Below are 72,089 nucleotides of genomic sequence, written 5' to 3' on the forward strand. Positions count from 1 at the left end.
TTGCTACAAGCAAAAATAGTCTGATAAGAACAAACAAAACAAACAAACAAAAAAACCCCCACTGTGCATAGAAAAGAGAAGATGGGAGTTAGTGGCAGGCCTAAAGTGACTCTAAAACTTGTGCCAGAAGAAGAAAGTTCACAGTAAATGTGAGAATACTAAAAGAAGTTTCTAATAGTTCAGAACACTGAATCTACAGCTAAAGTTTTAGGTATGTGTGATTTAAGTAGCAGCTTTCAAATAATATATCTTTTAAAGGCAAAAAAAAAAAGGAAGGAATATGAACTTATTTGCAAAGCAGAGGTAGAGAACAAACTTATGGATATGAAGGGGGAAGGGAGGTGGGATTAATTGGGAGATTGGGATTGACATATATACACTACTATGTATAAAATAGATAACTAATGAGAACCTACTGTATAGCACAGGGAACTCTACTCAGTGCTCTGTGGTGACCTAAATGGGAAGGAAATCTAAAAAAGAGGGGATATATGTATACGTATAACTGATTCACTTCACTGTATAGCAGAAACTAACACAACATTGTAAAGCAACTATACTCTAATAAAAATTAATAAAAAAAGATCTCTTTTGGAAATTTAATGGCAGAAAAAACTTGCTGGTCTTAGGAAAACAAAGAACACATTGTAAGACCTACAACCCTCTCTGCCACCACAAAAATAAAACCTTAATTAAGGGGCTGTGCTTCTCCCCACTGCTTGCAGAGAGCACCATGAAATAGGAACTTTTTCAGCCACCCACACCTTCATAAAATTATTAGGAGAAAATTATTTATGTCTACTGATAATTCCTACTAAAAGAAAAAATTTTAATTTGAAAATAAAAATCAACACACCTCAGCTCTTGAAACAGCTTCTCTCAGCCCTTCACCCCTTCCACACACACACAAAACATGAAGCAGAAAAAAATTTAACACAACACTGCAAACTAAGTTAAACCACTCAAACAAGCATTTGGAGATTAAAACAAACAAACCAAAACACTTGCATCAGAAATTCAAATATTAAAGACAGAAATGGACAAAAAGAAAACCCAGAAAGAGAGTAGAGTGTATTGAATTCAAAATAGAAGAAAAAAAACAAAATTATCTCAGATATAAAGAATAAATAACAAGGTGAAAATTTCAAAAGAGACTTTGAAGAATGGTAGGAAAATAACCAAGAAAATAAAAATAAGATAAATAAGTTAAAAGTGTCAGAGAGAAAGTGATGGAAATGGAAGACAGGCAAAGAAGGAATAACATAAGTATAATTGGAGGTCCTGAAGACGCTAAGCAAAACATTGGAACAAACTAATATCTAAAACTATAATCTGAGAAAACACTGAGGCAATAAAAGTCTGAATCTACAGATTGGAAGTGCCAATAGAATCCTTGGAGAAATCTGTTTGGAAAAAAAAATCTAATGCAAGATATTTCCTAGTGAAACAAGTGGAACTCAAAGGTTAAGGGGGAAAAAATCAAGGCTTTTAGGTCAAAATAACAAGTAACTTACAAGGTAAAAAGCAAAGCAACCACCACAGAAATAATTGTTTCAGGCAATAAGAATCAATAGATACTAAGTTATGGGTAAAATATAAGAAATAGGCTGCATAAACAGTCTCAAGGTAATTATCTGCAGGATGTCTATTAATTACAAAAGAATAAAAATGTTTATGAAAGACTCTTGCAGATATCTTCTTTAACCAAATTATTATAGTTAACATCACTATTAATTGGAGAAATCAGCATCATGTACCTTCAGATATTAAGCATTGAGAGGAACATACATCGCTTCCGTTGTATCCCTGCCCAAAATACGTAACATGAGTCTAGTCATGAGGAAACATCAGACAACCAAAACTAAGGCACATTCTACAAGGCAGCTGGCCAGGACTCATCAAAATCTCAAAATCATGAAGGAAAATTTAAGTCTAATATATATCTTTGATTGGAGAAGATGAAAAGGTGTGTGGCTGAACCCCATTTTGTCACCTCCTTTTTAGGTCCTGCCCACTCCCCTTTCTGTGTGACTGAGTCTACTCATAATGAATGCATCCAAGCCAGGTAAGTTCCCTATCAACTTTTATCCTTCCTTCATCTGATACGAAAACCGGAAGAATGCCTTTTGCTGACACAGGTGGTTAATGGTCATGAGACTCCCCACCCCACCCAGGTTCCTGTAATTACAGACATGCTTCTCACTTGCTAGTCAGACTCCAGTTTTAGCTTTGGTCCCTTTAAATCCCTGTACCTTTTTCGGTGATGTAGAGTGCAGCTGTAAGCTCCTACAGATCATCTTCCACACGATCCTGCCTGTATGTAAGTACCCACAACAAACTTCATAATTACACTGTATGGATTTGCCTGCTTCATTTCTCTGTTTCAAAGTTCCTTCTCAGTTCAGAGGATCTTACTGAATATCTCTGCCATCCAACAAAAGGCATGAAAACTGAATGCAATGTGTGGTCCTGGACTGAATTTTGGACTAAAAAAGTACCTTGAATTAGTGGGGCATTTGGTGAAATTTGAATAAGATCTATAAATTAGATAATAGGGTTTTATCAATATGAATGTCCTGATTTTGATAACTGTACCATAGTTTTGTAGGATGTTGCTGTTTTAAGGAAATACAAGTATTTTGAGGTAAAAGGCAACCATATCTGGAACTTACTCTGGAATACTTCAAAAATATACATTTGTATATGTATGTGTGTAAATACATGTATATTTTATTTGTGCATAATATATGTGTGTATATACCTAAATATATGTTATATATATAAGTATATAAATATGTATGTACATGTATTTATAGGTATCTACATATATGTGTATGCGTGTTGAGAGAGAATAAATCATAAAGCAAGAGGAGTAGAATATTAATGTCTAGAGAATCTGAGTGAAAGGTATACAGGGATTCTTTGAATTATTTTTGCAACATACATATAAATGAGAAATCATTTCAAAATAAAACCAAAAAGGAAAGAAAGAGTGAAGTGATATGTAAAGAATAGTGCTGTAACATACTTACTGAACCACTAAAAATCATCTGATCCAAGTTCCCAAGAAATATTTTAGTTATTTACAAGATCATAAATAAGACCAGTGAATTCTCAGATATCTGGTTTAACTGGTCCATCTGGTCCAAATTCCATAAATACATATACATACACTCTCACATACTGGCAAACATACATGCTGACACACAAAAATATTCACACACACAGAACGTGCAAACCCACACACAATTGTTTTTCTTCAAAACTAATTTAAATTCAATATATACTGCAGGATGACACTTGATAATATAAACCTAGAATCGGTCAATCTGCTTTTGTGAAAAGCATAGTTAAGACAACAAAAGTAGCCATCACAGACAGCTGCCCTCGTCTGAGAATTTAATCTTCATGGTTTGCAAAGAAAAGACAGCCAACAACACTAATAACAATGTTACTCACTTCGGAGTTATATCAGTAATTAAAATTGTTTCAAAAGTACTTAAATATACCTTCCCACCTTTGACAGGGCTAAGAGACCCATTTGTAAATTAGCATATTGGCCTGTATTTTGGATCATTTCTGATATAGACCTTGGCTACGAAAGAAGCATAGAGCTGAAAGATGGAATTGAGAGTTGAAATAACTGGGTCATGGAATCCTGGCTTTCCCCTTAAACAGCTTTATGATTTTTACCAAGTTCCTTCACTTCCCTAAGCCTCAATTTCCTCTTCTATAAATGCACATAGTTATAGCTGTCAAAAATATGAATTAATCAAATGTTATTAATTATGTGAAAATATATTTCAAAACTTTTAGTCCTATTTCTATGCATATTTACATGGAGAGGTTCTTAAAGACATAAAGTTGTCTTTATTTATAAACATAATCTTAGTAATTTAGTTAAGTTAAAATATTCAGTCTTCTTTTCTCTATTACATATAAGCTTTAGGATGCATTTTTGACATATGTGGCCAGGATTAGACCTGTAACCGTGACTTACCTTTTGTGTGCATGTATACTTTCCCAAACAGGTTGTTTGCTTTTATACCTACATTTGTTTTACCACATGTATTTGTTTTATGTTTGTTTTACCACCTATATTAGTTTCCTATTGCTCCTGTAGAAAATTAAAACAAACAGTGGCTTAAATAGTACAAATGTATTATCTTACAGCTCTGGAAGTCAGAGTCTCGTTCAGCTAATATCAAGGGGTCTATAGGCATCATGTCTTCTGGAGGCTCTAGGGGAGAATCCATTCCTTGCATTTTCCAGTTTCTAGAAGATGTCCACATTCCTTGGCTTGTGGTTTCTTCCCCATCTTCAAAGGCAGCAATGGAGTGTTGATTACGGGGAATCACTCAGAGGATTCTGTCTCCCTCTATCACTTATAAGGACCTTTGTAATTATATCACACACATCCAGATAATTAAGAATAATCTTACCATCTCCAGTTCCTTAACTAAATCTCAGGCGCATAGTCATGTTTGCCACAAAAGTTGACATAGTCACAGGTCCCGGGGACTAGTATATGGACATCTTGCAGGGGACATTGTTCTGCCTCCCACCCCATCTAACTTTAGTTTTACAGAACTCATATATAATGCATCTAAAATATTTTCCAGATATTAGTTTACACATTTCCATGAAATGAGTATTGGATAAACAACATCATTCTCGTTAAGAGTTAGAAAGATGGAATCTCAGAAGTTACATGATATACAAACAGTCATTTGGTGGGTTACAGGGAAGAAATACTACATCTTTATATAACAATGCAACCCTGCATCTTTGCAACCTCAACAACTGCCTAAATTATCTGCCACAAATCTCATTTTGGAATTCACTTCCAAAGAGGCCTGATCATTTAGATTTTCCAGAGAGCTTACCTCCTGGAAATCCCCATGCAAAATGGAACCATTTTGCTTTTGTGAGATCAGCATGTTCCAGTGGGCTTAGAGAATGCTGAAATCCTCTGTTTTTTCAGTTGCTTTTATTTCTCTGTATTTAATGCTGCTACAAACCATGTAAAAATATTTAAATTCACTGTGTCTCTATTTATTGTGTTCACACCTTGAGGCGCTTTTGCAGAGAAAGTAATTTTTAAATTCTGAAAAAAAATGTATTAACTGGAAACATATTTTGGGAAAGGAGATCTAGAGTTCATATGCTTTTGCCTCCTACATGCAGGCAGAATTATCCCCAAGCCCCTGCAAGATAAGTTGTTTATTATCTGTCTGGTACATAGTAACCAACAAGAAAGAATCCAGTAAATAGGACAATCAGATCACTTTAGCAGAAAACAAAACATTAAGAGAAGAAATCTCACCTTAAAAATAAATATATAAATATCTCTATGATCTTGCTACCCACAAATCATCCAGGGTTTAGATTACTATCTCATAGAATAGGGGAGGCAAAAAGCTGGATGATCACCAATGCTCACTAAAAGATCAGGGCTGTGCAATTTATTTTGATCAGTGTTCATAGGTATTTACTTTATATACTAGGGAGATTGAACACTCTTTAGGAAGAAGAAATGTACCTTCTCTTCTCTGACATTATAACATTTTCTATAAGGTACCCTCACCAGCATGGAAGAATCACAGCCTCCTCCCTCTCTATGACTTAGATTTGATAAAACAAATGCTCAAAAATCTAGGGTTACCAATTTTAAAGTCACATGTGGTTTTAGTTGTATGGGTGACACCATGTATTTGTTTGTACATTTATTCAATCAACACACTTACTTATCATTCTACTATCTACTAAGTACTATGGTAGACATCAGGAAAAATAACTAAGCCAAACTCTTTCCTCTTTCACTGGGGCTTTTAAACTTTTTGACCATGATCCACAGTAAGAAATACATTTTACATTGAGACTTAAATACAAATACTCATAGAACAGAAACAAAAATCCATGAAATAATACCTTAATACCCCCTTGGAATTCTATCTTTTCTTTCTTGTTTTTTTCTTTTGTTCTCCTTTATATCTTCAGTCTTCTTTCATTGAAAAAAATGCTCATCCACAGCTACAAAATAGATTTACTACCCAATAATGGCAAGTGACCTGCAGTTTGTACTTCTCTACAGCCATCCTACTTCAGGTATAGTCTAAAGGCAACAACCAGCATGACCATTTTTTAGCAGCTCATTCGAATTGCAAAATTCCAGCCTGCCCCTATCTCCAGATATAAGGAATTAGAGTCTACCTTTTAACAAGATCACTAATTAATCCCTAAAATAATTCATGCACATTCAACAATACTCTAGGACTCACTCGAAGTGCAGAGGACTTTTTATCTCCTAGAAGAATTTTGAGAAGAGATATAAATCCTCACACATTTTTAAATTGAGATATAATATCCCGCATCATAAGTTGTAAATAGTTGCAAAGATATAATTTTTGTATTTTAACTATTGTTACTTTAAATGAAAACATTTCCATATCTATCTGATGAAACTTAATGCAGTAGTGATTTGATATCCATGATCTTCCATTTATGAAAATACGTAAACAAACCCTTCTTTAATAGTCAAAATTTACATCCTTTCTTTTCATTCCTGAAATCACATTTTCAGTCATTTTCCCCAAAGAATTTTACCCTAAATTAATAGTTTATACTTGAAAACCTCCCATTTATCATTGTATCAAAATTCTTTGCTTTAAACATACTTGTGTGCAAAATAGTTCTCAAAATTTTCTTCTGGATCAAGTTGCATTGCAATTACTCAAGTAGAATTAATCTATCTCAAACTTTGATAAGTAATTATTAGACACACAAAGTTCTTTTTAGTAGGGTCAATTTACCTAGCAATAAGAGAGATGGGAATATAAGATATGAAGCATTGAGTAAAGGAATATTTGACCAACAATAGCATTTCAAATTATACCTTGCTTAGCTCAGGGTAATGTTCAGTAGTAAGACAAGGTTAAAGATTTATCTTTATTTTGTTAAGTGTGAGTGGGAAGAGCAACGAAAAAAGGGATTGTGATAAAGAAACAGCATAACTATAACTGAGTTCAGAGGACAATCAATTTTAGGAAAGATAACGTATGAAAGTTGAGAACGTGAAACTTGATTCGCTAAACAGTATTCATTCCCTTGTACCCTTTAGAAAGTCTTTGCTGATCCCAGCTCTAAGGAAGCTCTAGTTTGAGAACCACTGTGCTGGAGAGTGAGTTGAATCCTCCCCAGATAACATTGGTGTATCTCACACAGCTAATTATAGTGCACATGTGCAGAGCCATGGAATGCCCACTATGTGCTATGCAGCACAGAGAAATGAGCAATTAACTGCTTGGGGGGAAGTAAAGCTACCAGAGGGAGTGAACTTAATTCCTAAAGATGACAAAGAAACCAACACATAAAAATGCATCACATATAAATGCAAAATTAATGAAAAATATAAGGCTAGGGCCAGGTTGTAAAGGGACTTCGAGGCTGAACTCATGTTGGGTATTATTTTTAAAATGGAGGTAAACTGGTCAGGTTCTCTCCAGTGATTTAAAGTTAGGAGCTCCCAACCTGGGGTGAACAAATGCCTGGGAGCTAAAAAATGTTTCTAAGATATATGGGAATAGATATCAATTAAAAAAAAAACCCAACTGTTTTCCACATAAATGAACTGCTATTTTTCAAAATCAATGAAGATGCAGTTGTGGTACAAAAATAATTTGGAAGTGTTCCAACATTCATGCTAATTTGTGTATTTGGCAAAAGTTGTGAGGGGGGAGTTCTTCATACGTGTTCTCAATCAACAGACACTTACTGTGAGGTGCAGTCCAAATCTTTTCTTGCTGTAGAAAGTGAGATCACTTTTATGGTGTGGGCAAAAAAGGTCTGATTACTCACTACATAGGAAAATGGAGTAAGCTGGCATAGACCTGAAAACGACATTTAGCAACTTTCAAAGCTAAGAAGAACCCAAATGAAAGAAGACATGTTCCCTTCTGCAGAGGACCTTACTTTAGGCAATCCCAATGTTTAAAAATCTGGGTTTGTATAAAGGCTAAATTTAGAAACTAATTATTCCCTTTTTGGAGGATTCACAGTAGGACATAAGTCAATAAAAAGTCTCTAGCATATTTAAAATAGGATTCAATTTACATGAAACTTTTTGGAATCTCTCCTGTTGTACCAAACAAGGTCGACTTGTAAGACAGTTTTGTCCACTCTTTAATTGCTATGCCAAGAAAAGATGGAACACGGTGTTCTTTCGAAGTCCAAAGTTGGATCTACGGATCTGAGTACGTACAATGCCCACAGTCCACAGGTCACCTTTTTTGGTTGTTGTTATTTTTTGTTTTTTGTTTTTGTTTGTTTCTAGGCCATGCGGTGTGACATGCAGGATCTTCGTCTCCGACCAGGGATCGAAACTGTGCCCCCTGCATTGGGAGCGTGTGGTCTTAACCACTGGACCGTCAGGGAAGTCCCAACAGGTCTTTAAAGCAAAGCAAGAATAGATACTTTTTAAATGTACAAACTGTCAATGATAGTATCATATAACCATGCTGCAGTGCACACAGCTATTGGATAGGGATCAACAGTTGACTCATACATGGAATAGGTGTCTTTGAGGGACTTGACAGAAGTGTAGTTCAATTCTGAAAGATAAATTCCCAGCCCATTCTATAATAACCTCTGAATAACTTGAACATGAGTTCTACAGTGAGGTAGAAAGATTCAGGCACTAGAAGCAAAATAAATAAACAATCACTGAGTTATCATAATGGTAAATATGTTGGGTCACTTTTAATTAAAAGGGAAAGAAACCAATGCAAATTGATTTAGGTAAGAAAGGAAACAATTTGTTCATGCAACTAAAGGTATATGGGTAAATGAAACTCAGGAATAGTTGGATCCAGATGTTAAAAAAAGGAAAAAAAAAAATGTCATTGGAATCTGCTCCTTTCCATCTCTTGGCTTTGTCTTCTCATTTATTGACTTCATTTTCAGACAGTTTCCTACGAATGATGACAAACATTCACCAGCAAATTTTCATGAAACGTTTTTGCCCTTAGCTTTAATCAGATTGATAAAACTGTGAGAAGTCTTCTGGTGTCCCTGGGGATAAAGCTACTTCCTCAGTGAAAAGTTTTCCCATTGATGACAATCCCAGCCCGTAAGAGTGTTGCATCTATTTCTAAAGGTGAAAAACTGTACCAGTTTCTTTGGAAAATTTTTCCACAGCAGCACTTAGAAGAGTCACCAACAAGTTTAATAAGAGCTCAAATTGAATTTGGAAGTTATTCAGAATTCTTAAAAATCCTCCAACTCTTTCTGTTTTCTTGCTATTTGCTCTAGCCATGCTTTTGCTTCCAGAGGCCCATAACTGCTGTCCACTCCATCACTTGCTTTGTGGCTTTGAGCAAATTGCCTGAACAACTATGAATCTAAGTTTTTCCATCAGTATGAAGATAATAATTGTCTCAATATAAAAGAGTTGTGAAAATTAAATTATTAAGTGAAATGATATTTGTAAATCTCCTTGCTTAGAGTCTGGCATGCAGTTCTTTTATTCTTTTAGAAACCAGACTGACAGGTGCTATGACGGGCATTCATGGGGCAGAGGGCTTCTCTACAGCACATCTGAGCCCAGATTTCCTCTTACAGCACAAGTACAGCAGAAATAACTTCTAAATGCCGTCAGTAGACAAGGTACTGGTGTTAACTCTGCAGCCAGCAAGGTTTAAGACCTCAGATCATTCTTTTCAGTCCTTTGGATTTTAAGTTTACTCATTTAGATCAAATATGTGTTTGTACAAAAATTATTTCTGGAGCTTCCATGTATGTAATATTTTCTATGTATTTAACATACCGTCTATGTATATAATTCTTCAAATCAAGAATTTCAAATCTCTACACTAGTTAATAGACTTTTATTTTCAGGGACAGTAAACCCCAACTTAATTGGGGTAAACAATAAGGAATTTATTACCTCACATAACAAGAAGACTGAATAAAGGGTGATCTTAGAGTTGATTTATTCAGTGGCTCTATGATATTTTCATGGGTCCAGATTCCTTCTGTCTTTCCACACTGTCATCCTTGGCAAGTGGATAAGATAGTTACAGCAACTCCAGATAATACATATTGTGCATTGCTGCTCAGAGAAAAAGAGGGACTCTTTCTTCTGGAACATTTTTGTAAGAAAAAGGAAAGCATTTTACAGAAGAATCGGAACTAGTGTGACTAAACAATTTATCTTCCAAACAGAGACTGTTTTGTGAGTGAAAATGGAACTATGACTGTCTTGGACTAATGGTTTTGCCATCTGTGTGGGAGTGGGGCTGGGGTTTTCCTCCCCCCAGACACTTGGAGGGTGAATATCTGTACAAAGACTGGAATGGTTGCTGGAAGACAAATAACAGTGTCTGTTGCAGCTATTAGTGGTTGACTATCCATGCATCTCTCTTCAGCCTCATCTCTTGCTGATCATTGATTCACATTTACATGCAAACAGCCTGCAGTTTGCAAAACACATCATGCTGTTGCTTGTCTTTGTTCTTACTTTCCCTTTGCCTGGAATTATTGCCACCATCCATTACCCCCTAGCTCCTACCTGCTTAATGATTCTCTATCATTAAGGTAAAAGTACTTTGATCTCCCTCCCCAACCTATACTCTCTACCTCCTTCAGGTGGGATGCCTCTTTCCTGTGCTCCCACAGGAGCCTCTACATATTTACGCCTCTACCTTTTCCACTGTGTAGATTTGGCTTGAATGTTGATTTGTCTTTCTAAATGTAGAACTGAATAAATGAGGGCAGAGACTGTTTTATTCATATTTGTATCCTCGGTGCCTAGCACAGTCAAGCAACTGGAATAAGTTCAAGAAACACATATTAAATTAAGAAATGATTGAATAAACCTTAATCTGGACAGGAGAGTTCAGATACTTTTTACCATGAAGGACCTGTGATTGAGAAAATAGAAATTGGATTTCCAGAGTCCTAACTCCTAGTGTCTATCCTCCCAATCCAAATAGAAAGTCCTCAGCTAAATAGTAATGTGAGCTAATGGAGTTTAGGAGAAAAGAGCAGGGCTGGCTGCTGGCAGCATCTGGGGTTGAGAGAGTCATTCCTATTATTGGGATATAATTAACAACTTTCCTCTTATAGACATTAATTTATTTTGTCATTAAATTAATTAGAATTAAACAGGACTTTAAATCATTTCTTGTTCAAACAAGCAAAATCAAACAAAGTTCTCTACCACTTTCCTGCCCCTAAAGAGACAGAGGACAGAAAGGCTGCCTCCTGGATAAAGATACTTTAGGTTTCCCTGAGACAAGGTTTGGTACCAGTGTATGTTTTATAAAGAATAACGATTGGTTGTGCTTCCCTAAAGACAACGGAGCAAGAAGAAACTGCCAGTGGAATGCATTTTAAATTATCACAGGTCTGGATCCCACTGTAGTTTTGGGCATGCTATTTTTTAACAACTTTGCTCCTTGGTAAAATGAGGTAACAGATCCCATGTCATAAAGTTATCCTGAGATAATTTGCTAGGTAATATAAGTGCCAAGAACTTATTGGGCTTCCAGTAAATTCTGCTTAACTTCCTCCCCCTCCCTTAAACTGAGATTTAAATGTTACTTCAAATAAACATCAAGTCATGGATTCCCAAGAAAAAATTAATTCAGAATCTTACTCCCTGCAAACAAAAACAAAAACACAAAACAAAACCCCACAAAGTAGATGATTACATCATCAATTCTTTATTTACCTACTCATTCCATCTAACTTCACAGAAAAATTTTTCCTTGACTTCTGTAAATTCTATGCTCTTTCAGTTCACTCTATGCTTCTAACTCCAAATTCATCTACCACTTCTGCTCTTTCCCCTCACTACCTGAACTCCCTCTACTACCTAAACAACTCTCCCTGGTTACAGAAAAAAGTGATGTGGTTATCTCTTTATCTTCCTTTTCATGCAGAGATCAACGAAGCAAAAAAACAAAAAAAAAAACAAAAAAAACCCATAATATGCATTGTGCGTTTAATTTTATTGTAAATTTCAATCTGCTCTTTCTCAGAACAATGCATATCTTGGATAGAACTATTTTGCAATTTAAGCTTTCAGAAGGTGAGACTAGTTTTGAGCTGTAGCCTAGAGGGTCTCAAAAGAATTTATGGGCTTGAAGACTATATGGGACAATCTCTCGAGATTCTTACAGCTCTGGAGCTCTGTGGATCTATAAGTCAATGGTATTCCCTAGCTTCAAGAAAGCACATGAGTTCTCTTAATGAGAACAGGGTCAGAAGGATACACCTCTTATTGATGAATCCACAATTCAGTCCTACTATGACTTCAACCAAGGTACCCTCATAGACTCTTTTTTTTTTTTTTTTTTTTTTTTAGTGAGACAAGGGAAGTATTTATTAGGAGAAAAAGAAGTACAGTATGTGTGGATAGACACACAGGCAGGATCAGAGAGAGAGTCACGACCTCGTGGCACTTTGAATCACTTTTTTTTTTAACATCTTTATTGGAGTATAATTGCTTTACAGTGGTGTGTTAGTTTCTGCTTTATAACAAAGTGAATCAGCTATACATATACATATGTTCCCATATCTCTTCCCTCTTGCATCTCCCTCCCTCCCACCCTCCCTATCCCACCCCTCTAGGTGGTCACAAAGCACCGAGCTCATCTCCCTGTGCTATGCGGCTGCCTCCCACTAGCTATCTATTTTACATTTGGTAGTGTATATATGTCCATGCCACTCTTTCATTTTGTCCCAGCTTACCCTTCCCCCTCTCCGTATCCTCAAGTCCATTCTCTAGTAGGTCTGTGTCTTTATTCCTGTCTTGCCCCTAGGTTCCTCATGACCTTTTTTTTTTTTTTTTAGATTCCATATATATGTGTTAGCATATGGTATTTGTTTTTCTCTTTCTGACTGACTTCACTCTGTATGACAGACTCTAGGTCCATCCACCTCACTACAAATAACTCAATTTCATTTCTTTTTATGGCTGAGTAATATTCCATTGTATATATGTGCCACATCTTCTTTATCCATTCATCTGCTGATGGACACTTAGGTTGCTTCCATGTCCTGATTATTGTAAATAGAGCTGCAATGAACATTTTGGTACATGAGTCTTATGACAGCTCAATTTTAGAGTGGAGATGCACCAATTGGCCTAGACCCAGTCTTTTTAAAAGACAGTAATGGAGAAATGGACTGCCATAAAGAGTGCCTCAGATTTAGAGAAAGGCGAAGCAGAATAGCTTGTCTACTCTTGAGTCTGATGGTTAACTAGACAGCTCAATTTCAAGGGGTTGAGAATTAAACTGCTTAAGGTCTTAGATCTACCATCAAGGTGTTCAACATTCATATTTAACCTTGAAGCAAAAACATGAGTAAATAGCACACGTACTCTAATATGATTTTCTGGCCTGATGGATATTTAGCTGAATAAAATCAACCTGTAATTGAACAACTCTGAGCGATGTTGACAGAGGTGCTGAGTGCTTTTTCTTCTTGACCTAACAGAATAAAAACTAAAAGCTGCATTCTTTTTTTTTTCTTTAATTAAGATTACAGCATTATAAGGCTTTAGAAGACTGAACAGAATGCACAGATGAACTGCTATTTAATTAAGCTTTCCAAGAAACTTTTGAAGCCAGCAGATTAAATATGGACTTTTACTTTTTGCAGTATTTTAAGGAATTTTTAATTGTTTTTCTCATGGCTGATAAACTTTAAAAAATGTAAAATCAACACAATGTAAGCTGAGAAAAGAAAAGCCAATGGGTTTTTTTGTTTTTCTTTACTTACTGCTCATGTCAGGAGGCCAACATTGGGAGGTTTCTGTGGACACATCTCTATATGTGTTTGGAAGGTACCATGCCTTGCTTTATGACAGTTCTAGGGACTTCCCTGGTGAGCCAGTGGTTAAAACTCCGTGTTTCCACTACAGGGGGCTTGGGTTCGATCCCTGGTTGAGGAACTAAGATCCTGCATGCCTCAGGGTGTGGCCAAAAAGAAAAAAAAAAAAAAAAATGACAGTTCTAACCATAATATGTTCTAAAATCTTAGGGAAAAAAATCACTTTTGTTAAAAGAGCTGAACTTAAATGTTCTTAGTCACTTACACAGCTGTAACCAGTATGTGAGTAAATTTAGGCCTAAAGAGCTTGAGTATAAAATAAGATTGCTTGTCCTTTAATAATCAAATTGAAATGTTTTTGAATCTCCACCCGACTTAACTAGCAGTGACGTCAATCTTATATATATGTCCCTCTCCAAACATATCCTAGAATCCCCAAAGATCTTCAATCTATCATTGAACGTGTGCTTGTCATCATTCACAGATTACACACGTTACTAACCTCCAGGGATCCAGAAGTCAGCCCTGTCCATGAACAGCTGCAGGTGAGGGTTTTCTAGTGCCTGACAGGGGGAATAGCTGTACTGAAAACTCTGCATTCCTACAGATATGGGATCCTGGTGGAGCTACTGACCCTTTTCCTCTCCATCTCGTCTCCTGCCACTAAGTTACCACCTTTCTGACCTTTTACCTTCCATTCATTTCTCAGGAAGTCAGGGACTTCCCTGGTGGTTCAATGGTTAAGACTCTATGCTTTTCCACTGCAGGGGGCACGGGTTTGATCTCTGGTCAGGGAACTAAGATCTCACAAGCCATGCAGTGCAGCCAAAAAAAAAAAAAAAAGTCAATGGAATTTCTCTGAAAAAACTACCTATGACCCAGTTTTATGGCTTTCTGATAACATGCACAGTCATTTTATTCAAGGCACAACTATCATGCCAGGACCTCAGAACCAGGGGGCTCCCATTGTGGGTTTCATTCTGAACTCTCTCTGGGGTAACACTCCACCCCATCTCTCTAGGCCAGTAGATAAGCCACATCTCAGTCCAGATTCTCTTCTCTTAAGGTACACTGCTATTTATTTGCTCTCATCCTTTCCTATAATCACATCTCAGTTGGGTTTTTCAGACTTGTTTTTATTTATCAGACATATTTTCATGAAGGGAGAAGAAGAGAGTAGTGTTCCTATCTCTTTACCCTCAGAAGACTCAGAATTATTTAAATCAAGGCATGCAGATATTTAGAAGGGTTGGGTTCTGCTTATTTCTAAGGCTCAAATGCAAAAAGAAATGTTGGTGTTCTAATTTTCCCCTGTGAATTGCATATAACTTCCAGTCTCCTGCATGATTTAAATGATCACTTATAAATCATTACCATTTACTGTGTGCTTAAGTTGTATGAAAAACATTGTTGATTGATAGAGGTTTTCGAAATTATGACATTTCCATCCTCTAAGAGGTTAATGATTTAGGACAGTAGTTTTCAAATGAATTTTATGTTTTAAGTGTTTTTTCAAGCATTTGATTAAACTTTTGTTTTCCTTTTCTATCCAAATGATTTTTAAAACTATAATAAAACAAACACATTCAAATGTGTTCTGTTCCAACTTTTTACACACTGTTAGATATTAATTCAATAGCTTGTCCTGCCAGATTAACTGGCCTGGGAGCAGACCTGGGAATCAAACTTGGAACTTTTTATGAATGTGTGATTAGGAAAGCTGCGGCTTGGCAATGATCTTTTCAATTAGGGCTTCAAATATCTGCTAAGGTAAATTTGTATAAGGAAGTATGATGTTACACCTCTTTAAATGTCAGGCAAGTCCAGCATCTCTAGATTCTTATGCTTAAGATACAATGTGTTACTTTATAATAATTTGGTATCCTAAAATTAGTTTTTATTATACATTTTTACTGCTTGTTATCTTTTTTTGTTAACCTTCTGTAAAGTTAAGGTCTTGATAGTTTTGTGCTTACATATGTAGAAAAGTTTTCAGGAAAAAAATAAATCCAGAAATTTAAAATTTGGATTTCATAATAATTGAAATAACCTGGAAAGTTTTGATGTTTTGGGTGAATATTTGACATATATGACCAAGGTATCTAATTCTTATTTTTTCTATTGTAGTAAGTAGCTCATAAGATTACAAGATATCAAATACATTTTACCCAACAATGGTACTTTTAAATGGTTACATGACCCATTCATTAACACTCATCATATGATGTCCATATGAATAATTTCTGACTTCCCCTAAGCTAGGAGGTCCTTCCACGTGCTCCCATAAGTGCCCTCAAAATATATACAGGGCATCACAGAATATTATAGCGTTCAGTTTTGGCATCTGGCTCTCCCCTGAGTTATGGTGTCCTTGAATATAAGAATTGGGACTTTCATTCCATATCCTGTTTGCTTTATGGTTGTATAAATTAGAACATTAATGGCTCAATTATAGATTGAGCAATATTGAATGTTATGTCAGAAGAAACAATACTGTAAGATACCAGGACAGCTGTTTTCAAATCTATGAAAGGATGTCTTATTAGGTTGGCCAAAATGTTCATTTGCTTTATTCTGTAGGATGGTTCTAGTAGCACTTAGTTGTCTTTAACTTCATTCGAAACAATTTTGTTAGATTGTATTTTGACAGCTGTCATATCAGCGTGCATTTAAAAAGAGACTTTTCAAAATTCGTGAATTTTTGTGTAACCATTTAATATTGAAAATGGAAGAAAAAAAGCAACATTTTCAGCATATTATGCTTTATTATTTCAAGAAAGGTAAAAATGCAACTGAAACACAAAAAAATATTTGTGCAGTGTATAGAGAAGGTGCTGTGACTGATCGAACATGTCAAAAGTGTTTTGCGAAGTTTCCTGCTGGAGATTTCTCAATGGACGATGCTCCACGTTTGGGTAGACCAGTTGAAGTTGATAGCAATCAAGTTGAGACATTAGTTGAGAACGATCAATGTTATACCACGTGGGAGACAGTTTGAGGCGTCCAGCACTGGGAGCTGCTGGCAGTTGGGTGGAGCTGGGTCTTGGATTCAGATAGAGGCCTTCATGTGAGCACTCAGTGATTAATCTTCCCTGTCGCCAGGAATTCTCTAGTGGTCCAGCATTCTGGACTTGGTGCTCCCATCAGTGCTCCTTGGTGCTCTGGGGCGCTCCCACCCCAGTGCCTCAGGCCCAACTTCTCATTGAAAGACCAAGACCCCACAAGTTGCTCGTCCCAGCAATAAAGGTGATTAAAAAAAAAAAAAGACTAACAAAACCCCAGACAGATGGTAAAAAGTAAAATCAAACAAACAGAAACAGGAACAGGGAAACATGCACACACACACAAAAAAACAAAAACAGAACCAAATAAATCAAAAAGCAAGAGAACAACCAGACAAAAGAAACCATGAATGAAATCAAACAATTAAGAAGCTGACAAAAACAAAAACCAGAAAACAAAACCAAAGCAGAGTGTGAACTGAATAATGAAGCAAAGAAACAAAACAAGCTGACAAAAATGATAAAAAAGATAAATAGAAAGGGGAAAGAAGACAGAACAACAGAAAGGCAAAGTAGAAACAGAAATATAAAAGATAAATAATAAAGTAGGAAATATATTAAAGAAAAAAGACAAACAAAACCCCAGAGAAATGGTAAAAACAAAATCAATCAAACAAAAACAGAGACAAGGGAACACACACACGTAAAAGAAACAAAAACAGAGCCAAATAAAACAAAAAGCAAGAGAACAACCAGACAAATAGAAGAACTCAAAAACGAAATCAAACAATTAGGATTAAAACTAACAGAAACACGAAACCTAAAGACAAAACCAAAGCAGTGTGCTAACTGAAGAGTAAAGCAAGAAGCAGAACAAACTGATAAAAGTGATTAAAAAAATAATAATAATAAAATAAAATAAAAAGGGAAAAAACACAGGACAACAGAAAAGCAAAATAGAAATGGAAATATATAAAAAAGAAAAGAAAGAAAAATATATTAAAGAAAAAGAAGAAGAAAAAGTAAGGGAAAGGAATATAGAACCACAGAAAAGCAAGGTAAAAACAGAAATGCATAAAAAAATAAAAAATGTTATAAAACACGGAGATCCCAAGAGATTAAAAAAAAATCTAAAACACCACCAAACAAACAAACAAAAATAAATAAAAAGGAACCAAACAAAAAAAAAGCTAAAACCAACAACAGAATGAATCAGAACATAATTAATATTCATATTAATAGAAATTGTTATAGAAATTGTCATAATTATGTTCCCCTGGGGTCTCTGCCGTAAGTGTTCTTGCATACGCCATGAGCCACAGCCCACCTCCACCTCCCCAAGAGGCCCTTCTCTGCCTCTGGTCTGGTCTCTGGACCTGCTGTGGGCCCTGGGGACCACTCAGACTCTGATCTTCCCATTTCCTGCATGTGTTTGCCCCCAAAGTCCACAGCTGCCAGAGCTAGACTATTTTCATTTGTGGGAACACTCATTGTCTACTCAGATATTCCATGGACTTAGGGTCTACCTAGCTGATTGTGGGGATTTAATCTGCAGCTTGTAGAGCTGATGGAAAGATTTTCGATCTTCTTCCTTAGTCACCCCGTCCCTGGGGTTCAGCTTTGGGTTTATCCCCACCTCTGCGTGTGGTCCACCCACAGGAGTCTGGTCTTGAGGCTGCCTTGGAGCTCTTGGGTCTGCCCCAGTGAGGACCGGGCGCAGAGGTGGTCTGCTTGGATCCCAGGAGCCCCAGTGGTGCCAAATGGGCAGGGAAGCGGGCAGCCACAGGTTCAAGAGATATGGCCCTAGTGAGGGCCTTTTCTGGTGCCCGGCGTAAGGTGTGTGAAGGCCAGCCCTGGCCCGGCTTTTTCAGGCGCCCAGGAGCAGGCGTGAGAGGGCCACCCCTGAGGGAACATTTTTTATTGCTCAGCAGCCAGCGTGCAATAGCCAGCGCAGAGCAGGCTTCTTTTATTGTCGTCAGCAGGCGCCGGCACGTGGGGAGAGAGAGGTTACAACAGCAGCTCCTCCCCCTGCTTGTGGCTTGGCAATAGCGCCCTGCTCCCATGGCAGTCCGGTCTTCCTCTATAGGCATTCCCTGCTGTGGATTTCCTCCCTTCCATCCCCTCAGTCCATCTCCCCACAGCCAACAGTAGTTCTCTCTCTGGGCCTGTTCTCCAATCCCCACAAACAAGCTCCCAGCCCCCTTGCACACCTGTGAACAGACATCCCAGTCTGGGGCACATAGGGCCACAGTACAGACAGTCTGTGTATTTCTCACTCTGTCCTGTCTGCCACAGATTAGCCGCTTCACCCTCTTCCAACAGCCTCAAATGCTTCCCTTGTGTCCCAATTGATTTCCTCATCAGAGAGGGGGTTTCCTCGTCACAGAGGGGGTTTCCCCAAATTTGGGAATCTCTCCTCTGCTTCAGCTCCCCCACTCCTCCTTACAAGCAGTCCCATCCTGCTTCCTCTCCTCCTCCTTCTCCCTTCTTTTTTTCCATCCTACCCAGTTATGCAGGGATCTTTATAGTACTTTCTGGTGTCCAAGTTCTTCTGCTAGTTTTCCACTGGTGTTCTGTGAGAATTGTTGCATCTATAGATGTATTCCTGATGCATCCGTGAAGAGAGATGAACTCCACATCTACCTACTCCTGCACCATCTTCTGTATGTTATTCTATGTTAAGAATATATCATGAGTTATTCATTCTGTAGTCAATGTACATGGTGATTCCAGTTAGGACTCTTTTGAACAGTATCTTTATAAACAATTTTGTCTATATTTTTAGATTATGTGTATGCATTTCTCTTTTGGTGTATATTTGAGAGTAGAATTGCTGAATCATAGGGTATATCTAAATGCAGTTTTAATGCACATTACAAAATATTTTCTAAAATTTCCAACTTATACTTCTACCACCAGCAGTGTGGGACCGTTCCTATAGCTAAATATATTTGCCTAAATTTGTTATCACCAACTTTTTCCTTTCTGTTTTAGATAGTCTGGTGGGTAAGGTATCCCCTTAAAACCTTTTGATGTTAAGCACTTTTTCAAATAGGCCATTTATGTTTCTCATTGGTAAGGTGTCTGTTCATACTTTTGCCTAGTTTATTTTTAATGTGGTTTTCTATCTTTTAAAAAATTATTTCTAAAAGTTTTATATATTGATTTTGTATTTTGATATTGTAATTCCAGTAGCCATGCTATAATCACACATTATTTCTAATAACTTATTTATAGATGTTTTGAAATTTTTTACACACATAATCATATTGCCTATGAATAATAACAAGTGTTTCTTCCTTCCCAATGCTTATATCATTTTGTTTGTTTGTTTGTTTTTTCATTTTTTTGCCTTAGTGCACTGGCTAGGGCTCTGGTACAGCCTAACAAATAATGATAGCCAGAATTCTTGAATGTTTTTCAGATTAAGGGCAGAGGGGGCTTTAAATGATTTACTACTATATATAATGTTTGCTTATTTTGTTTTCCAGATACAATTTATCAGATTATGGAAACTTGTTAAGAGTGTTTGTGTGTTTGTTTTCTTTGTTGGCTGATTAGTTTTAATGAGAAACAGAATTTTTAAATTAATAGACTTTATATTTAGAAAATTTTATATTTACATAAAAATTGAGCACATACTACAGAGGTCCTATCACACACACGCTCACACTTTCCTATTACTAACATCTTGCATTATGTAGGTACATCAATTACAATTAATGAATCAATATTAATATATTATTATTAACAAAAAGCCATATTTTATATTACCATTTGCTCTTTGGGAAGTAAGGTTCTATAGGTTTTGACAAGTGCATTTACTATTACAATATCATACAGAATAGTTCACCATCTGAAAAATCCCCTGTGCTTTATCTACTTATCCCTCCTCCACCAGAACAATTGGCAACAACTGACCTTTTTTTTCTTGTATTTAAAGTGAGTTTCTAGAAAACAACTTATAATTAGTCTTGCTACTTTTATTAACTCTGTCTTTGTTTTTTCATTGGTATATTTAGACCATTTACATTTAAAGTGATTATTGATATAGTTGGGTAAATATCTGCCATATTTCCTACTATTTTCTATTTGTTGCACTTGTTCTTCGTTTCTTTTTCTTTCTTTTTTTTTTTTAATTTTTTTTTTTTTTTTTAATTTTACTTATTTATTTATGGCTGTGTTGGGTCTTCGTTTCTGTGCGAGGGCTTTCTCTAGTTGCGGCAAGCGGGGACCACTCTTCATCGCGGTGCACGGGCCTCTCAGCATCGCGGCCTCTTCTGTTGCGGAGCACAGGCTCCAGACGCGCAGGCTCAGTAATTGTGGCTCACGGGCCCAGTTGCTCCGCGGCATGTGGGATCTTCCCAGACCAGGGCTCGAACCCGTGTCCCCTGCATTGGCAGGCGGATTCTCAACCACTGCGCCACCAGGGAAGCCCCCGTTTCTTTTTTAACTTTTCTTTTTCTGACTTTCCTTGTTTTATTTGAACATTTTATATGACTCCATTTCCTCTCCTCTCTAGCATATTAATTGCACTATTTTTTAAATTTAAATCTAGGTTTCCTTAGAGTTTGCAATATATATTAACTACTAATTGAAGTCCATTTTCTAATAACACTGTACCACTTCATGTGTAGTGCCAGTACCTTGTAAGAGAGTATTCCTATTCTTCCTTCTCATCTCTTATTACATTGTTGCCATTCATTTAACTGAGCTACATGCTATAATCACCTGATACATTGTTGTTATTATTAATTTGATACATTTATTATATCAATAATAATAAGTAAAATGGAAGATTTTCTTTTAACTTTATTTTTCTCTAATGCACTTGCTCACTCTTTCTTTCATTCTGCAAATCCAAATTCTTTTCCTATATTCACCCATTCACTTTTGAAGGAAATTTTCACTCTAGACAGAGTTCTAGGTTGGTAGGGATTTTTTTAATACTTTAAAATTTTCACTCTACATACTTTTTTTAGTATGGTTTCTGAAAAGAAGGCCAATGAAAATTTGACCTTCCTTCCTGTAAAGGTAGGATATCCCTCCACCCTGACTTCTTTGAAAAATTTTCTCAGTCTTTGGCTCTTGCAATCTTAATATGATATGTCTATGTGTACACTTTTTGATATTTATCCTGCTTGGTGCTCTCTGAGTTTCCTGCACCCATGGTTTGGTGTCTGTCATTAATTTTAGACAATTTTCAGCCATTATAACATCAAATATTTATTCTGATCAATTCTCTCTTTCTTCTCCTTTTGGTGTTCCCATTACACATATACGACATCTTTTAAATTGCCCTGTAATCCTTGGATATTACCTTTTGCTTGTTTGTTTGTTTTCCAACTTTGTTTTTTAGTTTGGGAAATTTCTGTTAACATACATTCAAGCTCCCTAATTATTTCCTTGGCCAGTCTCTTCATGAGTCTATCAAAGGTATTTGTCATTTCTGTTACAGTGTTTTTGATTTCTAGCATTTCGTTTTGATACTTTTTTAGAGTTTCCATCATTCCTACATTACTCATCTGTTCCTGCATATTGCTCCATTTGCCATTAGAGTCATTAGATTATTAATCATACTTATTTTAAGTTTTCTATCTGATAATTCCAACCTCTTGTATTTTATGTGTCTGGTCCTGATGTTTGCTTATTCTCTTGAGACTATTTTTTTCTTGCCTTTTCCATTCCTTTTTGTAATTTTTTGTAGCAAGATGGACATAATCTATCAAGTAATAGGAAGTAAGGTATTTAGAATTTTAGTGTGAGATGTCATATTAATTTGGCTAGGAATTAGACTGTGTTTAATGTTTCCTGGAGCTTTAGGTACTAGAGGCTTCAATTTTCTCCAGTTTCCTTTTAATCCTACCCTGTTGACTTTGAGATGCCTTAATAACTCCTTAAATAGAGTTACGTGTTTCATCTCTCTGAGTTATAATCTTCTCTTATATGCTGGGGCCCTGTTATGTGTTGCTAAGGTGTTGGAGAGGGGAAGTGTTCTATGCTGCTATGATTAAATCTCAATTTTTTAACTAGGTCTGATTCCCCGGTCTGTGACCTTCAGAAGCTTTTCTTGGACTTTTTTTTTTCCTCTCTTTTTGTGAGAATGGAAGGATAAAGGAGACGGAGTTTTCTAACTGTACTTTCACCAGGTCAAATGAATCTTTGGTAAAGTCATTTGTCTTAGTCCTCTAAGAATGCTCTAGGCATATTCCAAAATGGTTACTTTTCCCCTATTCTGCTTGAAACATGAGGGGATTTTTCTTTGATCAAACTTAACTGTGTTTGGCTTCAAATTTCTTGTCCTTTGTCACAGTGACACTTAAAGAGGTAGTTAGAGCTACATATGCAGTTACCCAGTGGGTAATGGGAAGGGTGCATAGCAGCAGGAGTTAAAGTAAACACCTGGGAAGTATTTGATGTACATGGTAATGTTTAATCAAATAATCAGTCCTATAAAGTGTATCGGTACTGTAAAACTCATCTTACAGATGAGAAAATTGATGCTCTGAGAGGAAAATTATAACTTAAATGCAATACTTTTCTAAGCAACATACTGGAAAAAACCCTGTAATTTTCTATATTTACAAATTCTGTTATATAGAGGCTTTCAGATACTATTTTCTAAGAAGGATTATATCTTCTTACATAAAGCATAACTCTTTAGGAAAAATACTAAATATAAATTTTACATAGCACCTTAAAGTGTTGTTTTAGAACAGATTCTCTATCTGAGGATGTTTTATATTCAGGCATACAAATTGATGGGAGTACACTTGATTGAAATAATGGTTCTTGCAGACCTCAGAGAACATTTCACATTTTGAAAACATAATTAGGCCAGTTAAATGATAAGAGCTCCATAGAGGCATCTTCAGTTCTAAGAAAGTGGCAACCACAATACTAAAGATGAGTAGCCACTCAGGCAGACAACTTTGCTTGTATGTCCACAATTCACGAAGACTTCTGTTTTCTTTATTTTTCATTTTCTGACTTTTAAAATATTTTTTTCAGGGTGGACTGAATTTCCACTCATTGAGGTACTGAATTCTTTACTTTACTATATAGATGTAAAAGAGATACCAAGATCAATTTCTGGAGCGGTGAGGAATTTGGTTTTCCAGTGATGAGTTGTTTTCCCTCTGTAACAATGGCAATATAGGCAAAACAACTAAAATCGATCATTTCAGAACTCTAGTCAATATCAAAAGCCACTGCAAGAACTGAAAATCACCCAAGATAGACTGCTAAGGTTTGATAAAACAGTGGGATCTGTGACGTTTTAACTTGGAAATATCCCATTTCCTTCTTTTCCCAGCTCAATGGTGTGGTAACCAAAATCCAGCATCATTGTAGAGAATGGAGAAATGTGAATACTTTTTGACCTTTATTAAAAGCACAATCCCCCAGAGAACAGTCCATTTGTTGTCCAAACTTGGTACTCCTTTGGAAATCAGAGTGTGTTGGCTATTTTATTTGACTAAGAGCACAGCTTGGGTAGGGTAAGGGAGACTTACCCCAGGGCATCACTGAAGCAATGGTAAACAACTGACAATATTTAAATTACCTAAGATAGTTGCCATTCAGTTAGGGCAAAATAGAGTCAGCCTTGGAATTCAAAGGAGGTCCTGGAGAACTAGACAAACAATGGAGCATTTTAAAAGCTACAACAACTTAAGGACATGGCGGGGTGGGGAATGGGGAAGCTGGGATGAAGTGAGAGAGCAGCATCAACATATATACACTACCAAATGTCAAATGGATGGCTAGTGGGAAGCTGCTGCATAGCACAGGGAGATCAGCTTGATGCTTTGTGATGACCTAGAGGGGTGAGATAGGGAGGGTGGGAGGGAGGTTTAAGAGGGAGGGGATATGAGGATATACATATATATATAGCTGATTCACTTTGTTGTACAGCAGAAACTAACACAACATTGTAGAGCAATTACACTCCAATAAAGATGTAAATAAATAAATAAATAAATATGAATTGTTATGATGAGCAAAAAACAAAAAGCTACAACAAATTCTTGGGGATCTAGCAGTCTGCCCAAGGCTGTGTGCAAGCTCAGGAAAGTCCTGGGGAAAGAGAAAACGATAGTCACTCATGTCTAGCTTACCTTGAGGGGCAGTGCAAGAAAAAAGCAAGAGCTAAGACTAAATGAAAGCCAACTCTGGCTGAAGCCACACCTTTTTACATAGGTTTTCTTGGACAAAAGAGAACAGATTTCCCTTTAGGGACATCTTATGAACACTGATTATTTAGTCACTAAATTTTACTGAGCAAAGTATGACTCATAGGAAGACAGCCTGAAAAATAAAAACAAGAAATAAAACAAGAAAAACATTAGCACATAACTCAGTGGACAAACACTAAAGGGAATACAAAATCTACAGAATTAGTCCAAGAAAGTGCTAAACAAATAAGCAGCAATAAGAAATATGACAACCAAAAAAGCTATTAACAACAAATTTTGAAGGTGGAGAGTTCTGAATTGAGAGTTGTTTCAATATATTGTCTAAGATTTCAAGTTTTCAATTAAAAAATTACAAGACATTCAGAGAAACAGGAAAATATACTACATAAACATGGAAAAAAATACAGCCAACATAAAATGTACCCCAAAAAATGCAGACAATATAAAATGTACCCAAAGAGATTTTGTACTTAGAGGACAAAACTTTGGATCAACTATTATATGTTCAAATAATTAAAAGAAGAATTAAAGTTTGTCAGTGACGTCTCACAAAGAGAAAATGTCAATACAGAGGTAGAAGTTATAATAAACAAGGAAGAGTTGAAAATGACAAAAAATAAAATGGTAATAATTAGAGGGGCACAACAGCAGATTTTAGCTAGCAAAATAAAGAATCTGCAAATATAAAGATAGGTTAATAAAAGCTATCCAGTATGAATAGCAAAAAGAAAATTAATGAAGAAAACAAAACAGAAACTCAGAGCCCTATTGAACATCATCAAGTATACCAACACAGACATGGTGGAAGTGCCAGGAAGAGAGGAGAAAGACACAGAAAAAGTACTTGAAAAAATAGTACCTAAAAATTCCCAAATTTGTTGAAAAACAGTAGTCTTCATATTCAAATTTCAAAAAATTACAAGTATCCTACCAACAGTAAAAAAGACATGTGGAGCTGGTGTATCCTTTGAAAAGGATCAAGAAAGTCTCAGATTTCCTATCATCATTAAAAGAAGGCATTTCTTTATCAAAGACAGTCAATAAAGACTGAAGGAGGCAACTGATTCTTCAAATACGAAGACAACAACACAAGACTTCAAAGTACATGAACAATCAAAGAAACATAACACCAGCAAGAGAACACAAAACTTTTTCAGCAATCGACCCCAAAGAAATAGAGATTGATGATTTGCTTGATAAAAATTCAAGAGTTTTCCTAAGAAAGCTCATTGAGATATGAGAAATGACAGAAAAACAATTAAACAATAATGGGAAAACAATACATGAACAAGAAGTTTAATAGAGACATAGGAATCATAGAAAAATAAACAGAAGCTGAAGCTGAAAAATTCAATGAATAAAATTTAAAAATATGATAGAGAGTAGCAATAGCAGATTTGATCAATCAGAAGAAAGAATCTATGAAGCTGAAGACAAAGCATATGAAATTATCAAGTCAGAGGAAAAACAAAGAAAGATAAATAAAAAAGAGTGAAAACCTACATGAATTATGGAATGCTATCAAGGACACAATCTATGCATTATTAGAGTCCCAAAAAAAGAAAAGGAGAAAGGGGAAGAAAGCTTATTTAAAGAAATAATAGGGGCTTCTCTGGTGGTGCAGAGGTTAAGAATCCACCTGCCAATGCAGGGGATACAGGTTTGAGCCCTGGTCCGGGAAGATCCCACATGCTGCGGAGCAACTAAGCCTGTGTGCCACAACTACTGAACCTGTGCTCTAGAGCCCCTGAGCCACAACTACCAAAGCCAACACATCACAACTACTGAAGCCCACGTGCCTAGAGCCTGTGCTCCGCAACAAGAAACCACCACAATGAGAAGCCCACACACAGAAAAAAGAGTAGCCCCTGCTCACCACAACTAAAGAAAGCTAGCGAGAAGCAGCAAAGACCCAATGCAGTCAAAAATAAATATAAATAAATAAATTTAAGTTTTTAAAGCTCAGACGTCCCCCAAAAGATTGAGTCCCCTCCCCAAAACTTCTTCAAGGCACATTATTAAAAGTTGTCTAAAATCAAAGGCAAAGAAGGATTTTTAAAAGCAGCAAGGGAGAGAAAATTCCCTTTATAAAGAAGATTGAAATAATGCCAAGTATCTTATTTACCACAGTTGTATGAAACTAGAAATTAATAACAGAGGAATACTGGAAAATTACAAAATATATGGAATTAAACAAAACATTCCTGAAAAACCAATGGGTCAAAGAAGAAATCAAAAGGGAAATTAAAAATACCATTAAAAAAAAAAAAAGAAAATGAAAGCATAGCATACCAAAACTTATGAGATGTAGAAAAGGTAGTTCAAAGAGGGAAGTTTGGAGCAATAAATGACTACATAAAGAAAATATATCTCAAATAAACAACTTTACACCTCAAGGAACTAAAAAACTAAGAATAACCTAAGCCCAAAAGTGCATAGAAAAGAAAATAAGAAAGATCAGAGCAGAAATAAATTAGAGGCCAGAAAACCCATAGAAAAGATCAATAAGACTAAGACCTGTTTTTTTAAAAGATAAACAAAATTGGCAAAACTTTCGCTGGACTAACAAAAAAAGTGAGAGAATAATCAAATAAGGAAAATCAGAAATAAAAGAGGTGAAATTATTGCTAATAACACACAATACAAAGGATTATAAGAGACTTCTATGAATAACCATATGCTCAGAAATTGGATAACATAGAAGAAATGGATAAATTCCTAGAAACCTACAACCAATCAGGAATAAATCATGAAGAAATATAAACTCTGAACAGACCAATAATGAGTAAGGGAACTAAATCAATAGTCAAAAACCCTCAACAAAGAAAATCCCAGGACCTAATGGCTTTACTGATGAATTCTATCAAACATTTAAATAAGAATCAATACCAGTCCTTCTCTTCTCAAAAAATTGAAGAGAAAGGAATACTCCCAAACTCATTTTATGAAGCCAGCATTGTCCTGCTACCAAAGCCAGGCAAAAACATCACAAGAAAAGAATATCCCTGATGAACATAGATTAAGAAAATTCTCAACAAAACACTAGCAAACTGAATTCAAAGCAATTAAAAGTATTGTACTCCATAATCAAATTGGATTTACTCCTGGGATGCAAGCATAGTTCAACATACACAAATCAATGTGTTACACCACATTAACAGAATGAAAGACAAAATCACAATCATCTTAATAGATACAGAAAAAGCATAAGATAAAATTCAACATCTTTTTATGAGCAAAAATCAAAAATTAGGAATAGAGGAATCTATCTAAATATAATAAAGCCCATATACCACAAATCCACATCTAACATCGTAGTCAATGCTGAAAACCTGAAAACTTATCCTCTAAGATCAGTAACAAGAAGGCTAGAAGTCTGAAATCAAGGTGCAGGCAGTGTTGTTCCCGCTGAGGGCTGTGAGGGAGAATCTTTTCCATGCCTCTCTCTTAGCTTCTGGTGGTTTGCTAGCCATCATTGTCATTCCTTTGCTGGGAGAGGTATCACAACTGATTTCTGCCTTCATCTTCACTTGGCAATCTCCTTGTGTGCATGCCTGACTCTGTGTCCAGATATTCCCTTTTTTATAAGGATACCAATCATATTTGGTTAGTACCAAACTTAATGACCTCATTTGAACTTGATTACATTCTGTAAAGGCCCTGTCTCCAAATAAGGTCACCTCTAAGGTATTGGGGGTTAGGACCCCTGACATATGTTTCTTTTTGTGGAGGTGGCGTAATTCAATCCATGACCATCTCAGCCTAGTGTGTATGGTGTACATGGTTACTTTAATATTAATAATATGCATATATGGTTTTATTTCTTTCCACCATAAAAACAATTTTCTCTACATTTTTAGCTCAGGTAAATGGAATGCTGCTGTTTGAAGAGAGAGGCTCAGGAAGGGAAAGATCATCTGAAAAGGAATGGAAACATTCAGCTGATGAAAGGAAGTTCTGTGCCCTTGGAGGGAGGACAGCTAGTGAGCATGGCTTATTCAGGTAAAGAGGAGTTGAAGAGGGTGAAAGAGTGGGCAGAGTCTTTAATGCTCAATTCTGAAAAGCTAAATGGAACCTGGCAGTCAAATCTACAGTTTGAGTGTCTAGTGCCCACTTAACTGGGTCACCATCTGGAGGGGCTGTTGGCTATAACCCCAGGGAGTCTCTGAGCCTTTGTTTCTTGACAATAATAGCTGCCATGTCCTGGGCCCTTATACCCCAGGTAGGACGCTAGGTGCTACCTTACATTACTACATCCTGTGCTCCTTAACAGACTTACGAGGAAGCTTGTATAGATGGGAGAATGAGACTCAGAGTGGTTCGCTATCATTTTTAGCACTACATTGTGATGGGACCAGAGTTTGAATCCTGGTTATTTGAGCTCAAAGTTTCAGTCTTTGACTCCGTTGTTGTCCTTGGAACCAGTTCTTTTCCTCAACCTGGTTCACACTAGTCACGCTGTGTGGTAGGAAACGCCACTAGACTGCAGTCTTCATGCACAGCCCAGTGGGCAAGCATGGTGCCCTAGGAACATCTCAGGGGCCTGAGACCTGAGGCCTGCTGCTAAGCCAGTTCCATTGTTTCTTTTGTGAGATTCAGAGCTGGGTGTCTCTCTCTCACACACACACACACACACACACACACACCCGTGGAGTACATGAGACCCCTTATTTGGCAGCAAAGACACCTTTGGTCCTCTTCCCATATTATCACCTGTCATGGACTTGCTTGCATTTCCCCCCACAAATTTATGTGTTGAAACCTAGTCCCCAGTGTGATGGTATTTGGAGGTGGGGCCTTTGGGAGACGATTAGACCATGAGGGTAGAGAACTCATGAATGGCATTGGTACCCTTCTAAAAGACAGTTTTCTTGCTCCTTCCACCACGTGAGGACAGAGTGAGAAGACAGTCTTCCCTCTACAAGACAGGAATCAGGCCCTCACTTGACACCAGATCTGCCAGAGCCTTGATCTTAGACTTCACAGCCTCCAGAACTATGAGAAATGTATGTTTGTTGTTTAGGCCACCTAGTCTGTGGTATTCTGTTATAGTAGCTCATATGGACTAAGACATCACCACAACCCCAAAACATTCTAATACTTAGATCCTATTCCTGCTGCAATATATCCCCAATGTGTAACTTTGGAGAAGATGGCTTTTGTTTGACTTAATTTCCTCTCTTCCCTCAACTTCTAAATCTCTCATTTTCATTTTTTTTTTACTCCTACAAAGTAAGGAGCCATACTTCATTTGACTGCTTTACTATAGAAGAATCATTGATGACATAAGTTCAGTTTAGGGAATAAGATTTGTTAGTTAACTTCCACTATACCTAACTGGTTCAGTGATTAAATTTTCAACAGTTTTCAAAAAGCTTTAGGGAAATGCACATGGATAGAAAAGTGTGTGTGTGTGTGTGTGTGTGTGTGTGTGTATGAATCTGTGTACTCAAAATGTATAGTTTATTTAGTAGAGATAAGTGATATTTTATTATTTTCTGGAACAGATCATCTGGAAAGCCTATTATGACAGATTAACCTTAAAGCAGCCCTGCCCAATCAGCACACTTCCCTCCCACACCTAGACACACAAAGCTCATTTTATAGAAAAAATATGGTATTATTAAGAAAAATATGTTTTTCTGTGACACCTCTAACTTATGAAGCTAGTATTAATGTTAGCTAACGTAACTATATTCTCTAATCATAAGTCACTTGGTTGTACAGAGAAGGAAGAGGAGGGCTGGTTAGATGTATTGATGGTTGTAAGCTGCCCAACATGGCTTAAGTTCTTGGGTAACTTTCTCCTTCTTCTCTGAAATAAAACAACTTTAGGGGAAGAAGAGCCAGGCTAGACTACATGGTTCACAAACCTCAGACTATTGAGGGAAATGAACCTAAGCATACTGCTGCAGGCATTTGAAATGCCTGTGTTGGGTCTGAATCTAAAAGTCCTAATTCAAAGGTTTTGTATTAGATATTTCCGCCCTAAGGCTACATCATGTACATGGCTGACAAAACACAGCCAGGCTTTCTTTCTTTTTTTTTTTTTTGCATTTTACTGAAATATATATATATTCAGAAAAGTGTTCTTACCACAAATGTACAGCTCCATGATTTTTTTTTACAACCTGAACACGTGTGTATTCAGCACTCGGATCAAGAAACAAAACATCACCTGTGCTCTGGAACTCTCTCACTCTCCGTTCCAGATTTTCTCCTTCCCTCTCCAGACTGTGCTGAGAATCAGGCTTTTAAAAAAATTGATTGTGCCTGCATAACTTTATTTACCTGGAGACAAACCACAGAAACAGCATATGAAGAAGCACAGGGAAAAGACATTCCACAGTCTCTTCTGAAACTCGGCTCTGAGGACCGGCACCCCCATGGATCGTACAACCATGAGCAGCCCTCTGGGGCTCCTGCCCTGATGAGTTAACAAGCAGAGGTGTTCCTCATGGAATTCCAGGATGGAATCAGCCCATGGAGGTCTTCACTTTGGAAGTTACTTGCTCTTTTTCTTCTTCCCAACTGGGATTAGATAAGCTATTGAAATAATAGCTATGAATATATGAGGTCAGTCTCAGCTGTTAAATCCTTAATTGGTGTGTCTTGTTCTTTCCATCTTTCTTTAGGGCCATTCCAGCCATCTTCTGTATTCCCTGGACTCCTCTGTCTTAATACATGGCATTTCCCTAATATTTCTGATAATTTTCTCCCTGGGTGTTATTTAAGCCACAGACTTAAAAATGTTTAGTATTTTTAGATAACGTCCTTCTCTGCCAATGTCTCAGGCAGCTTGCAAAGGTGAACTCTCTGGTGAATACTCTCTGTTGTATATGTTTTGATTAATATAAGTAATGTTTACTTTACAGTTTTCACTCACAACAGTCCATGTGTGTAAACAATATATTTTGAAACACTTCTTAATCAGAGGTGGAATCAATGTAAAGTGCTGTGTTTATAAAATATTTAGTGCTTCTGATCAATAGTTTCCCCAAATTCCCTTTTGGCTCCACTAGGAAAATCATAGGTGTCAGGGAAGGCGCAGCCTGAGTAAATTGTGCCTATCCTGATCCCACACAAGAAGCACGAATGAATAACTTATTTTGTACTTTAGTGAACTAGAGCAGAAAGTTAGCCTTGAGGAAGTACTAGATTTCAAATTTTTAGTAGGCAAAATTCAAGATGATTTCAAGAACTGATTCATCCACGTACTAGATAAATGAGCTTGACAAGTCACCTAGCATCTAAGAGTCTCAGTTTTATCCCAGTTAAGATGTGTTTGTGGCCGATAGAGATCAGTGAGTCCATTGTCACAGCCAAGTACTGCCCCAAAATAGATTACCATGGCTCTCCTTGGGTTGCCCTGGGGCCAAGAAAGGGGCACACAATGTGAGTCATTATTTTGCCTCTGTTAAGAAATCTGTTAGGTTATTACACAAGGAGATGTAGTTTCTTGCAAGAAATATAAGCAGCTTTTTTTTTTTTAATTTATTTACTTATTTATTTTTGGTTTTGGCTGCATTGGGTCTTCATTGCTGCACGCGGGCTTTCTCTAGTTGTGGCGAGAGGGGGCTACTCTTCGTTGTGCTGCACGGGCTTCTCATTACAGTGGCTTCCCTTGTTGTGGACCAAGGGCTCTAGGTGCACGGACTTCAGTAGTTATGGCACGTGGGCTCAGTAGTTGTGGCTCACAGGCTCTAGAGTGCAGGCTCAGTAGTTGTGGCGCACGGGCTTAGTTGCTCCACGGCATGTGGGATCTTCCCGGACCAGGGCTCGAACTCGTGTCCCCTGAGTTGGCAGGTGGATTCTTAACCACTATGCCACCAGAGAAGCCCTATAAGCAGCTTTTTGTAAATAAAAAGATCACCACCAACCCATTATCTGTCTAGAGGAACTCTGCCCATTTTTGTCATGATACTGACCCACTGATCCCTATGATAATAGACCATTTCAGTAAATGGTGAACCACCACCATTTCAGCTGGTGGCTGGGGCAAGGATGCTTCCTGTGGCAACGAAACACACACACACGCACACACAAGTGATACCTCATGAAGGGATCAAATCTTGAACCCTAGAATCACTACCACAATTTTAAAACTAACTGAATTAGACAGACATTCTGGAACATATGTTCTATTTCTGAGGTTTGCAAGGATCTCACTCCGTCTGAGTATCTAATTAGTTTTTCTTAACTATATTAGCAGAATGCCTAGTGCAAAGATCTTATTTAGGGTGATGGGAAAAAAACCAGTTATCTACAAGCAAACACAGAACACTGATGTCCCTGAAAAACCCAAATCTGTCCTCTTGAAAGTTGTCATTCTCTAATCTTCATTTGATGTGAGCTGCATATAGGGAGACTCTATGGCATTATTATTAATAGCGTATATTTTGTAATTGGATATCCTGATTTTACTGTTTTCTAGCTGTGTGATCTTAGGAGTATAAATTACTCCCTCTGTGTACTAGTTTCTTCCTTTGTAAATAATGATATTTGCTTTAGAGTGCTGGTGTGACGATTAAATGAGAATACATTAAGAGCTTAGAACAATGTCTAGCACACAGTAGGCACTTACTACACGGAAGCTTTTATTATTATTCACATTGTGTCTGCTTATGGAGATATATAGGAGTCAATTGATTCATTTCCATTATCCAGCGCTAATATTTCTTCTGGCCTTCTAGCAACTCTGCCTTCTTAGACATGTGCTTTATATTCTAAATTGTGGGGGGGGAATAAAACCCCACATGATCCAAATTATTTCGTGTCATTAAAGCACTTATGTTGTAAATAATGGGCAATCAAATCTCACGCTTCAAAGACTGTGTTGATCGTTTAAAAGTCTCTCTTCTTTCTAAATGTGGGTCCTCTACAGCAGATGGTGCTGTCAGTGGTATAGCGTCCTTCCTACAATGAGCAAGGATGGTTTAATAGGGCCTTCCCTTTACAAAGCAATTTCCCTGCTAGTTAAGAGTATGTGCTCAGAAGTCAAATTATGCAAGTTATATCCCAGCTCCTTCATTTACTTACTGTTTAACCTTGGGTAAGTTATTAAATTTCACTTATCCTTAGCTACTCCAACAGGGAAACAGAGATAGTAGCAGTAGTTACCTCAATGTATTGTGGTGTGTGTTCAATGAAATAATGAAAAGATGCCTATAAAGCTTTTAGCTATATTTGGGACATAGCTTTACTACTAATTTATTATCAGTTATAACATTACTTTTACCTGTGTCTGTTTATGTGTGCCCTGTTTATGGTATAGAAGGCTGCTAGAGGCTGACAGTTTACATGAAAAGAGGGTAAGAACTCCACTGTCGTTTTTAAGAAAACTATAGAATACCTCCCTTACAAACTTAGAATATTATTACCAACTATGAAGGAAGCAGTGAATCTCTGTGACGCCAGCAGACAACTGTAGGTCCAGTTCATGACATAACAGAGGTTTCATTTACTGATTAAATGGTTACGTAATAACTACAGACAGGCTAAGGGAGTCTGAACCTGGCTTTCTGCTTTCTCCGCTTTGATAACAGGATGTTGCTCTTGGGCACTATTGCTTCTAGCCCCTCTCGGCTTACAGAACAAGGGAGTCCATGGGTGCAGGCTAACCTGTGTTACAAATACACATATGTGTAACCATCTGCATATATTGCACTAGATGTGTTCATCGTGATGCCTTTAACTCTAGTCCATTCCCACGTGGATCATTCTAGCCTCTTACCTTTGCTTATTTATATGTAACCTTCACTTCGTCAGTGAGTAACCTGGCTCTTACCATCTGCCATCATTTTAATTGTTGAATTCAAATACAGATGTAGGGCAGTATCAGAATTGTTCATCTGTACTCCCAAGGGAACGTCTTTATCAACTGGACATGACTGCTTATGTACAGTCTCCTTTGCCCTTAATCTTACAGACACTATCTCCAGTTACCTAGGTCAGCACCTTTTCCCCTCACCTCCTGTAGTGAGATGTGCCATATATTTGTAATGCAGTTAGGTTGTTTTGTCAGATTCCGTATTCCATCCTGAGACCCCGTGACCTTCTGCACGAATTTCTTAAAAATTTACATCCATTAAGGTTCACTCTTTTTTTTTTTTTAGTTGAAAGCTATGTTTTATTCGGTGGAAAATTTTAGGACTTCAAGCCCAGGAGGCAGCATCTCAAGTAACCCTGAGAAAACTGCTGTGAGGGGTCAAGGGGGGAGCCAGGATATATAGGAGTTTTGTAACAAAAGGCTGGTAGTCTGAATGTCAAAAGATTATTGTTGGGTTTTTTAAAAATTATTTATTTATTTATTTATTTTTAGGCCACGTGCGCAGCTTGTGGGATCTTAGTTCCCTGACCAGGGATTGAACCCACACCCAATGCAGTGGAAGCTTGATGTCCCAACCACTGGACCACCAGGGAATTCCCCAAAAGATTATTGTTACTTAGAGAAAACCAGATATCTCAAGTTAAGGAATTTAGCGCTTGTCTATGTATGGGAAGATGCAAGCGTCTGGGCTCACTGAAATCATTCCTTTGATATGCACCTCAGCTATCTGGGTCCAGCATCCCATGTTTTCATGTCCTGAGTTTCCTCAAGGCTCACTGTCAGGAGTGGCTGCAGTCTGATGGCTGCTAGATGGCAGGTATTCTTTTCCTCCCTGAGTTCCCTCAGGCTCACCAGCTCACCAGCAGTGGCTGCAATCGCTGATGACTGTGACATCTTTTGTTTACTGATATGGCAGGCAATAAGATTCACTCTTTAATGATGTAAAATGCTATGTTGTAAAGCATTACGGATTTTGACAAATGCATAGTGTCATACATCCAGCATTTCCATAACACACGGAAGTCTCACCTCCCTAGAAAATCCTCTATGCCTCACCTATTCAACACTGCACCTCCTCCTCACAACAATCTCCCTGGTACCCACTGATTTTTTTTACTGTCTTTTTAGTTTTGCCTTCTCCAGAATTTCATATAATTGAAATTACAGAGTACTTAGACTTTTCAGACTGAATTCTCTCACTTAGAAATATGCATTTAATGCTCACACATGTCTTTTCACAGATTGATGGTTTATTTCTCTTTATCACTGAATAATATCCCATTTTGTGGATATACTATAGTTTGTTGATTCATTCATCTGTGGAAAGACATAATTGTTGCTTCATTTCTTGAAGATTATAAATAAAGCTGCTATAAACATTCATATGCAGGGATTTTTGTGGGCATATAAGTTTTTTATCCCAGCTTTACTGAGATATAATTGAAATGTCATATTGCATAAGTTTAAGGTGTAAAAGTGTTGATTGATACACTTATATATTGCAGCATGATCACCACCATAATGTTCCCTATCACCTGCATCATATCACATAATCACCATTTCTTTTTGTGGTGAAAAGTTTAAGATCTACTTTCTTACTAACTTTCAAGTATATAATACAGTATTGTTAACCATAGTCACAATGCACTACATTAGAGTCCCAGAACTGAGTTATCCTATAACTGGAAGTTTGTACTCTTTGACCAACATCTTGATACTGAGCAGGACCCTGTGGGGCTCCTGAGCACAACAGCCTTTCTGTGTCCCCCATTTCTTTGATTACAGGAAATAGGCTTCATTCGGCCTCCATGACCTTCCCTCAAGCAGTTGTTAATTAGGAAAGGGAGGGGATGGGAGACAATGGAGGAACATGAGAAACAACAGTGCAGCCCTGGGGCAGGGTCCTGGTTCCCCATCAAGGGATACATACAACAATATCTTTGAGCTGTTTTGCAGATACTGAAACCCCCACCAGATGGGAGAAATTAACAATTAATGAAGGCATGCTGCCCATGAACACGTAGACCCCAGCAGGGTTGGAACAAGAAGGTTGATGATGCTGACATCCACTTACCTCCCCACCAACCAGTCAGAAGAATGTCCATGAGCTGATCACGCCCTCTTTGAACCATCACTATAAAACTCCTCACTATCCCCTCCAGGTCAAGACACACAGTTTTTTTTTTTTTTAATTCAGACAGAAAGTCACAAAAATTATACTCATCCTCATCAGTTCACTCAGTCCCATGTAATTAAATTTTTTTTCATCTTGATCTTTTGTTAGCACTTTTTTGAGTTCATCAGTTTTTCATTAGAGTTCTGAAAATGCTTATTCATTCAGTTCAGCAGTACAGTCAGTTACCAGAAACCTGTACTTGTCAGAGTCTTTTCCATGAATTTCTTGAAGATGAAACCCTTTTATAGGAACATATTTGCAAAAGCATCAGAGTACACCCAGAACTGTCTGTAAATGACAAAAGACTTAAAAATGACCACAGTTAAAGATTTGATGAAAGTTCATAATAATGCAGTTGACAAGAAAATTAGTTATTTCTGAGATATACATTTTAAAGTAATAACTAGGATAATTACTTATAACATACCAGAACATATAAGATTTTTAGAAATTTCATGTAATGTCTGAAACATTTATATTAACATATTTCCATACATATCTCCATACAAATACAAATATAAGATTTTTAGAAATTTCATGTAATGTCTGAAACATTTATATTAACATATTTCCATACAAATAACCCAATGAAAGTTTAGTATTAGTTGTTTTGTTTGTTTGTTTTTTTATACTGCAGGTTCTTATTAGGCATCAATTTTATACACATCAGTGTATACATGTCAATCCCAATCGCCCAATTCAGCACACCACCATCCCCATCCCACCACAGTTTTCCCCCCTTGGAGACACACAGTTTTAAGGACATTAGCCCACTGTGTCCCCCTTTGCCTGGCAAAGTAATAACGTTATTCTTTTCTACTTCACCCCAAACTCTATCTCTGAGATTTAATTTGGTGTTGGGGTACAGATGCTGGATTCAGTCTCCATTTTTCTGCCTCCATGACCCTCCCACACCAGCCCAGCCCCTGGTAACTACCATTCAAGTCTCTGTTTCTATAATTGGGCTTTTTTAGATTCCATATATATGTGATATCCTACAGTATTTGTCTTTCTCTGTCTGACTTGTTTCACTTAGCATAACACTTCTTTCAAGGTCCATCCATATAGATTTTAAAATCAGTTGTGTAAATAGCTAGGAGTGCATTGTCTGCATCTGGTGGCAAGACTGTTTATCTCTGTAAGAAACTGCCACACTGTATTCCACAGTGGCTCTACAATTTGCATTCTCATCAGCAATGAATGAGAGTTCTTGTTGCTCTACACTTTTGCCAGCAATTGGTATTGTCAGTTTTTTTCAAAACTTTAGCTATTTTATTTTATTTATTTTTTATTTTTTTTATTTTTAAAATTTTTATTATTATTTCTATTTATTTTTGGCTGTGTTGAGTCTTCGTTGCTGTGCACGGGCTTTCTCTAGCTGCGGTGAGCGGGGGCTACTCTTCGTTGCGGTGCACGGGCTTCTCATTGAGGCGGCTTATCTTGTTGCAGAGCACGGGCTCTAGGTGTGTGGGCTTCAGTAGCTGTGGCACGCGGGCTCTAGAGTGCAGGCTCAGTAGTTGTGGCGCACCAGCTTAGTTGCTCCGCGGCATGTGGGATCTTCCCGGACCAGGGATCGAACCCGTGTCCCCTGCATTGGCAGGCAGATTCTTATCCACTGCGCCACCACGGAAGCCCCAGCTATTTTAATAGGTGTGTGCTAGTATCTCATTGTTTTAATTTATAATTCCCTAATGATAAATGATGCTGAGAAGCTTTTCATATGTTTATTTTCCATCTGTATATTTTCTTTGGTGAAGTATCTGTCAGACCTCTCCCCAGTTTTTAATTGGGTTCTTAGTTGTTGTTGGTTTTTTTTTTTCTGAGTTTTAAAATTATTTTGTATATTTTGAATGTCTTTTATCAAATATGCGTTTTGCAAATATTTTCTCCCAGTTTGTGGCTTTCTTTCCATTCTCTTAATAGTGTCTTTCTCAGAGTAGAGGTTTTTAATTTTGATAAAAAGTCCAAGTTATCAATGTTATTCTTACATGGATGATAGTTTTGGTGTTATATCTAACAACTCACTACCAAACACAAGGTAACTCAAATTTTCTCCTGTTAGTTTTTTCTAGAAGTTTTATGGTTTTCATTTTGCATTTAGGTCTAAGATCTATTTTCAGTTCATTTCTAGGAAAGTTGTAAGGTTTGTGTCTAGGTTTTTATTTTTCTTTTGTAAATGGATGCCCAATTATTCCAGTACCACTGGCTGAAAGACCATCCTTTCTTCATTAAATTGCCTTTGTGTTTTTGTTAAAGATGAGTTGACTATGTTTTTGAATCTTTTTCTGGGCCCTTTCTTCTATCCCATTAATCTACATGTCTATTTTTTCTCTAATTCCATACTATCTTGAGTACTGTATTTTTATAGTAAGTCTTAAAAATAGATAATATGAACCCTTCATCTTTGTACTTCTTCTCCAGTATGATGTTGGCTATTCTAAATCTTGTGACTTTATACATAACTTTTAGAATCAGTCCATCAGTATCTGCAAAATAGATTATTGGGATTTTCATTGGAATTTTTTTGAACGTAGAGATCAAGTTGGAAAGAATTGACAGCTTAGCAATATTGAGACTTCCAATCCGTGAACATGGAATATCTCTCCACTATGAGAGATCTTCTTTGACTTCTTTCATTAGAATTTTGTAATTTCCTGCATATAGACCTAGTATATTTTAGATATATGCCTAAATATTTCATGGCTTTAGTTTTATTGTAGTGCTATTTTTTTGTTTGTTTGTTTGTATTCAAATTTCAATAGTTAATTGTGGGTATATAGGAAATAAATTGACTTTCATATATTGAACTTGTATTCTGCAACCTTATTATGCATGTATGTTTATAAGTTCCAGGAGTTGTTTTCGTTTCTACTTTGCTTTTTCTACATAGAAAATCATGTCAGTTTTATTTCTTCCTTTCCAATCTTTATATTTCCTTTTCTTGTCTTATTGCACTAGCTAGAAATTCCAGTATAATGATAAATATAAGTGATTAGAGTGGACATTTTTGCCTTGATCTTGATCTTAGGGGAAAAGTGACTAATTGATGTGATAATATAATTTTTCTTCTTAAACTAGTTGATATGGTGAATGACATTAATTGTCAAATGGTGAATGATTCTTGCATACCTGGAATTAATCCAACTTGTCATCATCTATTATTCAGTTTGTATATTGTCGAATTTAATTTGCTATTATTGTGTTGAGAATTTGTGCATCTCTATTCATGAGTGTTATTGGTGTATGGTCTTCCTTTCTTATAATGCCTTTATCCATTTTGGTATTAACGTAATGCTGGTCTCATAAAATAAGTTAGGAAGTGTTCCCTCTGTATTTATTTTCTGATAGATATTGTTGAGAGTTGATATAATTTCTTGCTTAAATGTTTGGTAGAATTCATTAGTGCTTTCTCTCTTTTTTGGAAGAATTGTGTTGCTTTTTATTTTAAAAAGTTATGAGTTCTTGATTCAATTTCTTTAGTGGCTGTAGACCTATTAATACTATTTACTTCTCCTTGTGTGAGTTTGGATTGTGTCAAGAAATTGGTCCATTTCATTAAAGTTATCAAATTTGTGTACATAAAGTTGTCATAATATTACTTTATTATCCTTATAGTGTCCATGGGATCAGTAGTAATGTCTCATTTTTCGTTTCAGATATTAATAATTTGTGCCTTGCTAGAGATTCATCAATTTTATTAATATTTTGAAAGAACTAATCTTTTGGTTTCATTGATTTCCTCTATTGATTTCCTGTTTTCAATGTCATTGATTTTTTTATCCTAATTGGTATCATATATTTTCTTTTGTTTGCTTAGTCTTAAATTGCTCCTTCTTCTCTAGTTTCATAAGATGAAAGTTTGGGTTATTTATTTTGGATTTTTTTTTTAATGTATGTATTCAATACTATATATTTTTCTCTAAATACTAACTTTGCAGCATCCTAAAGTTTTTGATAAGTTGTACTTTCATTTTCATTGGTTTAAACTGTTTTTAAATTCCTCTTGAGACATCTTCTTTGACCCATTTGAAATTTAGAAGTGTGCTGTTTATTTCTAAATATTTACAGATTTTCTAGTTACCTTTCTGTTATTGATTTCCAGTTTAATTCCATTGTAGTCTAAGAACAATCTTTTTATAATTTCTATTCTTTTAAAAAGTTTAGGGCTTCCCTGGTGGCACAGTGGTTGAGAATCTGCCTGCCAATGCAGGGGACACGGGTTTGAGCCCTGGTCTGGGAAGATTCCACATGCTGCAGAGCAACTAGGCCTGTGAGCCACAACTACTGAGCCTGCACGTCTGGAGCCTGTGCTCCGCAATAAGAGAGGCTGCAATAGTGAGAGGCCCGCGCACCACGATGAAGGGTGGCCCCCGCTTGCCGCAACTAGAGAAAGCCCTCACACAGAAACGAAGACCCAACACAGCCAAAAATTAATTAATAAATTAATTTTAAAAAAAAGTCTAAGATATGTTTTATGGTCTGGTCCTGAATATGGTCTATGCCATCAGTAAATGTTCCATGAAAGCTTGAGAAGAATGTGTAGTTAGCTACTGTTTATGGAGAATTCTATAAGTGTCAAATAGATCAAATTGGTTGATAATTTTCGTCATGCTACATATCAATTACTGAATGAGGAATGTTAAAATGTCCAACTATAGTAGTGAAGTTGTCAATTCTATTAGTTTTTTGCTTCACATATTTTTATGCTCTGTTGTTAGGAGCATGCAGCTTAAGGATTGTTTTGTCTTCCTGGAGAATTAACCTTTGTTATTATGTAACATCTCTCTTAATTCCTGATAACTTCCTCATTCTAAAGTAAACTTTGTCTGAAATTAATATTATTATTTCAGATTTATTTTGATTATTGTTACCATGGTATGTATTTCTTCATCCTTTTACTTTTAACTTATCAGAGTCTTTATATTTTAGATAGGTTTCTTTTAAGCACACTAGAGTTGGGATTATTTTTTGTATCCACTCTGACTGTTTCTGTCTTTTCGCTGGTATATTTAGATCATTCACATATAAGGTGATTATTGATATTGTTGTCTTAGTGTCTGCCATGTTTGTAACTGTTTTCTATTCATGGCATTTGCTCTATATTTCTTTTTTGTCCTCTTTTTCTTGGTTCTCTGGTTCTAACTAAGCATTTTATAAGATTCCATTTCTCTCCTCTCTTAGCATATCAAATATTCTTTTTTTTTAGTGTTTTTTTTTTACTGGTTGGCCTAGTGTTTCATATATATATATATGGGAAAAATATATATTTTTTTGAGAATTATGTTTTATTCATGGACATTACTGAGGACTATATAACCTGGGATGCAACCTCTCAGAAAGTTCTGAAGAACTGTTCTGTTCCAGAGAGGTAAGGGAGAAGCCAGGGTATATAGGAGTTTTGCTGGGGAAAAAAAAACATGTAGTCAAACATCAAAAGATTACTGCTAAAAAAAATGAATGTTGCCCTCATCAAACCATCCAATATATATTTTTAACTGATCTAAGTCCATCTTCAAATAATGCTACACCACTTCATATAAATTGCAGGTAATTTAGACTATTTCTAATTCCTCCTTTCTGCCCCTTGTGATTTTGCTATCATTTATTTACTTGTCCACATGCTATAATCACCCAATACATTGTTACCATTATTAATTTAAACAAATGACATTAAATAAATGAAGAATAAGAAAAATAAAGGAATTTATCTTACTTTCACTTATTCTTTCTCTGATGACCTTTCTTTTTGTATGTAAATCTGAGTTTTCACTCTGAGGCTTATTTTCATTCTCCCTAAAGAAATTTTGTTTGTTTAATCATTGAATGCAGGGAAACTCTGCCAGCAATACATTTCTTCAATTGTTATCTTTGAAAATCTTTATTTCTTCTTTACTTTTGAAAGATCATTTCACTGGATAAGGAATTCTAGGTTGGCAGGGTTTTTTTTGTTTTTTTTGCTTTTTTCCTTTCTATACTTTAAAGATTTCATGTTACTCTTTATGCTACTATGTTTTCTGCCAGGAAACTCACTATATTTCTCATCCTTTTCCTCTGTAAGTAAGGTGGCTTTATTCTCCCCTCTGACTTTCTTTAAGATTTCTCTCTGCCTTTGATTTTTACCCTTGATTTTCCATTTTAGAAATATGGTATTCTTAGGTGTGTTTTGAGTATTTATCCCACTTTGTGTTCTTTGAGCATGCTGGATCTGTGGCGTAGTGCCTGTAATTGAGTTTGAAACATTCTCAGACATTATTATTTTAAATATTTTTTCTGCTTTATTCTTTCATTTCCTTCTGGCATACTAATTAAGTGTGTGTTACACCTTCTGAAATTGTCCCATTGTTCCTTAATATTCTTTTTCTTTGCATTTCAGTTTGAGAAGTTCTACTGACCTATGTTCAAGCTCATAGATTTTATCCTTAGCTCTGTCCAGCCTGCTGATGAGCCCATTAAAAACATTATTCTTTCCATTATGTTTTTTTTTTTCATTTCTAGCATTTCCTTTTGATTATTTCCATCTCTCTGCTTACATTACCCATCTCTCTGGGCTGTGTGTAATGTTTGTATTGATACATGCCAGATGCTTCAAATTCTTCTGGTGTCCTAGTTTTTGTCACCCCTCTGGACATCTGGCTTCCCTAAGAAATCTTCCTCAGAGAGAGTCTGTATAAGGGATTTTCTATAAGATTCATTTTAACATGAAATGATACTTTAATTTTCATTCTATTTCCATGACATTTTAGGAACCTGGATTTAAAAAGGTGATCTAGTGGCCATCATACACCAACTAGAAGTAACTCAATTGAACAGATTACTTGGTTATGAAAATTAAAATCTTTGTCTTTTTTCTCACTATTAAACTATAAGAAGAAGGTTTAACTCTGTTGCTCATGTTCTCATTTATAAAAGCTTTACAAAAACTGCTACTTTTAAAAACAAACAAACAAGCAAAAAAATCCCGCAATCTAGTCAGGGTGAAGAAAGGAGAATACAGGGATATACAATAACAGAATTATTTTAAAATCCACCTGACAATGAACAATACAAAGAAAATTTTCTGAAAGTTTCTAAATTTCTTTAGGGAGGGTGTTCCAAATTAATTCTCTCACCAACAATATACCAGAGGCAGCAGTAATTTATGATACATTGTATTAGACAGAAACATTGAACTAGGGATCAGACTCCATTCATGTCCATTCACTCAACAAATATTTACTAAGTGATTTATATTTGCCAGGCAATGTGAAGTGGTGTTACTAACTCGACCTGTGAAATTATGCAAATCATTTTATCTTTTTTGAGTTTCAGTTTCTATAACAGCAAAACAAAGAGAATTATATTTGCCCACAGCCTTTATTGTGAGGTTCAAATGAGCTAGTAATTGTGGATGTCATTTGAAAAGTATATAACAACATATAGTTTTATTTTTTACTTTATTTAAACTAAATATAGTTTACACACATTATAAACTACTGTGTGTAAACACAGTAGTTGTTTTGTGTTTATTCTTAGTTCCAAGCTTCCTTACATTATCTTTCCTCATGGGGAAAAAAAGCTCAGTTTTCCTGGCTCAGTTTTGTGATCCATCCTCTTAGAACTTTTGCCTTAACTTTACAAAAGTAAATTTGTAACTAGATAATTCTTTACTAGTTGCCTAACATTTTATTATTTATTTATTTATTTATTTATGGCGGTGTTGGGTGTTTGTTGCTGCTTGCAGGCTTTCCCTAGTTGTGGCAAGCAGGGGCTACTCTGTTGCGGTGTGTGGGTTTCTCATTGCAGTGGCTTCTCTTGTTGCGGAGCACAGGATCTAGGCACGCGGGCTTCAGTAGTTGTGACGTGCAGGCTCAGTAGTTGTGGCACACAGGCTTAGTTGCTCCGTGGCATGTGGGATCTTCCCAGAGCAGGGCTTGAACCTGTGTCCCCTGCATTGGCAGGTGTATTCTTAACCACTGCACCACCAGGGAAGTACCTGTCTAACATTTTAGATATGCAAAATTTACCATCAGTTTGTGGTGCTGTCGGGAAAGGTGAGCCAAAGAAAGTGACTGAGTGAGTCAAGGGCAGGGCTGAGAGGAAGTGACAAATCCGTACAGGTCTTAGACCATACTGTCCTTACTTCTCAGAGCTATTCACGGAGGCTACCAAGCTGTAGCCACCATCGACTCCCCATGGCATTATTCCTTGGTTTACTGCAAAGGCATTACACAGAGAGACTGATTTATCTGTGTCTATTTTCCTCACATGGAGAGAACTCTCCAGCCAGCATTCTGTGCCTAATTTCCACCCTTTATGCTTACTGGAGCAAAATGCTATGCTGTCCAGAGTAGATAAAACCCAGAGGCTCTCTCTGTATTATACTCATCAAATGACTGAGATATAAATTAAGTTCTAAGCACAGCAAATGAATAGCTGAAAGGTGCATTGGTTTATCATAATATACCAACTCTTTCTCCCAGAACCTCAGTCATTATGCACAGATAGTTCTCTTGGCAGAAGTTGGATGGTACACTGCGCAGGGTATCTAAACTTTAAGAAAAAGCATTTGTCTGACCTCCTGGAGGCTATTAGCAAATTCTGCTGTCTTTTCATTACAGCTTTCCCCTTTGCACTGGAGCCCCACTATGGCAAATCTTTAAAGGTCATTCAAAAATTAAAAGCACTGGATTCAGGGGGTGAAAAGGAAGAAAATTGAAGAGAGAAAAAATTATAGAAAAAAACTAACCCTTCTTGGAAGCAGAAAAAGTAATTTGACACTTAATTGTTATCTTAGAGAATAAAAAAATAAGAACTCTAAAATAAAGTCATTGGACAAAAAACTATATAGAATTTGTTGTGTAAAATAATGAAATCTTGGGGAGAACAAATAAACAGGTGACAGAGATAAGTGTTATTTTTACAAAGCATGAAGTAAAGGTCAGAAATACCCTTCCCTTGATTTTTATTCACATCATCTAATGAAACTATAGAAAAACAGACTGAAAACTTCTGGTTCCAAACTTCTTTTTGTCATTGTTGGAATTGGGGACCCCTTGCTGTTGAGTTAAATTCTCCTTATTTTGTAATACAACAAGTGCTAATTTAGGGAAAGAACAAATGACATTTGGTTATGTCAGAAATAGTAGACCATTTGTGGCAAAGCTGATATCAATTAATAAGGTAATTAATAAAATGACTTATTGATGATAATAAGAACATGAATTAATATTTGGTAAATTTTTTTAAACGGGGCATTTCAGAGGAAAGAAGGTATAACATCTTTTAGAGATAAAAAATAATACTTCAAAGATGATGAGTCCAAAATAATCCCCTTAAAAATGACTGAGTCTAAACAACATAGTAGTTTGGGCTATTAAAAAGGTATATTAAAAACTCTAAATCCATCCATCTCCACTGTGCTCACACTAACTCTGTGAGATCAGTAGAAATGGAAGGGTTTCTCTCCACTTTGTATATAGAGAAACTGAAACCAAACTAAGAATCAGGACTGTTATAGAGATTATAATCTAGCTCATCTGATTATCAGACTAGAGCTTTTTTGAAAATACTATTGTCCTTATTAAACACACACACACGAACACACACACACAGAAACAAAAAGAACCTTTATTATTTGATATGATAATTCACATTCATGTGTAGATGATAGTGTCCCATTAACTAATTACCTTGAAAAAGCCTCTCCGTCAGTCAGGATGCACAATGACCATTGGACTGAATAAATGTAAGATCGTTAATTAGAGTTGGGGTTTTTAAAATAACGGTAGCAACAACTAACCGTTCCGGGGTTTTCACTGAGATAAATATTGTATTTGAATTACGTCAGTCCATTTTCACAAGGTTCCTGTAAGGTAGTATGATGATTCCCTCTGTACAGATGAGAAAAGTGATCTACAAAGAAATTAACTAGCACGTCACCATAGCATAGGTATTAGCTGGCTGAACTGGGATTTGTGCCCATTTAGTCTTATGCCAGCACCTGCTCCCTCAAACCCCACACTGCACTGCCTGGGTCAGGCCTGAGCTATCCCACCTGAGCATTATGAATGCTTCCAGAATATTTTTTTTCATTAAAATAAGCCTCCTTGCACTAAAATAAGTCCTTAGAAAGGATGATGTGTTTCTAGGAAATACTCTCCTACAGGAAAGTGTGATACAAAGATTTTGAAAGTCAGTTATGTTCTGGCTAAGGGTCAATCATTGTGTGTCTCTCATTTAGAAATTACATACTGCCTTTAAAATCACTTTTAACTGGACAGAAGCACACAGATTAAAAGCACACTGGTAGAGGTAAGGATTTAATTACGGATGCTAGATTCACGTGCTGGTGTTGGCAGGAACTACTCAAAAGAGAGCTCATACTCTTAAGCCTGGGAGTTGCCCTCCAGAACCAGCTGCTTTTAAAATCTCCATTCTATAGAAAAAGCCAATAGTGGGACTCCAGCCGTACTATAAATTCTTTGGATGAATCTTTCTTGGATCGAATCACGCCAACATAATTTAAGAAACAGTAATACCTGAGAGAAAGAAGAGAGAGAAGTGCTGACTCTAAGTTTCTTTCCTTAGAGTCACTAAAACAACCATCCCAAAGGCCTTAAGAAGAACATTTCATTACCCATACTTTTGCACTTCATTAGGGTGGGAGGTTATTAGGTGGCAATGTTCTCACATCCCTCAAGATACCTACGAGCATGCTGGCTTTGTGAGTATTTGCTCTACCTTGATAGAAATTATCCAAACAGAAGAGGTATAGTTCACTTTCTAAACTTAAGCGCCAAAAGATTTTGACAAATTTTGCTCCATGTCCGAGTAAACAAGCTCTTGATACTGAAAAATGTAAAATAGTTTTGGTTTGGTATAAAAATAAAATCAAAAATTGAAAAGAGCTTTCAATGGAAATTCATCAGTTTTATCCCTGAATTTATTCATACATCCTTTCAGCATCAGAGTTATGTGTTCCCACCAGCACACCCAGTCTTGTTTCAGGCTCTGGAACTAGAATTTCCGTGAGTGAGGGAACTGCTCAGAGATCTGTTCTGGCCTTGAAATTGACCTTCTGTGAGATTTCAGCTATATAGCTGAAGATGGATTGGTAAAACCTAATAAGATAAAGCAAATAGGGAGAAGATGGGACGGGAACTAGTTGTGTGCTTTAGGATTGGTGTAAGCAGTGGAAAAGAGAGGGTTCTGGTTCCCAATAATAATACATCCAGTGGGATAAACAAAATTGGGTATCGGGAGGGTGTAAAATGCATAAAGGAGATCCAAAAACAAAGGGATGCCTAAGAACAGGGAACGTTCTTTCAGGTATCAGAATCCAAGTTCTTGTACTTGGTTCAGAAGTATGACTCTATTTTTAGCTCAGGGGCTATCACACAGGCAGGGGAAAGAGTCAACATAGTTATCGGTAGCCTGGCATTTGACCAGCTGAGTTGCTTCCTGTGTGGACTAGGTAAAAGATATGGATAGAATCCTCTGTTGGGAGTCCTATAAAACAGCAGAATGCACAGTTGACAACCAGGAATAATGTCTTCTGGCAAGTCAGGGGACTATGAACAGCACAGAGGCAGGTCCCTGGACATTCCTGAACTGGCAATAATGATCCCTGAGCTACATGAACAGAGCAAGAGAAAGCACAGGAGAAATATAAGTGGGCACAGGATGACCAAAATGGAAATGACACAGAGGATGCTAGTGTCTGAGGCTTAGAGAGGAGAGGCAAGAGGAAGCATTTGGCCCACTCTTTTATTTAAACTCCAAAGAGAAATCACTGTTTGATATGGTCAGTTTCTGCCTGGAAAAATTCTCCCATTTGCCCATCTAACACAGGACCTTGCTTTCACTTCCCCTCTGTCTTAGTCTGCTTGGGCTGCCATAACAAAATACTGGACTGGACAGCTTACACAAAAGAAATTTATTTTCTCACAGTTCTGGAGGCTGAGAATGCAAGATCAGGGTGTCATTATGATCAGGTTCTGGTGACAACCCTCTTCCTGGCTGGCAGACGGCCACCTTCTCAGGTGGTCTTTTCTCGGTACATGTGTATGGAGAGAGAGATCTCTCTTCCTTTTCTTATAAGGTCATGAATCCTATCAAATTAGGGCCCCGCTCTTAGGACCTCATTTAATCTCATTACCTCCTAAAAGCCCTATCTACAAACGCATTCATATTGAGTGTTAGGGCTTCAACATATGAATTTGGTGGGGACAGAGCTTAGTTCATAGCACTCTCCCTGGCTCAAACATCTTAGGAACTTGGTTTTGCTGAAGTATCTCCTATCTGGTTACTTCTGATTAATTCCAAGAGCCTCTTCCTAGCCCCTAAGTCCCAAATACTCCCTTATGGAATCTTACAGCCCAGAAAACCTTGCAATAGTCTCAACTTTCTCCCTATGGTCCCCCAATGTATTAAGACAGATCTACCTTTTTCTGATGATACGTGAGGACAGTCCACACTTCTCATTAGGAATTTTGCGTACTATCTATGAATTGCACAGATGGAGTTTAGCCTCCTCCTCCACTGTAAACTGGTCTGCATGTTCCCCTCTCATTGCCATCTGCCTTAGCCCAGCAGACATAGCTGGTTTTAGACCCAGGCCCTTCTTAAGCCTCTCCATCCAAGGCAGCTAATTCTCCACGGCACAAGTTATGGCACATTTGCTTTCCAATTTGTTGGCACTCTACATGGACTGACTCAGAGTCTAGTTTTACAAGTAAATCTTCAGGTTATTGACAGCAGATTTATATTTTTTTTCTTTTTTTTCCCCTCTGCCTCTACATATATATACTTTTGCCTTCTATAGTTCCCTATTGTGTGATTCTAAGAAAACCAAGCTCTCTTTTCATGGCCAACGTACTACGTATCATCCTACTAGCAGATTTCCTTATAAATGGTATATCTATTGTTATAAAAGAAAAGAAAAATATTTTTGATTAGGCACACTGTCTAATCTTTCTGGCCCTATTCTGAGTTCTTTGAACCCTGGGCCTGAGTATTATGCTTATTTTTATGAGGACCAAAACCTGACAAGATCACTGCCTTTATGGAGCTTAAAGTGTAGTTAGGAAATAGACATCAATCAGATAATTAACTAAAATAAAGGAAACATTGCAACAAAGATGTGTGCTGTGCCCTAAAGAATACTTGATGTGAGTGTATAACAAAGAGACCAGATTTACTTTGGGAAAATGGGAAAGGCTTCTCTGGAAAAGTGCTTGGACAGACAACTGAAAGTTGGATTGGAGTTATTGAAAAGAAATAGGGAGTGTTCCAGAAAGAGGAAAAGACGTATCCTGGGACAGAAAGAGCACACACAGCACATTTTGCTTCTGAAATAAGGTCAAGTTTTTAAAGCACAGGGGAAAAGAGACTGAGGTGAGATGAGGCTCACCGAATTTTAATTGCTTCTTCATTTATTTCTTGTTCTTTACTATTCTTTATTAATTAAACAGTAAGAAACCATTGAACGATTTTCAGCAAGGGGATAACAGAATCAGATTTATGTTTGATATGGGATATGGAGATAAGAGGGGCGAGGATGACAGGTGTGTTAAAGATGATTACTCTTAAGTTTTTGGTAGTAGCACCTGAATGGATGGTGATGTTACCGGCTGACATAGGGAACAATGGAAGAAGAAACCATCTGGGGGGGGCTCCCAGTTAGATATTAGATCAACATTGGAAAGCTCGTATGTCTCCCAAGTGTATACATCAAATAGATAATTAGATGGTCAATTCTAGAACTCAAGAAGAGTCAAGGCTAGAAATATAAATTCGTGAGTCATCAGCATAGAGGTGTAAGTGAAGTTGTGGGCACAGAGAAAAGTATGCTGAGAAGTCCAATACTAGGGAGTTCCAAGCACAGGAAACAAGATAATTCTGTAATAAAGAGTTGAGGTTCTGAAGTTAGATTGTCTTTGTCTACATTCTGGTTCCTTCATAGAGTAGCTGTGTGGTCTCAAGCAGTTTACTGAATCTCTTAGTACCTCTGTTCCCTCACTGGCAAACATGGAGCTAATAATACTTATCCCCTAGGGCTTTGTGAGGATTAAATGAAATAACGCATGTAAAGTTCTAAGAACAGTGTCTGGCCCCTAATAAACACCGACCAAATGTTAGTTGCTTCTTTGACTGCTTCTTCTTCAACAGCATTATTTTTTTATTATTATTATCATCATTATTATCAATATTAGACAAAAGAAAGTAAGTCTGCAAAGGAGACAAGTAGATGGAAATTATCAAATAGGGAGGCAGAGTTGAAAAGAGAAAAGAGAGGAGGAATGAGGCCTTCTAAGAAGAAAGGAATGATTGGGCTCCAGAGCTTAGGTCAAGGCATTGACCTCACGTAGGAGGCCAGACAACATCTCTCTTGTAACAGGAGGGAAGGGGGAGGGAAAGGACGCAGAGGGAGTTGAGGGATTTCCCTTCTGATAGCTTCTAGGCTCTTATGTTCTTTTCAAACATGAGAGTGAGATCATCTCCTGCAAAATAAGATCGTGTATGTGTATGTGTGTGTGTGCGTGTGTTTGTATGCGCAGGGGGAGCAGGGGGTGAGTGGTCAAGCCGGCCAAGCCTTTTAGGAACGTGGAGATAGTTTGAAGAGTCCTGCAGCAGGTGGGAGAATGAGCTGACTTGTTGAAGTATGGTGTGCACCTTGACAGTTCCGCAGGACCATTTGATGTGGGTGAGAATAAATTTAATGTAGAACCGATGTGTTTTCTCTTATAGCTTTTTCTATCACATCTCGGTTTCAAGCACAAACATAGTGGATGCTTGCATTTATTGGGGTTGGTGTTTTAACAAATAGGAGTAATACTTAACAGAAGGGAAAGGGGGAATTTCTAGTACTATTGATATGATGGATGACGGAGTGCAAGTCGGAAGAGAGGGGAAGTGGAAAAATAAATGGGTGAGAACAAAGAGAAGTGTCCTGATGAAGTCCAGCAATGACTTAATGAGATTATGTCCCTAAACAGAGAGCTAGATGGGGAGCAGGCTGATGTGGAAGAAGATGCCTGGATTCAAGCTTTTGGCGAGAAACCACCAAATTCAGGTTGTCCCTCTCCAATAAACCGAATCTTCTCTTCGAGGACCCTGCCCCACTGCTCTCAGTCACACTGACGACATCTGTGTACCAATGACCAAACCAAACAGAAGGCTTTTTATAACCACTGAGCTCATCTAGATGTCATGTGACAGGTCACTTTTATTTTCTTACTGTCAAACCACTAAACTAATGAATCATAGATGCTGTGCTCACCTCGCTTTCCTTTCTTTGCTTCAGGAATCTTATTTCTGTCCCCAACCCTACAGAAATCCCATTCTCCACTCTTAAATGTTACTAACGTCCTCTCCTTTACCAAATCCGATGATATTTTCCCATTAATCATCTTCCTTGAAGAAAAGTAAGTACTTTGAGAAGCAAAGAAGTAAAGAGGATATTTCAGGTGGAAACATAGCTTTACAATAAAGGTAAGTATTCTGCCTAAGTTTTTCTCTAAGAGTTTTATAGTATCAGGTTATTTATTTAGGTCTTTAATCCATAAAAAGAATGAAATAATGCATTTACAGTAACATGGATGGACCTGGAGATTATCATACTAAGTGAACTAAGCCAGACAGAGAAAGACAAATATCATATGATATCTCTTATATGCAAAATCTAAAAATAATGATCCAAATGAACTTATTTACAAAACAGAAATAGAGTCACAGACTTAGAAAACCAACTTACGGTTACCAAAGGGGAAAGGTGGGGGAGAGATAAATTGGGATTGACATATACACACTATTATATATAAAATACATAACTAATAAGGACCTACTGTATAATACAGGGAACTCTGCTCAGTATTCTGTAATAACCTAAATGGGAAAAGAATTTGAAAAAGAATGGATATATGTATAATAGAATCACTTTGCTGTATACATGAAACTAACACAACATCTTTAATCAACTACACAATAAAAATAAAAATTAAAATAAAATAAAAATTTTAAAAATAAAAAAATAAAATAAAGCTAAGTAAACAGAAGTAGGAAAGGATGATTCAAGGTGCAATGCAACGCCCATGGGCAATGAAGGATGTATGTTGGAAATAAGAGGAGGTAAAATTGGAAAAGTAGGACAGGGATGAAACCAGTCAACTTTTGCATACTAGGTCTTCCTGTTTAGACTTAATTCTACAGGCAATAGGGGAATATTAAGAATTGTTTACAGGGAAATGGCATAGAGACACAGCTCTTTCAGGAAGATTAATCTGTGCAACATCAGAATGAACTAGATATGGTTATGGATCTAGTTAGGAGAATTCAATTCCATTCAACAAGAATTTGTTGGGCTTTCCTATGGACATGCTATCCATTGCACTATGAACAAGCAATGCACTGGCTCCGGGTATAAGACAAAGTAAATATAATATGACATATGTTCCTTAGGACATCATAATTTCAATAAAAGGAGCAGTGGAGAAGAACTTTGGATAATATCTCTAATATAAGGCATTACGGAGATGTTTCAAACCAAAAATATTCCCTATACTTTATGTAAGTTTCAAGGAGCAATCAACTAATACCAACTGAAATAGAGGGTTAAGAGAAGATCTGCAGAGGTGACATGACTGAGGTCTTGAAGGAGGATAGAATATCAATTGGTGGAAGTGATGGGAGCTGCACAAAATTGGAGCTTTTGCCCCTATTACTCTGTATGATGCGTATACTGACTTCACACCTTCCAGTCTCAAAGTCTGGAGTTAGGTTGGAGTTTTAGGTCAATGGTATGGAGTACTTGGTGATAAAGCGTGCTCCATCCTCTAAATGTTCTGACTTGAGGGAAATCAGAACTAGGCTGCTGGAGTGATCTGATTCCTGGGGTAATGAGATACTGTTGACTATTGATCTACCAGAAGACTGCACTGATAATCTGTCCTGTTGGAGACTACGGAGCAGTGTAAAGAGACAAGAGGTAGCCCCAGAGAGAGTAGGAGATGCAAGGTCCAAGCCTTCAGTCAATTTCAAGAGACTCTGATTCTACTTCCTTGTGGTTCAGGGCTTCGGCTGGCACCTCTGGTTGCTGGCAAGAACAGAGAAATGGTCAGCTGCATCACTGACCTGCTCTATATTCTCAGGCAAATAAACTTTCCTTGACTTATTGTTCCTACCTGTAGATTGAGGATAATAATCCATGGCCCTTTGTTATCACTCTAAGTGGAAAATGAGAACCTGTAGGTGAAGGACTTTGAAGTCATGAAGACAAAGGAGCTCTTACATAAAATTTCCAGAGAGTCGTGTCAGCTTCTACTACCATTTATGAGTCTTTGCTCTGCACTGTGCACCATTTCATATCGTGTACACTGAATTAACCAAAACCACAAATTGTCCCTGTCTATGGGACGTTTGCCCTTCAAAAATGGTTTGCTGTAGAGCTGATATAAATATATTCATAGAGGAGATAAAGGTTTTGAAGGAGGAAGAGAAAGGCTTTTTTTTTTAATGCTCACATCTCCATGTTTGGCTGACTTGAGAATTTTGTTTATTTTTACCACTTACATTTACTGTGCTTACACCCCAAGAAGTCTAATCCTAATCCTGCAAACTCTGTGGCCAGCTATGAACTGGCACGCGGTGCGTGGTGGCGTGGCAGGTGGGAAGCAGAGACAGGACATTGCGAGAAATCACTGGCAGGTCCTAAGCATGAAATCCGTCCTGGACTCATGGGGAGGAAGTAAACAGGCCTTGGTGGGGTCATGCCAGAAGCGAGCTTTGCTCCTGCTGTTTGGACTGGGTTGGGGGCATATGATGACTGCAGGAAGAGAAGCATCTCTACATCTGGGGGCTGGAAAAAATTGGTGCCTCACACCGCAGGTCTCGGTGCCTAAGGAGCCTCTTATTTAATGTGTGACTGCAACTATTTTCCCAAGAAAATTAAAGCTACTTAGTCAGTTAACCTGAAATTCCCAGCATGGCTCTGCCCGTGGGTTGGAAGTGTTCTCTCCAGATTTTGGAGGCTGAGTGAGAAGGGGGGGGGGGGGGGGGGCGGCGGGTCACAGAGACCCTCAGAGGTGGGAGTCTACTGCCACCTAGTGGGAAGTGACGGGACTGCCTCCTTGTCCCCCTTGTTCCAGAGGCCTTCACGGTGACCGGGAAGGAAACGGCCAAGAAAGAAGTTAATGTAAAGTCCTCCTTAGGGCTAGTGCATCTCACAGGACAATCAGTCCCACTTCTGAGGGCGTGCATCTCTGACCATTCCAGAAGCTGGGGGCCTGCCACTTTGGGAGAGTACAGCCCCTGGGACCCCGAAACCTGGGATGTATCCGGCCTGCTGCATCCAGCCTGCTGCCTGTAGTCAACTGCCCAGACAGAAGCGTCAGACCTCTCAGAAAAAACCTATTTTCATATTTGAAGCCAGGGAGCTTAGTAATTTATGACTAATCAGTTCACTGTAGTCAGACTGTAGTTTAGTCATTTCTGTTTCCCTGGCCACCGCTTGCCTTTTGCACTGAGTGCCACTCTGGGAACACATTTTTTGATGTCAAATGCAGTGCTCGCAGTTTTATACGTTAAAAGAAGTGATCTTCATGTATGTATTGTCCCAATGAGACTAAAATTTAGGTTTGCTTCCCCTAAGCAGCTCAGATTCTGGAGGAGCAGGCAGGCACAAACAATTGCAGAGAAATGTGATAAGAGCCTGTGATGGTTCATTTTATGTGTCAACTGGGCTAGGTCCTGGCATCCAGTTTTGGGTCCAACACCAGTCTAGATATTGCTGTGAAGGTATCTTTTGGATGAGATGAATATTTACAACCAGACGACTTTGAGAAGAGCAGATTATCCTCTTGTAATATGGGCAGGCTTCACCCTATGCATGGAAGGCCCTACGAGAAAAGACTGAGGTGCAAACAAGACTAAGGTCCCCCGAGGAAGAAGGAATTCTGCCTTCAGGCTTGAGCCGCAGTATTCACGTTTCCCTGGATCTCCAGCCTGCTGACCTGCCCTGCAGGTTCAGACCTCACAGCATGAGCCAATTCCTTAAAATAAATGTCTCCAGACAGATGACAGGTAGATAGAGACATAGATTTCTCCTGTTGATGCTGTTTCTCTGGAGAACCCTGGCTTATACGGAGTTGCAATCAACAGCATTCGGGCATCACAGGCAAGAGACTTCTTCTGCCTGGGGGTCGAGGTAACACTTGGGTTCCTTTTTCAAGGATGGACAAATTGAAGTTCTCCACATGAGGAAAGGGAAATAAATTCTCCAAGCCAAGGGAATAACCAGACATGACCTGACCAGATATCCTGGCAGGACATGATAGAGTGGCCCTCAATCACTCTGGTCTGTGGTACCCAGGCTGGTAAGAACCTGGAGATGCGAGAGGATGGAGCAGGTTACCTGGGACCAGGTTGTGGAGTCCTTGATTACTAAGGGTTCGACCTTTATCAGAGACACTAAGATATTTGACATCATGGGTGTGAATATGTAGCATGAAGTAAAGGTACGAAATGGGGTGTTTGGGCTGCTTTCAAGTCTGCTAAGGATAGACAAGTCAACCCTAGGAGGCCGACTACAATTTTTAGCTCAAATTCTGATAAGAATAATCTGTAGGTGTGAAGACTGAGCAGTGACCCTAAAAGAACCCTGGAGAAGCGGAAATGAAATCAGTCTTCTCTGTTTTGTCTAACATCTTAATGAAAGAAAGTAAAGTGTGATGGATAAGAGGTTTGGCGCTGCCATCGGACTGCACTGGGTCAGGATCGCCCCTCCACGGGTTAAGTAATCTTGAGCAAACTACTTGCTAAGCCTCAATTTCTTTATTTATAAACAGGCTGATATTAGTTCCTGCTTCACAGGGCACCTTTCAAAAGTGCTCTACCCTTTGTTTATTATTGGGATAAAGCTGTTAAAGCAAGACCCTAGAACTGCTTGATATAAGGTTGGCAATTTTAAAAAGGGCTGGTTTCTAATACCATCCCAGCCCTTTTTTCAAATAGTCATACTGGTGTGTTAACTGGGAACATGAGCATGTCTTCTGTCTTTGAAGATGGTCCATTAGAGCTACAGTCATGTTCTTGTCTTACCAAAGGGAAAAAAGAAAGACACCAATTCAATTGTGTCAATCAGTAATGGTGGATACAGAGAAGTTCAGAGAACAGGTTACTTACCTACCCTGGTGTTTGTCTTGTCGCCAGAGCCTCAGGGCTCCCAGTGGGTCACAGTGGGATCATGTGAGGTGCTCAGGGGGTGTGGTTCTAATGTCATGTGACAAAGGAAAATGCTCCCCATACCGTCAATACCATCTCAAGCTCCCTGCACTTTCCCCAGGCACTCTGCCTCTCTGCAGCCGGGGCTATGGTTGGGGGCCGGGCGATCAGACGGCTAAATGATCGAGAAGTAGCTTCTCACACATCACCTGCGCCTGCAGCAGCCTGGCCGTCATTAATACAGCCTGCTCAGGCCCCCGGGGCAAGAACGACAACTGGACAATTGCACTTGCCATCTGCCTAGAAGTTGGTATCAGAAAAGTATTTTCTCCTACAGAGTTAATGCTGGTTAAATATTCCTGGGGTACCTACAGATAAGTCCTGCACAGAACGTATGATCTGCTGAGACATTTTAAGCCACCGCAAATTTGCACAGCAATAAATACGATGATCCAAACATACACATGCACACTTAGGCACAAGTACACTGACACAAACACACATACACACATTCCCAAGTGTCCAACGAAATTTAGGGCTTCCCTGCCTGCCATCTGCCAGAGAAGTTTCCAGATGAACCTGCCTCAGGTGGGGACTCTCTTAAGCCTGGGCCACAACTCTCTCTGAGCCCTTGGTCTCCTTCTTAAAGAGGAAGTGCTAAGCGGACTGCTAATCTCTGACACCTATTTGGCTACCAAAAGCTTCAGAGCTAAGTTTTGTGTGCAAGGGCAGTGGCTATTTTAAGACTAGGATTCAGGCACCGTTGACCCTCCCACACACTCCTAGATTGCTCAGCTCTTATCTTTTATTTTTGTGTGGATGATTCTCCAATATTTCACATCTACAATTTATATATTAAAATACCTTCTATTTGAGGCAAGTATATACACACACTTACTTGCCTCAAATCTTACACAATCGCAATAGTACTATAGATAGTTGGCCTCAAATCTTACAGGCTAGTAACAGTGCTAATAACACCCATAACATCTCCTCTTTCATGCTGTTTCTCGGGGAAATACATAATTATACCATCATTTATACCAAATCTAATTTATAACCATGAACGTTCTCTCCAAAGGCCTTCATGGGTATAAATCTCATGAATCCTATTTCTATAAACCCCAGAGTCACAGACTAGATCCTATTTCTTCTAATGGCATCTCTAGTCCCTAAATGTCTAGCGAGGCAAAGGTTGGATTTAGAAAGATACTGAGACTCCAGTGAAAGAAATATGGGTCTGGGGTGACTTCTCTCATTGATACATGGTGGAGACCGCGACACAGGCTTGGTTCACCTTGTGGTCCAGTGAGAGAGGAACCGGGGATCAAAGAGTGAGTGCAGGACAGAATGTAAGCGGCCTGGGCCATGAACTTGACCTTGACCTGGTTACCCTGGGGCTCCAGGAGGCAGCCGGTTGTCTAGGACTCAATTTTCCATCTCGTATGGGACTGAATTAGCTGAGTTAAAGCAGAAACTTGCAAAGATGGAATTCTTTTTTTTTAGTTGTTCATACATTTTATTAAATGAATAAAGTGTGTTTTTTTCTTTTGAATTTTATTTTATTTTTTATACAGCAGGTTCTTGTAAGTTACCTATTTTATACATATTAGTGTGTATATGTCAATCCCAATCTCCCAATTCATCCCACCTCCACCACCTCCACCCCCTGCTTCCCCCTCTGGTGTCCATACGTTTGTTCTCTACATGTGTCTCTGTTTCTGCCTTGCAAACCGGTTCATCTGTACAATTTTTCTAGATTCCACATTTAGGCGTTAATATATGATATTTGTTTTTATCTTTCTGACTTACTTTGCTCTGTGTGACAGTCTCTAGGTCAATCCACGTCTCTACAAATGACCCAGTTTTGTTCCTTTTTATTGCTGAGTAATATTACATTGTATATATATACCACATCTTCTTTATCCATTCGTCTGTCAATGGACATTTAGGTTGCTTCGGTGACCAGGCTATTGTAAACAGTGCTGCAATGAACATTGGGGTGCATGTGTCTTTCTGAATTATGGTTTTCTCTGGGTATATGCCCAGTAGTGGGATTGCTGAGTCATATGGTAGTTCTACTTTTAGTTTTTTAAGGAACCTCCATACTGTTCTCCATAGTGGCTGTATCAATTTACATTCCCACCAACAGTGCAAGAGGGTTCCCTTTTCTCCACGGCCTTTCCAGCATTTGTTCTTTGTAGATTTTCTGATGATGCCCATTCTAACTGGGGTGAGATGATACATCATTGTAGTTTTGATTCACATTTCTCTAATAATTAGTGATGTTGAGCAGATTTTCATGTACCTCTTGGCCATAGGTATGTCTTCTTTGGAGAAATGTTTATTTAGGTCTTCTGCCCATTTTTTGATTGGGTTGTTTGTTTTTTTTAATATTGAGAGGCATGAGCTGTTTATATATTTTGGAGATTAATCCTTTGTCCATTGATTTGTTTGCAAATATTTTCTCTCATTCTGAGTGTTGTCTTTTCATCTTGTTTATAGTTTCCTTTGCTGTGCAAAAGCTTTTAAGTTTCATTAGGTCCCATTTGTTTATTTTTGTTTTTATTTCCATTACTCTAGGAGGTGGGTCAAAAGAGATCTTGCTGTGATTTATGTCAAAGAGTGTTCTTCCTATGTTTTCCTCTAAGAGTTTTATAGTGTCTGGTCTTACACTTGGGTCTTTAATCCATTTTGAGTTTACTTTTGTGTATGGTGTGAGGAAGTGTTCTAATTTCATTCTTTTACATGTAGCTGTCCAGTTTTCCCACCACCACTTATTGAAGAGAATGTCTTTTCTCCATTGTATATCCTTGCCTCCTTTGTCATAGATTAGTTGACCATAAGAGCGTGGGTTTACCTCTGGGTTTCTCTCCTGTTCTGTTGATCTATATTTCTGTTTTTGTGCCAATACCATATTTTCTTGACTACTGTAGTTTTGTAGTATAGTCTGAAGTCAGGGAGTCTGATTACTCCAGCTCTGTTTTTTCCTCTCAGGATTGCTTTGACTATTCGGGGTCTTTTGTGTCTCCATACAAATTTTAAAATTTTTTGTTCTAGTTCTGTTAAAAATGCCATCAGTAATTTGATAAGGATTGCATTGAATCTGTAGATTGCTTTGTGTAGTATAGTCATTTTCACAATATTGATTCTTCCAATCCAAGAACATGGTATATCTCTCCATCTGTTTGTGTCATCTTTGATTTCTTTCATCATTGTCTTATAGTTGTCTGAGTACAGGTGTTTTACCTCTTTGGGTAGGTTTATTCCTAGGTATTTTATTCTTTTTGTTGCAATGGTGAATGGGATTGTTTCCTTAATTTCTCTTTCTGATCTTTCATTGTTAGTGTATAGGAGTGCAAGAGATTTCTGTTCATTAATTTTGTATCTGGCAAACTTACCCAATTCATTGATTAGCTCTAGTAGTTTTCTGGTGGCATCTTTAGGATTCTCTATGTATAGTATCATGTCATCTGCAAAAAGTGACAGCTTTACTTCTTCTTTTACAATTTGGCTTCATTTTATTTCTTTTTCTTCTCTGATTACCATGGCTAGGACTTCCAAAACTCTGTTGAATAATAGTGGTGATAGCGGGCACCCTTATCTTATTCCTGATCTTAGTGGAAATGCTTTCAATTTTTCACCATTGAGAATGATGTTTGCTGTGGGTTTGTCGTATATGGCCTTTATTATGTTGAGGTAGGTTCCCTCTATGCCCACTTTCTGGAGTTTTTATCATAAATGCCTGTTGAATTTTGTCAAAAGCTTTTCTGCATCTTTTGAGATTATCATATGGTTTTTATTCTTCAGTTTGTTAATATGGTGTATCACATTGATTGATTTGTGTATATTGAAGAATCCTTGCATCCCTGGGATAAGTCCCACTTGATTATGGTGTATGATCCTTTTAATGTGTTATTGGATTCTGTTTGCTAGTATTTTGTTGAGGATTTTTGCATCTATATTCATCAGTGATATTGGTCTGTAATTTTCTTTTTTTGTAGTATTTTTGTCTGGTTTTGGTATCAGGGTGATGATGGCCTCATAGAACGAGTTTGGAAGTGTTTCCTTCGTCTACAATTTTTTGGAAGAGTTTGAGAAGGGTAGCTGTTAGTTCTTCTCTAAATGTTTGATAGAATTCACCTGTGAAGCCATCTGGTCACGGGCTTTTGTTTGTTGGAAGATTTTTAATCACAGTTTCAATTTCATTACTTGTGATTGGTCTGTTCATATTTTCCATTTCTTCCTGGTTCAGTCTTGGAAGGTTATACCTTTCTAAGAATTTGTTCATTTCTTCCAGGTTGTCCATTTTATTGGCATAGAGCTGCTTGTAGTAGTCTCTTATGATGCTTTGTTTTTCTGCAGTTTCTGTTGTAACTTCTCCTTTTTCATTTCTAATTTTATTGATTTGAGTCCTCTCCCTCTTTTTCTTGATGAGTCTGGCTAAAGGTTTATCAATTTTGTTTATCTTCACAAAGAACCAGCTTTTAGTTTTATTGATCTTTGCTATTATTTTCTTTGTTTCTATCTCATTTATTTCTGCTCTGATCTTTATGATTTCTTTCCTTCTACTAACTTTGGGTTTTGTTTGTTCTTCTTTCTCTAGTTCTTTTCTTTAGGTGTAAGGTTAGATTATTTATTTGAGATTTTTCTTGTTTTTTGAGGTAGGATTATATTGCTATATACTTCCCTCTTAGAACTGCTTTTGCTGCATCCCATAGGTTTTGGATCATCATGTTTTCATTGTCATTTGTCTCTAGGTATTTTTTGATTTGTTCTTTGATTTCCTCAGTGATCTCTTGATTATTTAGTAACGTATTGTTTAGCCTCCATTTGTTTGTGTTTTTTACATTGTTTTCCCCTGTAATTTATTTCTAATCTCATAGCGTTGTGGTTGGAAAAGGTAATTGATATGATTTCAATTTTCTTAAATTTACCAAGGCTTGAGTTGTGACCCAAGATGTGATCTATCCTGGAGAATGTTCTCTGTGTACTTGAGAAGAAAGTGTAATCTGCTGTTTGGAATGTCCTATAAATATCAATTAAATCTATCTGGTCTATTATGTCATTTAACGCTTGTGTTTCCTTATTAATTTTCTGTCTGGATGATCTGTCCATTGGTGTAAGTGAGGTGTTAAAGTCCCCCACTATTATTGTGTTACTGTCGATTTCCCCTTTTATGGCTGTTAGCATTTGCCTTATGTATTGAGGTGCTCCTATGTTGGGTGCAAATATATTTACAATTGTTATATCTTCTCCTTGGATTGATCACTTGATCATTATGCAGTGTCCTTCCTTGTCACTTGTAACATTCTTTATTTTAAAGTCTATTTTATTTGATATGAGTATTGCTACTCCAGCTTTCTTTTTATTTCCGTTTACATGGAATATCTTTTTCCATCCCCTCACTTTCAGTCTGCATGTGTCCCTAGGTCTGAAGTGGGTCTCTTGTAGACAGCTTATATACGGGATTTGTTTTTATATCCATTCAGCAAGCCTCTGTCACTTGGTTGGAGTATTTAATCCATTCACATTTAAGGTAATTATCAATATGTATGTTCCTATTACCATTTTCTTAATTGTTTTGGGTTTGTTTTTGTAGGTCCTTTTCTTCTCTTGTGTTTCCTACTTAGAGAAGTTCCTTTAGCATTTGTTGTAGAACTGGTTTGGTGGTGTTGAATTCTCTTAGCTTTTGCTTGTCTGTAAAGCTTTTGATTTCTCTGTCGAATCTGGATGAGATCCTTGTCAGGTAGAGTAATCTTGGTTGTAGCTTCTTCACTTTCATCACTTTAAATATATCATGCCACTCCCTTCTGGGTCTAGAGTTTCTGCTGAGAAATCAGCTGTTAACCTTATGGGAGTTCCCTTGTATTTTATTTGTCATTTTTCCCTTGTTGCCTTCAATAATTTTTCTTTGTCTTTAATCTTTGTCAATATGATTACTATGTGTCTCGGCATGTTTCTCCTTGGGTTTATCCTGCCTGGGACTCTCTGTGCTCCCTGGACTTTGGTGGCTATTTCCTCTTCCATGTTAGGGAAGTTTTCAACTATAATCTCTTCAAATATTTTTTTGGGTCCTTTCTTTCTCTCTTCTCCTTCCAGGACCCCTATAATGCGAATGTTGGTGCATTTAATGTTGTCCCAGAGGTCTCTTAAGGTGTCTTCATTTCTTTTCATTCTTTTTTCTTTATTCTGTTCTGTGGCAGTGAATTCCACTATTCTGTCTTCCATGTCACTTATCCGTTCTTTTGCCTCAGTTATTCTGTTATTGACTCCTTCTAGTGTATTTTTTACTTCAGTTTTTGTATTATTCATCTCTGTTTGTTCTTTAATTCTTCTAGGTCTTTGTTAAACATTTCTTGCATCTTCTTGATCTTTGTCTCCATTCTTTTTCCAAGGTCCTGGATCAACTTCACTATCATTTTTCTGAATTTTTTTTCTGGAAGGTTGTCTATCTCCACTTCATTTAGTTGTCTTTCTGGGGTTTTTTCTTGTTCCTTCATCTAGTACATAGTCCTCTGCCTTTTCATTTTGTTTATCTTTCTGTGAATGTAGTTTTCATTCCACAAGCTGCAGGATTGTAGTTCTTCTTGCTTCTGCTGTCTGCCCTCTGGTGGATGAGGCTATCTAAGAGGTTTGTGCAAGCTTCCTGTTGGGAGCGACTGGTGGTGGGTAGAGCTGGGTGTTGCTCTGGTGGGAAGAGCTCAGTAAAACTTTAATCTGCTTGTCTGCTGATGGGCTCAGCTGGGTTCCCTCCCTGTTGGTTGTTTGGCCTGAGGCAACCCAGCACTGGAGTCTACCTGGGTCTTTGGTGGGGCTAACGGCAGACTCCAGGAGGGCTCATACCAACGAGTACTTCCCAGAACCTCTGCTGCCAGTGTCCTTGTCCCCGCAGTGAGTCACAGCCCCCCCCCCCCGCCCCTGCAGGAGACCCTCCAACACTAGAAGGTATGTCTGGTTCAGTCACCTATGGGGTCACTGCTCCTTCCCCTGTGTCCTGTCACTCACACCACTTTGTGTGTGCCCTCCAAGAGTGGAGTCTCTATTTCCCCCAGACCTGTCAAAGACTTGCAATCAAATCCCACTAGGCTTCAAAATTTGATTCTCTGGGAATTCCTCCTGCCATTGCCAGACCCCCAGGTTGGGAAGCCTGACATGGGGCTCAGAACCTTCACTCCAGTGGATGTACTTCTGTGGTATAATTGTTCTCCAGTATGTGAGTCACCCACCCAGTGGTTATGGGGTTTGATATTACTGTGATTGTGCCCCTCCTACCATCTCATTGCGGCTTCTCCTTTGTCTTTGGATGTGGGGTATCTTTTTTGGTGAGTTCCAGTGTCTTCCTGTCGCTGATTGCTCAGCAGTTAGTTGTGATTCTGGTGCTCTCACAAGAGGGAGAAAGATGGAATTTTTTTTAAAAAAAATATTGTGATGAGGTCAACCAACAACAGCAACAGCAATAATAATACATACTGGAAGCATCACCGAAACTGGTGTGTGCGGGAGTGTGACAGTTTCTCCCTCCAGGAAAGCGGCCTTCAGCTGTCAGACCTTCATGGGGACAGCGCTCAGCTGCTCCAACTCCGGAGAGCCCCATGGAACTGGCTGAAGACTTAGGGCTTCACTGCAGCTCAACTGCTCCTTCTGTCCAGTCCTGTGTCCTCCCCTCCCTTGTCACATGTCCATCCAGGAGGACTGCTTAGTAATGTCCTGCTCTGACTCAGAGGGCATCCTGGGAACCCAGGTGTAATATGAACTCACATTATAGCCGTATTATGCTCCAGGACCTGTGATAGGCTTTGTACATGCATCATCTCCTGTAACCCCAGCAGCATCTTGCACAGAAAGGCAGTGTGCAGGGATAGTATTAGAAGAATCAGCATCCGCTCGCTTGGGTCGGCTCTATCATGTATTATATTTGACGGGAAACTTAAGGAATTTCCAGGGGATCATTCTGAATATGCATACTTCCTTTGCTCATGAGCTGACTCTAGAATTTAACACTCTTGCAAGCAGCATTTCTGCTATAAAACAGTGCTTTATAAATGTAAATAATTGAATTATTAATATTAAATAAATGCAAAGTGCTTGGAATGATGCCAAGCATCTAGTAAATGCTATGTAAAGTTTAGTTATTATTACCCTTATGACCATTATTGTTATCCTTATTTTACAAGTTGAAGCAGACAGATGCTGAATAGCACTTAGGATCAGTCCCAGTCGCCTGACTTAACACTCTGGGCTCTTAGTCACTTTGCTACACTTGAAACTCAGAAATAAATGAGTGGAGAGCTGTCTGGCTGGAGGGGTGAGAGGTAGGAGACTCTGCTCAATAACTACATCCCACTGTAGTTACCGAGGGGACTGTGGTCCCATGGTATTCTGTTGAAATACCCACTTCTAGTTCCAAAATCCTCTGGTCGCTAATAAGATTTGGGTAAATCCAGTCACATTTCCTAAGCAGAGGGCCATTTGCAAGGTGGCTTCTGCGATCTATGTATGCAGTCATCCATCTTATAGCAAAATTCGTTTCGCTAAGCTAGATAGTTTCAATCCACATCCCTAGAACAAATAGAGGTGACAGCTGACATTCCAACGTCACATTCCATCTAGACCAGGACAAGCTCTTTAGCCAGAGAAGCCCCACACATATTCCATCAGCTCATCTCTACTGCGTCTTTCCCAGCAAACACCGGGGAGGTGGGGTGTGGTTAACAGAGGCCCAGCTGCATAGATATTGGGAGCAAAGAAGAAAATAATCAAGTTTATTGATGCTTATAAGACCTGGCCTTTGGAAGAGGATAGAATCTCCCAGTAGGTAGGGAAGAATCTCTTGCCATCTGTTCCCTTACATTGTGCATTTGAACTCTTTTCTTACTATCAGCCACAAGTTTCTTGACCTCAGTTCTGCAAGAAAGACTTAACCTTTCCCAAGAGCCACTGTAGGAATTACTGCTAAGCTTTGCCCATCTGGCAGCTGCTGAACCCAAAAGTTTGCCAGCTGGAACCACTGATCCGGTATCTTGTAGCTGTTACCACCGGGTCAAATGCAGCCCCACTGTCCTTCCAGGTGACACTGTCATGTTGAAAGAGGGAAAGGGGTAATTCTCAAGGGCTGGACACAGATGCCTGCACTTGGCTTTTCCCAGCAGTAACATCCTAGTGTTTGAAAGAATTAGAGGCAGTTGATTCAGTAGGATTGGCGTACTATTTTAATGCACGTGAATCAGCCTGCAAAAAAATCTCCCACGTGCTGTGCGAAGTGTCTGAACTCCCCATGACCTGGATCTGGATCTGGAGTTACATTTGTCTACTCCAGGCACAGACAGGGCACCTAGCGCCACGCGGCATGAGGCCCAAGGAGAGCTGAGAAGGCCTCCAGGGAAGAGATGAAGCAATTTGATCCCTTCAAAAAGTCTGTCTACGGGGCCTGGAAAGAGGAGTGAAAAAGTACAAAGCACGGGATGGAAACTGAGCTCCAGATGTGGCTGGGAACAGGGGTAGGAGGTGAGCCCTAGACAGAGGCCCTGGAGTGCTGGAAGGGGCTTCAGGGGCTTTTTACCGAGAGGCTGGGGATGGTCACTGAGCCAGTGGAGACACTGAGGACCTATCAGAAAGTAGGTGGGTCTGATGAAAGAGGTGCCTTGTGTGAATCTCCCAGGGAAGCGAGGATGGAGATTGTACTGGGTGTCTGCACAGAGCCACTTGGGCCCATCCTCAGCATCAGTCAGGTGTTCATGAAGAAGAACTGATACGAAGGAGCATCAAGGAAGAAGTGGGGGGCTCTGGCCAAGGCTATTATTTTCCGGCCTGGCTCAAATGTCTGTGGCCTCGGGCTTTCAGAAAATGATTTACCAATGAACCCACTTTGCAGATTATTATTTAAGGCAAAATGGGCTTTTTGTTCCCCTAATGATTTCTAAGTCTTGATTTGTTTTTTTTTTTCTCTTTCAAAACTAGTCAGTGTTTTTGATGGAAAACTATAGAAAATAAAGTGGGAATGTCTAAGGGGAAGGCTGAGGAAAGCCTGGGGAAAGGATGGCTGGAATTGGGATCATCTCTGAAAACCATGGGCCCTGCAGCTCAAGCAGCGTAGACTGAGCTCAGGAGGCTGGGACTCGGTCCTGGCCCCGCCCTGTCACTTGATGGGCACCCCATCCATCAGAAACGTTTCAAAAGCTCTGCCTACAGTGACAAACAAACAGAAGGATCTTTTTCTTATACAGCGAGCGAGCCCTCCCAGGGGATGGCTCAGCCGTGTCAGCCCCAGTCCAGCAAGTTTCATTTTACAGCTTGAGTCACGTGTTGCTGTCACAGAAGGAGGAGAGGGAGGCAAGGAGAGCCCTGTCCCAGGAGAACAAAGGCCACCCCAGACCTCAGCTCATGTGTCCGCTGGTGTCTCACAGGCCAGAATGTGCTCCAGAGGGCTGGGCGCTGGTGTGGCACCAGCGAGGCAACTATCCTGCCCCAGAGGACAACATATAGATGTGGAAACACAGGAAGAGAAAGAAGAAGAAAGGGAGAGAGAGGAAGGAGAAGACAGGAGGAGTGGAAGGAAAGATGGAGGGAAGGAGGGAAGAAGGGAGGGAGGGAGGAAGGGAAGTCTGGATTTGAATTAAGAAGAAATATATTCATATTTCAGCCTTATTGTTAACTAAATGTAGAGACTTGAGAAAGTCTCTCTACACATTTGAGCTTCAGGTTTTTCATTTATAAAGTGGGCCTACTTATATCTACTCCACAAGAATATTATAAAGATTAAAATTTTAGAGTATGTAAAAAAAAAAACCACTTTGTAAAGTGTCCTGTGGTTCAAATCATTTAAAAAAAACGATTGCTCCAACATGAGGGTGTGCTTGGTGACAGCCAATTGGCACCGCAGGTTAATTTCCAGGAGAAGCTGTAGCATGGTTTGGGATCAGAAAGTCTCTGCCCCCAGATATGACATAAAAATGAAACGGATTCTATACGTACCTCTTGATGTTTTCGGGTGTTGATTTCACACTGGCAGAACCAAACTGCTAACATCTTGATGGGAGTCATAGTGCAGAATGTCCACTAGAGGGCAGCAGAGTTCTTCCCACGTTACTTCAGATGTCCCAGGGATGCTAATGAAACCTAGCAACCTAAGAACTTAAAAAAAATATGAACACCACACCTACACTACACTTGTTTCTCATTGCAGACTTCTGACAGGCTTGTTTTGTCTTCTCTGGAGTTGGAAGTCAGCCATCTCGGTCAAAACATGTAGTAGGAGCCTAGAGGTGCTTGAGAGACCAGGCATGAAACCTTAGCCAAGATACTGATAAATGATGATTCCATCACCTGGAAAAAGGGAATCATAACAGTACCTATGTCTTGGGTGTTGTGAGTTTCAAATGAAATTATTTCTGTAAAGTGCTTTGCACAGTTTTGGAGAGAAAATAAACGCTCAATATGCTTGCAATGTCTTCTCCTCCTTTCTTTAAACACCAGCAGCCGCAGTAGCAGAGTAAGGGTCAGGTAGCAGGAGGAGGAAAAAAAATGATATTTCAGATCGAAAAATCTGGTTGTAGCCATTTCTGTCTTAGAACCCCATGGTGGGAGGCCAATGGCCTGAGAACAGAGCCAGAGCGAGACTATTTCCATGGACTCAGACAGCCAGGAAAAGTTAAGAACAGGGTACCACAAATAATCTTGAATTGTTCCTTATACCATGATGTGATTGCTCTCTCTATCTCCAAGCCTTCTTCCACAAAGGTGTCCTGCACACCTACTGGGTTACTAGCGCTGGGGCTGCCATCCCTCGGGGGGCAGCCGCAGGTCCCAAAGGGAGAGAGTTAATGGTAGATATCCCAGCACTGCAGCAGACAGACTCTTCTAGGGGTCTGCAGAAATTCAGGGAAGGGACCTTTCCCTAATATGTGGTAGTGCCTTTAAAATAAATTAAACGTTTTATTTGGAAATAATTTCAAACTTCAAGAAAATTGAAGAATAAGAATACAGTCATCCTGCAATATCCACAGGGGATTGCTTCCAGGACCCCCAGAGGACACCAAAATCTTCGAATGCTCAAATCCCTTGTAATAAAATGGTGGGTTACAGCCGGCGCATTTGTATATGAGTTTGGTTGAACCCACAGATGCGGAACATGCAGATACAGAGTCTGACTGGAAATAACAAAAGAAGCCATAAACCTTTGGCCCAGATTCACCTCTTGTTAACTTTTAACTTTATTTGCTTTGTCATTTGCTTTATATGTCTATCTATATATCCTCACTTTTTTTTTTTTTTCCCAGAAACTTTCCAGGATAAATTGTATTCATCAAGGCTCTTCGCCCTTAAATACTTACGTGTGCATTCCCTAAGAGCAGGAATATTCTTTCACATGATTGCAGTATAGTTACCAATTTCAGTACATTCAATATTGATGCAATAGTTTAGCTGGCCATCCATATTTACAGTCTGTCGAGTGAGGTCCTGAATAGCACTTTTTCTCTTCCAATCCAGGATGTAGTTTAGGTGAGTTATTAAGTTTGTTGTTTATGTTCTCTAAGCCTTATTTAGTCTAGAACAGCATTTCTTGTTTTTCAATCACACTGATATTTTTGAAGAACGCCACCTACCACCCTCTTTAAAAAATAGAATTGTCCTCATTCGGGGTTTGCCTGATACATTTTCGTGCATACATTCAGATTATGTATTTTCTCCCAGAATACAAAACAGGTCATACTGAATCCTTCTCAGGGTATCCTCCATGAGGCATGTGATATCCAACTGTCCCCCGCAGGGGATGTTAATTTTGATCACCTGCTCAAGGTGCATGATTTCCTCATTGTGTAATTACTACGCTTTCCCCTTGCCAACAGTAAGCAATCTGTAGGGAGACAGTTAAAATCATACAAATGTCTTGCTCTTCCTCAAAATTTCCCACAAGATCCAGCATCCATTAATGAGTCTTCCCTGCTCCAATCTTTACAGTGATGATTGCAAATGATAACTTCCTGTCTCTACCCTCCATTTACCAGTCAGCACCCAGCATTCTATTGTAATCGGAAGCACTCCTTCTCCCCGTCTGTTTATTTTTCTACTTATTATCTGCTTAGACTTAATTTGTTTTCAGTGATTTACAGTTCACTACTATGCGTACCATGCGTAATCCCTGCGATGCTCAAAGTGTCCCAGATGCCGCCCGTGGGAGCCCTTTCAGTCTGGCGCCTGTGTCCTTGTGACACGTTCTCACTATGGTTTTCATGCTGTCTTGCTTTCTGATGCAACAAAATATTCTAGGCTGATTTTTCTCCTACCCTATCAGCCATTCTTCTCAGGATTCTTGTTTCCTTTCAGTATTAGACATCAAGATTTGAGCACTCAGTAAACTCCTTACTCTAGGAATATCTTTACTTCTGAGTTCTTCCAGTTGACAGACCTAGGGAATGTCTGCATGCACAGACACAGGCACACAAATGTACACACTCACATACATATGTATACCTGAGAAGTATACATACATATGCAGGGTCTAGAAGTCTTGAATTATTGATACCTCTAATACCCATCTATCTGCACAGGAATATTTTCTTGCCCCGTTGGGATGGAAGTGCACTCCATTTTAGATATAAATGTTAAAGCAAAAGTTGACTCCAAGAAATAGAGGATTTGTGGCCAATTTGGCAACAAACAATAGAGTTACAATATCAGAAGAAGAAAGCCACAAGAACTGGTTAAAATGGGGGGAAGTAAATGGGAAAATCACTATGAATGTCTTTCTATTTGTTTATGCACTCATTCAAAAACATCTTTCAGACCTTATTAAGTGACAAGCACTAATTTAGGTGTTAGGGATACATCAGTGAACAAAAAATTAAAAGCCTCTGACTTAAAGAAACAGATAGTCAAGCAGTTTAAGACACGCAACATAAAATTAATATAAAATATATAAGAAATCCAAAAGACCAAAGCAGTGAAAGGTGTGTAGGGTATTTGGGAATGGCAGTTCCCATTTCACAGGGGGCTTGGGGCACAGGTCTTTCTGGGAGGCTCGTGTGTGAGCCAAAACTTCATGGAATTGAAGAAGCAGCCACGAAGATATCTGAGCCAAGAGTTTCAGGCAAAGCACAGGAAACATGGGTCCTGGGAGGATGTGATGGAGGAATAGCCAGGCGGCCGCTGTGGCCGGAGCGCAGAGAGTGAGAGGAGAGAAGCAGGAGCTGAGCTGGAGGCGGCCGTGCAGAGTCAGGTCCCACAGAGCCTCGCCGGCCTGTGCGAGGACTTGGCTTTCACGCTGGCTGAGATGGGAAGACACTGGGAGGTCTGGAGCAGAGCACTGGCGTGGTCTAACTTCTGTTTCAAAATAATCATTGCAGCCGCTCTGTGAGGAACGTATTGTACACGCAAGCCGGGAGACAGGGGACTCCAATCAGGGAGGAGACGGTAGAAGCCAGAGACCAGCTGGAGAGAGTGCAATAATCCAGTCCAATCGGGGAGGAGACGGTAGAAGCCGGAGATGAGCTTGATAGGATTGCAGTAATCCAGTCCAATCAGGGAGGAGACGGTAGAAGCCCGAGACCAGCTGGAGAGGACTGCAATAATCCAGAGATGCTGAGGTCTGTACCAAGGTCACAACAAATGTGTGCACTTGTAGGTGGAGGTAGGCATCCGTGCAGCAAGCATTTTTCGATGAATACTAGGTGCCCAATATTGTTATAAGTCCTGGGGAATACAGAGATGAACAGAGCACATTACAGCCCTCAAGGAATTCACAATCTTTGGAGACTGTGACAGGTGAGCTCAACATGTCTGCAGACATTGATGGTCACCGTGGTGATCACCGTGATTGTTCAAGAGTGCTCTGAACCAAGTGCTGTGATCAC

At 38.4% G+C, this 72,089-nt stretch overlaps 1 long non-coding RNA gene across 1 annotated transcript; it reads right to left on the bottom strand.

The window, feature by feature from the left end:
• Positions 1-17,465: 17,465 nt before the first annotated feature.
• LOC309605168 lies at positions 17,466-34,024 on the bottom strand. The gene is made up of 2 exons (XR_014231268.1): positions 21,296-34,024; positions 17,466-20,965 (listed from the first exon to the last, which is right to left on the bottom strand). It is a non-coding gene; the product is annotated as an uncharacterized lncRNA (long non-coding RNA).
• Positions 34,025-72,089: the final 38,065 nt, after the last annotated feature.

This window comes from Balaenoptera borealis, assembly GCF_965194805.1.
Source record: "Balaenoptera borealis genome assembly, chromosome: 11".
Lineage (NCBI taxonomy): Eukaryota > Metazoa > Chordata > Mammalia > Artiodactyla > Balaenopteridae > Balaenoptera > Balaenoptera borealis.